Genomic DNA, 65,053 nt, shown 5'->3' on the forward strand with positions numbered 1-65,053 from the left:
TAGTATGTCCTTATTATCTGAAAAGGTTTCGTGAAATTCTGTTGCGTGGTCTGAGAGGAGTTGCGATGACAAACTGTTGCAGTAGTACATTAAAGTAAATAAGTTCAAAGGGGCGTAACTCCTAGAAAAAAAATTGAATCGCAATTTCCCGTCAATATGCACAACTTCATAGTATGTCCTTATTATCTGAAAAGGTTTCGTGAAATTCTGTTGTGTGGTTTGAGAGGAGTTGCGATAACAAACTGTTGCAGTAGTACATTAAAGTAAATAAGTTCAAAGGGGCGTAACTCCTAGAAAAAAAATTGAATCGCAATTTCCCGTCGATATGCACAACTACATAGTATGTCCTTATTATCTGAAAAGGTTTCGTGAAATTCTGTTGTGTGGTTTGAGAGGAGTTGCGATAACAAACTGTTGCAGTAGTACATTAAAGTAAATAAGTTCAAAGGGGCGTAACTCCTAGAAAAAAAATTGAATCGCAATTTCCCGTCGATATGCACAACTACATAGTATGCCCTTATTATCTGAAAAGGTTTCGTGAAATTCTATTGTGTGGTTTGAGAGGAGTTGCGATGACAAACTGTTGCAGTAGTACATTAAAGTAAATGAGTTCAAAGGGGCGTAACTCCTAGAAAAAAAAATGAATCGCAATTTCCCGTCGATATGCACAACTACATAGTATGTCCTTATTATCTGAAAAGGTTTCGTGAAATTCTGTTGTGTGGTTTGAGAGAAGTTGCGATGACAAGAAACAGGACTGACGGACGGACGGGTCAAAAACATTATACCCTCCGCAACTTCGTTGCGTGGGATATAAATACTACAATAGGGAACAATTTGACAATGATTGAATTTAGTAGTGTCAATCCTGTGATTATGACCCGTGTATATGGCAAAATCTGTGTTAGGACGACACATTGTTAATTATAGGTCAATCTTAAAGAATCATACTGCCCCAGGAATAAAGTGTGAGGATAAAAAGTTTTGGATCCACAACTGCATTGTTAAGCACTAAGAAAGTCAGTTTGCTAGTACATGGACAAATGTTATTAAATCATTTTAATAATTTCTACAGCAATTGTCTTTAGCTTGATCTCGGTCTTGATACACTGAACTATAATATTCTAAGAAGTAGATGATGACTCGGTTGCTTTTAAATTATACGGATGCTATGATACTAATTGTCATTAGACAATGTTTTTCTGTTGTCAGTTTTTTTATCCACTTGGGCATGCTGTTATATCCACATTGGAATGTGAAACAGCTAGTACTTAAATAACGGAATTAAAAGTTTTCAAATGATTTTTGACATTAAAACTTTCAGATCGATGTTAGTTTGACAAAAACAATGCACTTTTCTATTAAAGCCGGTATTTACCTTTACTCATCCTTGGCGTGAGACATAAGCCATATATTTATTGATTATTTTATATTCTATCACCTGTGTATTGTTTAAATAAATCAAACCATTATCACTTGTCAATTATCCGACAATTTGGTCAAATATCAACTTCTTCTCGCATACCGGACTCTTATGATACACTCGGGCTTTTACCTATTCAATAATAAACAGTTGTAAATATCGTACATAGTAAAAAATAGTGCGGGAAAATGTTCATTCATGAAATATTCATGAATGAAACGCTGTCTGGCGTAGATTTCTTTTGATTTTTTCTTCAGCCAATGGCCGATCCGCAAAGTAGTGTTTGTGATACTTATTTTCAAAATGAAGTTAAATTCATCTGAATTGTCGTTGAACATTCATTCCTTTTTTTTTTTTTTTATTAAAGCTGTAATCTTTTCAAAAGAGTAGCAACTCAAAATATCCAAGAATAAAAGTCGAACACTAGTATACTGTACTACATTATCTTGAAGCAGAACATTGCGATAGTCTGTCTCACCGGAAGTTGAGGCCGACGCCTAAGGAAAGTAGCAATAGCAAGCTATAGCAAACTTTCCAAAGAGCATCTATCAAATTTAAATCTCACATTCATTGCTTACTTATTAATTTATTTTAAATCAATCATGAATTATGCTTCCAATAGAAACACACGAAGATGTGGTGTGATAACTAATGAGACAACTATCAACCAGAGAAAATTCCTAAATGAATTGTATCTAGACTTAAGCCATTCAATAATCCCCTTAAAAGAATGAACAAAGAAAGAAATGACAAACGTCCTATAGTAAATACTAGTAGTCTGAATAAGACATATCCTACAACATATAACCAACATTGGTATAGTGTTGATATGTTACGTTGTTCTATTCATACCGTGAAGTTTTAAGCGCTGCATATTGTCATAAATAGCAGTCAATGTAGATTAGTTGACAGACATTTTGTCTTTAAAAGAATTGCCAAATTAGGATTTTTCTAATTAAACTTACTATGAATCATGCTTCAAACATAAAAAAGGAAACGTGATATGATTGTCAATTAGACATTCACATTAAACGGATGTAAGCAAGGAAAGGCAACAGTCAACTAAGAGAAAGCCATGTAATCGGCTGTAAAAGGCTCTGACGTAAAAAACAAAAAAAAGGTGAAACCATTCATACGCGCTAGCTAACAGCCTAGTTTATCACAAAACTATGTACAAACAAAAATGCACACATTGATGTCACTGAAAATTATTGTGATTGTGGATAGTCCTAAATATTAAGTTTTACTGCACGTATCTAATAAACTGGTTGCTTATAGTATTTAAGAAACAAACTTAATCGTGAAACTTCCACATTTACCAATTAAAATGAGTTCAAGATCAAGGTAAAATGATACATGCCAGACAGACATATACACCAACATATTTGACCTAATACACATTATATTTTTTTTAAACCAAGACCAAATCACAAAACTAAACACTGAGCAATGTACCGTGAAAATGAGATCAAAGTCAAATACAACCTACAAGACTGACATGTTCATCGTAAAATATTTCCATACAAACAAAATACAGTTGGCCTATAATGTATAGTATTAGAAAACAAGAGGCTCTCAAGAGCCTGAATCGCTCACCTTAATTCTTTTGGTTAAATCTCTCATCAATGATTATTTTGGCTTTTCAATTTATTTAAATGTTTTTTGGATCGTCCTATTTTCTTCAAAAGCCAAAAAAAATAATCATTTTCTCCTATGTACTATTTTAGCCATAGGAGCTATGTTTCTTGACATACAAGGAAATAAAATATAAAATTTATACTAGATACTCTGAAACTCATTTAGCCTAAGTTTGGCTGAAATTGATACAGCAGTTTCAAAGGAGAAGATTTTTTAAAGTAAGTCAACATGATGAACAAATTGTGAAAAAAGTCTTTAAAGGGCAATAACTCCTTAAGTGGTCAATTGACAATTTTGGTCAATTTGACTTAATTGAAGATCTTACTTTGCTGAACATTATTGCTGTTTACAGTTTATTTCTATCTATAATTATATTCAAGATAATAAACAAAAACAGCAAAATTTCCTTAAAATTATCAATTCAGGGGCAGCAACCCAACAACAGGTTGTCTGATTCATCTGAAAATTTCAGGGCAGATAGATCTTGACCTGATAAACAATATTACCCAAGTCAGATTTGCTCTAAATGCTTTGGTTTTTGAGTTATAAGCCAAAAACTGCATTTGACCCCTATGTTCTATTTTTAGCAATGGCGACCATGTTTGTTGATAGATCATAACTTCGGATACAATTTACAAACTAGATACCCTAAGGAACATTCAGTTAAAGTTTGGAAGTATTTGGCCCAGTAGTTTCAGAGGAGAAGATTTTTGTAAAAGATTACTAAGATTTACGAAAAATGGTTAAAAATTGACTATAAAGGGCAATAACTCCTAAAGGGGCCAACTGACCATTTCCGTCATGTTGACTTATTTGTAAATCTTACTTTGCTGAACATTATTGCTGTTTACAGTTTATCTCTATCTATAATAATATTCAAGATAATAACCAAAAACAGCAAAATTTCCTTAAAATTACCAATTCAGGGGCAGCAACCCAACAACAGGTTGTCTGATTCATCTGAAAATTTCAGGGCAGATAGATCTTGACCTGATAAACAATATTACCCCTGTCAGATTTGCTCTAAATGCTTTGGTTTTTGAGTTATAAGCCAAAAACTGCATTTGACCCCTATGTTCTATTTTTAGCAATGGCGACCATGTTTGTTGATAGATCAAAACTTCGGATACAATTTATAAATAAGATACCCTAAGGAACATTCAGTTAAAGTTTGAAAGTATTTGGCCCAGTAGTTTCAGAGGAGAAGATTCTTGAAATAGTTTACGACGACAGACGACGGACGACGACGGACGCCAAGTGATGGCATAAGCTCACTTGTCCCTTCGGGACAGGTGAGCTAAAAATGCAAAAATACAAAAACTAAACTTAAAGCACAGGAACATGAAAATGAGGTCAAGGTCAGATGACAACTGTCAGTTGGACATATACACCTTACAATCATTGCATACAACCGTTATAATAGATCAATTACTTATCATGAATATCTTTAAAAGTGACTTAATTTAGTTATCATAATGAGCGATAATTTAACACTACAAAAAAATCTTAACTTTTTTTCTTAGTAGTAACTGAACCATGAAAATTAGGTCAATAACAATGGACATATGACAGACGGAAAATTTATAAAATAAGGCACCGATATACAAAGTATGAAGCAACCAGGTCTTTCACCTTCAAAAACGTATAAAATAAAGGCTTTTGAGTAATTAGCTAGCATGCACTGTCGCCGCCACCGCTGTCACAGTATCACTATCCCTATGTAGAGATTTCTGAAACATCGACAAAAGCAAATCTGACAGACATGAAACAAACGAAAGTCGTGAAGTTATGGCCTCTGACTTAGGACAGGGACATACAGGATATAACAGGGAAAAACATATCTGTGAGTTACCAGCCCTTCCGCTAATATGGGACAGTGGTGTAACAGGACAAGCTCAGAACAAAGTGTTAAAATCAGTAATAATAGTCCATGTTCATATAACTGTCTTTGTTCTCCAGAACTTATATTTTTTCTACTAGTTACCTTCCCTGTGGTAGGACATCCTTGTAATATGTCAAGCAAGAGCAAAGTAAAGTACGCAAATTCAAAATTGTAGTCGGTACAATTTTGAGGGAAAGTCTGTTTAAGGATGTACTTAGGTGAGGTTTTGGAATTTGTGTCAAATGTTCGGACTCCTTGGTGTTTTTCCATACAATACAATGTAAAATATTTTGCCCCATAACACCCATTTATTTTTTCATATTAGACTTAATAGCTCATGAAAGGTCAATTGACAAAATTTTAGAAGATTCTTAATTTTCTTTCTTTTGTTTTGAGACCTAATAATATCAATGCAAATATAAGGTAAAAGTCCGAGTCAACCTTTTCCCGCCATATTCTAAATCTCAAATATCTCGTAAAGGAGGTCCATGACCTATCAATATTTTTAGCTTATTTTTATCCTTAATTGATGCTCTACCAGCTTATAGTATCAATTTTAACTTCTTAATTTATTAATTTTCACCTTACCTCACCTAAGTACATCCTTAAATGCTTTGTATACATGAATTAATCATCAGAAATCAGTAAATTTCCCCATAAATTACACCGATCATATATTTGTTTGTACTTCTTGTGGCTGCTCGTAATTGACAGAGTACCAGGATTTCAATATCACAGAGAAGGTAACCTGTCGAATAGTTGTAGAAACCCGGAGTCAAAAGTCTGTAATATGAAATAGGTTCATTGACATTACTCAAATGATCAGTACAAGACACAAAAACAACTAACATTAACATAACATACCGAAAGTACCAAAATAAAGAGTACTCGCAGTTGATGAAAGCTAGTTTAAAGTCTATTGCAATTAATAAATAAATCATGGTCTCCTAGACTTAAACATTAATTAATGCACATTCAACGAATTCAAAGAGACCATCGTTGTTGAAAAAGGGAAAATTAACAATCAGGAACGAAAAATCTACTATGATTGTATATAGTTTGCTGTGTGAAACTGAAAAATACAAATCTAGAAAAGGACAAGTATTGCTGTCTGTATAAGATTTATTCAAAGTAAGGTCCTGTTGGTAAGTTTCTGCAGTAAACATAATATATATTTAACTACTAGTATAAAAATTAAAAGCAAAATATCATCAAGGTAACGGCGTTTTTAAATTTTAATCAATTTAATGTAATTCAGACAGATATTTGCTTTGGCCATAAACTATGATTCATAACAATATGAAAAAGTCTGATAATAAATGGTCGCAATTGGCACCAATATGAATACCTGCCACCTGTCAGTAGACTTTATTGCCAAAACTAACATAGATGTTGCCAAGATGTAGATTTACAGCTAAAAAACGTCTCATTACAGTTTCAATAAGACTGAGTATATCTAGCACGTTTCCTTTTTTCATCACAGTAGTAGTCCTAAAAGGATCATTCAATTAAATAAGACCATTTCTGTTGGATAAGATTGTGTGGTTGTGTAATGTATCGTCGTCAAAATCATAGTTGGCAATTGAATTGAAAGGCCAGACCATCAAAAGCATGTAATGTATCCAAAACATCCAAAGATAAATATAACCCGAAAAATAACTAATTCCATCATTTCATAGGCACTATTACAAAACAAATCACTAGTTCTTTCATCAAAGTAAGTAACAAGTTCACTCTATGGAAAGATAAGGCATTCTTACTTTTACATGAGATAAAATGAATTTTGAACAAGTTTCTTTTGTAGTTCAGGCAACTTATACATAGCAGGTACTTCTAATTTTTTTAAAAGAGTCCTTAAGGTCAGCTTCACTATTTGACTCTCTGTGAAGCGTACAGTCTTGAATGAAGATTAATGTTTAACGTCATCCATGCAGTATAAGTAATGACTCCTGTCACAAAATAGAATTAAAACGCTCTAAACAGTAAAAAAAGTCAGATAATCACAACACAGAGTCCCCAAAGATAATCAAAACATATTGAACTGTCACCAAAGACATATTCAACATAAAAGTACAGTCAAAAGGAAAAGTTGACCTACAATTGTTTAAGTTTTTAAACTTTGTGACATGGACAGAGAGTTGTCTCATTGGCACTCATACCACATCTTATTTATATTAAAGCAACATCTCTGCCAAAACATTTTTTTTTTATTTTAAAACGTAATGTTGTATATATACATATATCACTAATGAAATATAAACTCTGAATCAATATTTCTATGAAAAAAAGTTGTGTATGTTAAAAGATTTTTATTAATTTTTGTTTCCACTTTTGGAGGGACAGACCCATTTCAAGCCAAATCACTCTTTATAAAAAATAATCAGTGTGTGACAACACAGACATTCATGTGATAAAGATTTGAATGAATGTATTGTTTGGAAGATTAAGAATATTTTCAATAAAATGTTGAAATGAAACGTGTAGTTATGTCCCTTTGTTTTAGATTATCGTCCAATAACAGTTATCAATTAATTATTAGTATTGACTAATGAATAGGAACAATTAGAATGCCCAAAATAAGTACATTTATCCTATCTTTATTGAAAGACCCAAGATTCAAAAGTTGTATTTTTGACAAATTATTATAAATCTTTACTTTTAACCAAAACTAACAAAATAATTGAATTCTTAAATAGTTTTCAATATTTTAACAGAATAAGGTTTAACTGTAAACAGTAAATATATTATAAGCCAATATCTTTAAGAACAATTTTTAAAAAACTCTTCTGCAGGATGTTTTTTTTAATTTATTTTTTAGTGGAAGTTCCAAGGTTAATAAAATAATTATGGCCAAAAGATGAAAGAAATGACAGAAACTATCACTACTTGCAGATTTTGAAATGTTGAATCACACTCTGATTCCAAGCATGTTTACACAACAAGGCAACAACAAAAATCTGATTCCAGTTAACATTTGAAATGTTATGTCACTTATAACCATATATAAGTCAAATAATAGATTATCTATATATAGAATAACAATATTGTACTTTACAAGCACCATTCCACAGACAATTTTCTTGACAGTCAAAACATAAATACTGTATATCATATATACATGAAAGTAAAGTACATTAGCTTACGAAATGCATATGCATCATTGAAAAGCCCTTCTAACGGTATTGAAGAGAAGCAAGATAAAAAAAAAATAAACATGAAAACATGGGTACATAATATATATAAATACATAAATATAAGCATATTAATAAGTATACCAGGATTATGATATTTTAAAACAAACATTGCACAAAAATTAGTTATTACATTTGTATATCAAGATATATATTAAATATATTATCATTTTATAAATAAAGGAAGACATTCAACAGACATAGAAGAATTAAATAGTTTACAACAGTCTTTTTGTTATTCTTCAAAACCTTTGTTTTCCATTGTTTTCCATAAGTACATGTACATCATCAATTCACACTTGGTAAAAATCGATATCAACTTCAGGTTGGTTCTGACTGATCTCTATCTCTGGTTGAATAATAAGGTTCAGCAACATTTCTCAATAAAGGTGAACGTTCATCACTGTCTATGTGATCTTGGTCTGAGTTATTTGGTGCCTGCGGACGACGTAATCTGCGTAACTTTCTAGGACAGGATGGGAATTCTGGTTTGCCTCGTTCTCTGTAAAATTGTAATCCTGATCCAGTGACAAACAATACTGTCCACACACAAGAAAGGATAATATCTAAAGGATAAACAAAATTCTACATGAATATGTTTATCAATCATACCAATATAGCAAAATTAAAATGGAAATCAAAGTTTTTTTAAAGGAGTAGGCCCAGTACCACCCCTTTTTGGCACCAAAAATATAGCAGTTTTACAAAATTGTTAGAATGTCAACTTTCAGCTATCTATTTGAAAGTTAAATTGAGAAAGGAAATGGGGAATTTGTCAAAGCGACAACAACCCGACCATAGAGCAGACAACAGCCTCTGTTATATAATATAAGCTGTTTTTGACAATACAATGCAAATGTATCCGGAGCTGGCACTATCAAGTCAAGCCAAATATCTGAAATCTTAACAATTTTATCATTTGAATATAAACTTATGGAATCGTTTAAAGTAGACACTTATCTGTTAAAAAAGTGTCCAAAATCTTGCATTAGATTTAACATCCCCATTCTGACTTGGTGTGGTTGTGTATTTATATATTTTGCATTTTCATTGATGAAAATATAGATGGTTTAACGATCAGACTGTTTGAACAGGTATTTTTTCATTGCCTCTATATTATAAATGACTCATCACCATGACCACTAAGCTATATCTCCTCCGTATACTTGGTTAGTTATATATTTTCTCCGTGTACTAATTAAAACAATCAAGAAGATTGCAGTATTAAGCTAATCACATCAATATATTAACCTTTAATTTCAAAAGGCCCTGTAACTATGACATCCAAGTAACCATCTATGTAGGCATGTCTAAATGTGTTGACAATAATAAATTTCAGGCCAGCTTCTATCCACACATCTATTGTTAGAGTAATCAGAAAACTTCCAATGAAGGCACAGCACAAAATATTCAACTGAAAATAGAATACAAAATATGAACATGATTGAAACACCATAGCAACACGTCAACTGTGCTTTATAAATGAGGAATTAAAAAGTGTGTCACAATGTGTCATTGTGATACATGCAATAGTCAAAATACTGTTAAAGTCCCATTACTCTCATTAAATGGTCAAACCAAAGGATGCAGATGGTATAATTTCTGTTCAATAAAAATGGTGGATAACAACTGTACAGTATAAGAGCTTTCTGTGAAATGGTCGAAAAGAAGTTGGACTAACAACATGAACAAGGTGTTATTGTCACAATGAAAGTCTCATAACTCTGAAAAGAATCTTCAGACAAACATGGAGGTATAATATGGTCAACAACACCATAGTCACAAAAGTGGAAAACCTGTATTTAATATGTTATTTGTTATGACAGTGATTGACAATTCTATCCTAAACAGGGTATGAAAGAGTTCTTTACATTTTAAAAAACTTTGCTCCTGTCAGATTTTCCATTTTCTACACAGATTTTCAAGATATAAGTGACTTCTCAGAATAAACCTCTATTTTATATTTGAATCATTGGTGGCCATTTTGGTTGGCAACTGAGTCATCAATAACATTATTAAACTAGATACCCCAAAGGATAATTGGTTGGTTCTTATTAATCCACGAGATTCAGAGAAGACGGTTTTTGTTGGCACCAACCCTTTTTTGAGGGTTGAGAGCCAACAAACTAGAACTAGATAATCCTTGCCACATTGTTTATATATGTGCCTGTCCCAAGTCTGGAGCCTGTAAATCAATGGTTGATGTTTGTTGCTGTAAAGTGATTATCATATATGTTTTTCGTTCATTATGTTGAACATATATCAGGCTATCATTAGTTTTCTCTTTTGGATTATCTGTAGGGTGACCAAAAATAGTCATCTTACATGTCATTTGAACTCTTGTGGAGAGATTTTTGTTTATAATTAATCATGATGCATGTATTCTACTAGTTTTTCAGAATTAATTTGAAAAATTACACTTATAAATTAAAAAGCATATTTTGTATTTTGTATTTAAAATGAGCTGTTTTAAATGTTTTGCCTGATCACTTGTATCCATCTCAGTCTAAAATAACAAATAATTGTTGACAGTTTTATTTATGGACATTTGGTCATCTTCTAAACACCATATTGGACTCAGATTCAATTCAATTCATTTAATTTTTAAAGAGGATGAAATCCACCATCAATTGTTATATAGACCTAAAAGCCATGATTTTTTTGTTAAATATTTGATCACGCTCTATGACGTCACATGTACAATAACATACCACTCTGGTCCAATATAAAATTAGAACTGGTAATATCAGCACTCCAACAGTGAATGACATGCCATAATTATATCTTGTTGTCCAATACAGCAAATTACCTAAAATAAATTAATATGGTCATTTTATTTTTTTATTTCTTACGTATTATAAATTACCTTTGGTCATCTCTACAAAATTGATGTTCTGGCTTGAACAAGTATGGTGAAAGTGAGAAAAAGCAATGAGTTGAAATGACCAATGATAATCTGTTTATTGCTATTTTACCTATGACTCCCTTGTTAATTTAATTGATGTGTGCCTTTAGTTTCTAGCGATAATTTTTCAACTGTCCTGAGAAAGGAAATAATCATTCAGTAAGATTAAAAAAAAATTGTAAAAAAAAGATAATCTTTGTTGATATTTAAAATAAAAGACATTTTATTTGCTCAAAAATATGGTGCTTGAAAGTGACTCGAAAGACATTATTATTATAAAGCACATTAAATGAGATTGTAGACGAGAAACAGCCTCTAATTTTCAAACCATGTATTTACTGCAGGGTTTGTAACTCGTGCTGTGTGGATGCACGAGAATGTGACCCCATGCTTGTAGTGTTTGCCCTTATATTTTTACAGTTAGGGATTTTTTGCTTGTCAGAGAACTGTCTGCATCTACTCATATATACCTTAGCCTAACATGGATGTATGGTGAATACCATTTGTGGAAGAAATTCACACCAACAAAAATACTAATGTTAGCTTATGCATATTTTTTCTAGGAATTGTATTTATTCATAAAAATTAACCCTAAACCTTTACATCAAAAACACTATTGCAGGAAATGGTAATTCTGGTACATTTCAATTTGACAGCTTTTTGATCTGACGTTTTAGGCTATTCAAAATGTTGTTTTTTAGGGTTCCTTTTTATTATTATTAAACAACGTCATAAATGTGACTGTTCAAATGGATGCAATATGATTGATACATTTACTTTTTCATAATATCTACCAACTGACAAGATTGTTGCAAGTCACACATTGAAACTTCCAGCTTCCAAATTTTAAATACCCTAGGATTTCAATCCCATATACTTAAGTATTCTAATTTCCAAAAAAATGTCCCTATGAAATGTTGCTGAGTATGATCACATGATGATATCCACATGGAAATAATTTTTAATAGTTTCCATCAAAACTCAATCGAAAAATTATCAGCAATAAAAGTGTTAAGTGGAAACACATCAATCAATACAGTTCCTTTAAGCATGCTCCTGGAAATGGTTCATGAACTTTTGCAATCACTAAATACTTTACCTGTTCAATCTTAAATAAAGGAGTAAGTTCGGTAAGTGCCATATTTGGCCCCAATTATAAAGTTCATGGTTACAAGACAATAATTGTTTTAAGTTGCCTTAAAGACATGTTAGAAAGTTAAACAGAGCTGTTTTTGTCAAAGTTTAATTCTAACACGTTGATTTTTACATCCCAAAAAGGTCAAGATAAGGGATTTTGGTGAAATTTGACAAAATCAGCTGGATTTCAACCAAATAAAGGACCAGGATACATAGAGCGCAGGCTTCGACAAGCTTAATATTCAAATAAGACATGCTAAATGTCTTCACAAACATTGTTTTAAAAGATCTTTGTTGTCGACGTATGCGCTCTATGTTTCCTGTCAAATAATCTTTGGAAATTTACCAATTTTCATTGATTTTTTCGTGAAAAATCAATATAAGTACAACTTATGACGTCATACTGAAACGCAGAAACGTAAAATTTTCAACAGAATGGCTTATATCCTATCTAGTCAATATATTAGCTATAATTTATCGTGATATTGGTCAATAAATTGAAATTCAACTGAAAAAGGGGGCCATTTTAGGACCTTATCGAACATACTCCTTTCTAGATTTATTCATTATTTTTACCAAAATCAGTGTAGAAAAGTACACATGCAAACAGGTAACCAGCTGTAAAACCAGGAACCAGGACAGACAGGACTGGTACTCCAATGCACCACCATAGCATTAACCACAGGACACCAGCTACTGTTGCCAATATACATGACAGAACAAGTATAACTGAAAAGAATTTTATGTATATATTGTATTAATATAAATCTTTTATAATCAGTTATTTTATACCAAAAAAAGTTGTCAATAGTTTGAAAATACATCTGAGCATTGTATTATTTCAATTGTGTAATCAAGCATCTTGTAAAATTTCAGAAAAGTTTATGGTATTTATAATTAGAGGTTTAATCTTACCTCTCACATTGCAAAAATGCAATGGTAACACTTTGTTAATCCTTAATTCACAAAATTATTGAAAAAAATATCAAAATGATACACTTTGTTAACTTTAGTGCAAACATGTGATTTGTGATGTCAATTTGGCATAATCAATATGACATAGTCAACAAATTTGAACAATAAACAATAATTCAAATATATTTATATGTGATGTCAATTATTGCTGGCAAATAACAATAAAGGGTATGCATCCATACATATACATGTATTGTTGTTAAGTGCTGTTCAATAAAAACATACTTGGGACCCATGGAAGGCACTTTAAAATCTTTACTATGGGTGGCTGTCATCTATGTTGCATAGCTAAAATATAAGTGAAATTTTAATTTGCCTCTATTGGTTGTGGCTGCATCTTTAAAGTGCCTTTCCTGGGTACAATGTATGATTTTAATGGAACAACCGTAAATTATAAAATTTTACCAGTGAATGACTGTAATGTGGAGATATTCAGCACTAGGTAGAAGATGACACAAAATCCACAGAAGGCCATTAGAAAATGTCCTAAAATAGAAAATAATAACTGATGACAAACATTCAAGATTATGGATTAGTATTATAAGATATCAGAGGGGTAGCATGGGGGCTCAGTTTTCATTATGGGACTTCATATATGATAAAACTTTTACAAGAAAATTATAAAATCTGATAAATTTGTCATAGTACGTTACCAATTGTTTTTAGTAAGTCATTGAAAAATATAATCAATCTCAGCAAAGGCGCTATAAACTAAAGATGCAACTTCAGATAGGATTCTGTCTATTTAATCTTTTAAAACCCAAACTGTATGTTTTAACCTTTTAATTCTAATGAAAATTATATTAGATCATTGAAAGTCAAACTTCAGGTGATGATTAACAATTCAATATGAAGTGACCATTGTATATCCTCATAATTATTATACATACAAAAATAATTTCATTTAGGGCTAGCTACATGTATTTCTTATTTCTTTATAACTGATTGTACACTTCTAAACTTGTACATTAATTTTGTAGCTGTTTTTTATGTAACCTTTTTCTTTAAGCGACATGTTCATGGTACAATAAACACCTTTTGTGACCATTCAGCTGTTTAACACACAATCTCTGGTTGAAAAGGGTTATCACTTCTGATTACACATGTGCAACGATTAAAATGTGTACTTTGTAATTGCCATCAATCTAGAACATTTTTTTTTAGAAAAAATAAAATCCATGAATTTTAATTATGGAAGAATTTCAATTTGAGGATCAGAAAGTGGTTAAATTTAGAGTTATGATTGAGTATATATCTAAAATTACCTGTTTGGAAATATCTGTGTCCCAAAACACATAGAAACAACCCAAGTACTCCAGCTACACTAATCAATACTTTACTGGTTGTGGCTGAAAAAGAAAAAATAATCATAATAAAAATAAATGTGGAATGTTTCCATAGCCTATCAGCTGTCATTATGCATGTTATGTGATAATTGTAAGTATTTGATTTTTTTCAGTGAAAAAGCACTAAAGTGCCCTTTTTTAAGAACATGCCCCTCTATTTTTAAATCCTAGCTGGAACACTGATAGGGACACAGTACAGATAATGCCCCGGCTAACATATAAAGTTATTAAGGGACATAACTCAAGAACTGTAAAAGTAACACTACAAAATTTGCACTTAAGAGTTTTGTAGTAATAAGCATTATATATACATTTCATAATATTTAGTTGAGACAAACTCATTAAGTTAGAAAACGTATACAAAAAATTAATCATTTTTCCATTTGTAAAGGGACATAACTATAGAATTGTAAAAGTGACGCCACCAAAATTCAAACTTGAACTGTGTTTTGTGGTTATAGGCATTGTGTATAAATCTCATAACATTTGGTTGAGGCAAACTAAAGTTAGAGATTGGAAACCAATTTTGGGACATAGGTACGGACAGACAGATGTACCTATATGTAAAGACGAAACATTATGCCCCATCTACTACGGCTTGGGCATAAAAATCATCATATGCTGTCTTATTGAAACCTTTCATCCTTGTTTGTATTTCGTAATGTGACAGGAATGAGAAAGAAACCATACATGGCCAGAGTCAGGAGCCTGTTGTTTATTTAGTGGTTGTCATTTCTTGATGTGCATGATGTGGTTCATAATTGTGTCCTGTTTCTCGTTTTTTATATAGATTATACTATTGGTTTTCCTGTTTGAAATTACACATTGTGACTTGGATGGAGAGTTGTCTCATTGGCATGCATGTGCACTGATACCACATTTTCTTATTTCTATTTTCTGTCATTCAAGAATTTACATTATACTTACTTGCATAGTGACACTGTTCATCTTGTTTATTAAGATCACATGAATATGTTGTCATGGGAACATAAGAAGCTATCTGGTTTCCATGTGTTACAATGACATTGTAAATGGTTCCCTGACCTGTGTAAGATGGCAATTTAAAGAGCGGCTTTTTGGATGATGAGTATTTTATTTCTTTCAGCTGTAAACAAAAAATGAAATGAGTCTGTTAATTTATATTTAAATGAAGTAGAGAATTAAAAATTTAATAGTAAAAAAAAATTTAACTACCATTTGATTTTAACGAGGGGCTTAAGCATAATTAAGGATGATTAAAAAGACAGGACAGACATGACAGAGATTAAAATAAAATAAAAATGCAGGACACAATTTTTCAAATTTCAATATGCAAGTTTAAATTATTGCGATTTATAGAACCCTGTCACAGTTTTTGCAATATTAAAAACATTGTTTTAATTTTCAAATTAATGCCCCCAAAAAAGGGGGATAACTCACTTAAAACTGTATTCTAATGTTTGATTTCTTTGCCAGATTTATTTTGATTGATATTTAACTTTTTTCTTCAATTCACAGTGGTGGTGGAGTGATTTAAGTTTGCAAATAATTCCTGTCAAACCCATGCCACTCACCTGGGGACTTCTAAAACTTGCAGTGAGATGAGAGTTTTTTTTTCTGTGGTAAAAGCCTCACTGTGACTTTGAGATGAAGTACAGCAATTAAAGTGCTCTCTGTCTAAAACAAACCTTTGTTCCATGTTTCATAACATAGTTATGAGTTAACATCTTTTTCATGCCATTAAAAAAAGCTTCTTCTGTCCAATCACTGTCACCAATGTAATAAACATACAGCTGATAAGATAATAGTTTTAAAACTGGTGATTGTTCACAACTTGAATCCTTGGTTGAATTTTTAGCCCACTGAAACATGACATCACTTATTTCATTTCTAAAAGCCATGTGAATATTTGGGTCGTTTTCCATGTTGAACTCTAAATTACATCCTCCTGGCACAGGAGTTGAAGCTAAAAATAGAAAAAAATTGAAACATCCAATTATACATATATAAAATCTTTCATACTTTATAAAAATGTATATAACTTTTTTACCATCTTGAGTGTTTAGGGAAATTTTACTATGAATTGAGGGAGGAATAATTTAAGTTATAGATGATATTGGTTGATTTTAATTTTTGGTGTTTAACGCCACTTATAACATGTTTTAGCACCACATTTAGGCTAATTTGTGGCCACCAGTTTTTATTGGTGGAGGAAGCCGTTGTGCCAGGACGAAACCATGACATTAATAGGAAAACTGAAAATCCTAGTCAATTAAGATTGGATTACAGTTGTAACTACTTATTTAGACCACTCAGCTACCGAAGCCCCTATAGATGATATTGGATAAACTATAGCCATCCATGTAAAAACACTACAAGTAAATAATAATTAACCTGTTGAAAGAAATTTAAGCTAACTTTTGAGTCCTTTTGATGTTATATTTCTACACATAATTTATGCATTTCTGACTTAGGTTGGAGCATTCCTGATGAAGATTAATCCAGAGAAGTGCTGTGGATGCATAAAATCATGAAAATTAATAATTTCATTTACAAAGTGTTTATCATACATTGTCATATAGCCATTAACATTGCTTACATGTCAGCTGTTAATAAAAAAAAAAAAAAAACTAAAAAAAAACAAAACAAAAAGGCAACATTTTATTTCCTTAATAGCATTGCTAATGCTTGAAACTATTTTTTTTATGCCATCTACAACAACAAGAACTTGATTTTTCCCAATAAACTTATACACATGAATGTTTTTAGGACCTAATTAATTGCGAGTTGTTTAAAAGATGTTCTGTAGATAATTTGAACCTGTTTTCATTTTTTAGAATAAGGGTGTGAAATATGACTCCCTTGCTTAAAACATATGTATATATATATGTACATTATATATAATTCATCTAAATATATATAGTTTTTACATGATATACATGATATATATGAAAAATACTTGCCATCAACTGCAATACTGATGAAAACCAGGACATTTATTGTAACATTTAGGCGTGATGTCAAATAAACGTTTACAAATGTTTGTCCGTTTATAACCACCAATATTCCAATACTACTTCCTGTCTCTGAGGTTTCCATGGTGATATTTGTATGTAATGATAGAGTGACTTCTTTATACTGAGTGTGAGCTTGGAAAACAGCATAATTGGCATTTTCACTAACTTGTGACAGTGATAAAACTGTCTGCTTGTTAGGTTCCAGGTTAACAATATCTGGCACCCATGGTTGCAGTGCTGAAAAAAAATACTAATGATACATATGTACACAACAGGTGGTTCTAGAGATTTAAAAAAAAACACCATAATCACAATGAATCATGATGAAGATTATTTGTGATTTTTTACACTTTCTGTATTAAATAGTCCTGAATCCACAGAGTATGCCAAAACATATCTGACACTTAAGATCTAGCCACTCCTTCTTCCATTTTTTTTTTATAGAAGACCCAAAAACCTACTTACCATGCTTACTGTTTCAAGCTATCAGAAATAAATAAAAAAAAATAAACTTCATTATTTTTTTTAATCATGTTAACTAGTGCAACATTTTTTCTTATATAAATTTTATTTTAAATATAATTTTTCTTTATATCAACTATCATGACTATTGTCATGATCGATTGTTATACATTTAAACAACATAAAAAAACTTCGGATAAGTGATAACATGCCAAAATGTATATAAGTCTTTATTCTAAATATCTACATGTATTAGCATTATCATATAATTTAATTTTGGATGTAACGCGTCTTCTGATTGGCTGACGTTATTTTGTTATCAGCCCATAGACATAATTTAGTCATGTGACTGTGACGTCATCAACGTTTTTTCATGGTTTTCTACGGTTTAAATGGAATTTAAAATTAAATTATAAGAAATGACTGTAATATTTTTTTCTGTCTATTCGAAATAACATAAAAAATTTGGTGCACACTGTTAAATAACCCGCTACGCGCGTTATTCAGTGTGCACCAAATTTTTTATGTTATTTCTTTATAGACAGAAAAATATAACAGTCATTCCTTAAATGAATATAAAAAAGACAACACAGATTGAAACAAAGAAAGTCATTTAATGTTTTTTATTATTATTACACCAAATAGAGCTACTTTTACAAATAACTCCGTTCAGCCAATAAAATTCTGAGAAAAATGTGTACTTCTTCTAATATTGTCTTTTTCTACAATTAATTGATCTAAATCACTGATCATGCTGATGGGAAGATTAGAAAAATTGTGTGCGTTCATAATAATTCAAATAAAAAAAACTTGATATATGTAGCATGTGTAGATCACTTTTGGATTTACTTGAGGCTCACGGGTACAAAATTTTCAGCAAAAAATTAAACATTTGTTTTTTCATTACAAATTTTATTTATTACACTATTAGTTATAATTAATGAAATGGTACAAAAATCAACCAATAAAATCGATTCTGTTTGCCCCAAGATGACTTTTAAAATGTTTATATCATTGAAAAAGCTCCAAATTATCTGCCTTTGCATGCTTTGGTCCAAAAATGCCATTTTTGGCATTAAAATTGAAATATCTTTTTTATCACATCGATGGCCTATATTTTTTATTATTGTTTTCAAATAAGCTGTACATGAACTAAATAATTGTAAAATTTAATTTTATTTCTGTAATTAGGTTATTTCTTTATTTCGATATTACCTAGAGCTATTTCTCCTATTAGTTCAAAAGAAAAAAGTACCTTTACAAAAATGTATGCTTCTTTCGAAGGCAGATTGTGAGCATAAATGAACGGTGACCCCAATTTTTTATTTTATTTTTCTTTTAAGTATAAGATAAAGTTCATTTATAGAAAAATATAGCGAAATCCTATATATTAGAAAAAAAATGATTTAGACCCGCGAGTCCCCTTTAGAACGACAATATTTATATAATGTTCAATGACAAGCATGTGAAATGTAAATTTACTTTGCTGCTGGGAGGGGAGCTCAAGCATTTTTATATTGTTCTGACATGTCACCATGACATACATGATGTTCATATAAAAGCCACTATTTTTCTAACTCATCTATGGGTCATTTTGAAAAAATTATGTGACACGAAACAATTGACAATGATTAAGCTGAAGATGAATGGTTTAATCAAAGGATGACTTTCATTTCCATAATCTTATGAAAAAAAAATTGTATATATTGCAACTCTTATTGACATTATACCAATGCAAGCAAACCAAGCAAGATTTTTTATACCAGTAACATGTCAAACCTGCTGAAGATGTTGCCAGAATATTTTCTTTACAGCAACTTAAAAGGCATTTTTTATCCTACATGTGTATAAATGATGATAATAGAGACCCCCCACCCCCCCTTAAAAAATTATATAATTGAATGATTACGTGCTGTAAGCCTTTTTTTTTTTTTAAATATGATTTTAAAAAAAAGATTTATTTGAAAAATAATGTAGCCAAATTTCATAACTACTAAACCACCATACATGTGATGGACTGTGAAACTCAGATCAGGAGATTAATTTGGAAATTTTGGTCAGGAGATTAGGAGTCTAGGACTCTGATCAGGAGATTTTCATTGACATAAATTTTGTGGTAAATGTAACCATTCGGTGTAGAAATTGCCTTTTAAAGTTGTTTTTTTCATCAAATTTCCATCAAAATGATATACATGATATAAGTTTATAGTACCCTTCATGCCCTTGTTGCCTTTCTATTTGAATGATATATCACATTATTAAAAAAATATATTGAGAAGATAAAATTGAGAAAGGAAATGGTGAATATGTCAAAGCGACAACCACCCGACCATAGAGCAAACAACAGCCGAAGGCAACCAATGGGTCTTCAATGTAGCGAGAATTCCCGCACCCGTAGGTGTCCTTCAGCTGGCCCCTAAAATATGCATAATAGTACAGTGATAATGGACGTCATACTAAACTCCGAATTATACACAAGAAACTAAAATTTAAAATCATACAAGACTAACAAAGGCCAGAGGCTCCTGACTTGGGACAGGCGCAAAATTGCGGCGGGGTTAAACATGTTTATGAGATCTCAACCCTCCCCCTATACCTCTAGCCAATGTAGAAAAGTAAAAGAATAACAATACGCACATTAAAATTCAGTTCAAGAGAAGTCCGAGTCTGATGTCAAAAGATGTAACAAAAGAAAATAAATAAAATGACAATAATACATAAATAACAACAGACTACTAGCAGTTAACTGACATGCCAGCTCCAGACCTCAATTAAACTGATTGAAAGATTATGTCTTCATCATATGAATATCAGGTACAATCCCTCCCGTTAGGGGTTTAGTATCATACTATCATAAAATATATGAGAAGAACATAACCCGTGTCATGCCAACAACTGTTTTTTTAGAAGTAAATGTGTTTAGTTCCGATGCAAAGACCCTATCAGTGAATCAATGTTAAAGCCAAAATATGCAATCTTTAATGACCTGACAACAGTATCGTAACTATATCCCCTTTTAATAAGTCTATTTAAAGGTTTTGTTAGTTTCTGAGGAGAATACTGACATTTTTGTGCTTTATAAAGAATATTTCCATAAAATTTTGGATGTGAAATACCTGAACGTATAAGATGTCTGCATGTTGAGTTATATTTACGAATTAGAGAGTCTGTTTCTTGGTTTGTTTTTTGTTTTTGATAAAATGATTGTTCACCATTTTCTCTGTGACCTTTTCTATACATTGTAGATGTGTATAGATTTGTATTCATGTCCCCATCTCCTTATCATATATAACTGTATAGACAATTAAGAAAGACTGAAACAAACTACTTTGAAGGACATGTAAAAGGTCAAACTGTCAAGGATTTTACAGTACGTTCTTATTTAATTACAAATGGAAGTGTTTAACGACCAGTCAGGGGTACTACTTGTACAAGTTATTTTTAATTACTTGAGAAGTTATATTAATTTATTTATATAATTTAATTTGTAGGATACTTATACAAGTGAATTTTATTTACTTGTATAGGTAAAAAAAATATTGGCTGAGTTATGTCCCTTAGACATTCAGAATTTTTTACTTGTATAAGTAAAAAAATCATCCTTTCTTCTTTTCTTGAATTTTTAAGATTTCTTTGCTCTGAAAGAATTTTAAATTGTGTACCCTTTACAGATGTCTTTACTAATCATTTTTAAGTGTAATTTCATGGACAATGAAAATCCCATTTGTCTGTTACATGTATCTTCATAACACTGCTCATTTACAAGCCCAAAAGGAGCAATTTTTGAATGCCTTGCGCAAATATACAAGATCTTTGCTAAATCAGTTTCTTTGATTAATTAATCAGATGAAACATTGAATTTTAATGAAAAAAATTGAGCAAACCTGGGAAAAATCATTAAAAGCATGATTTTACATCTCAAAACTTGAGAATTTTTGTCATGTTTGTGGGATTGTGAGAAAAATATTTTTCAGAAAATTAAGGGGAGATTATTCAAACATTATTTATTTACTTATATGTGTATATTTTTTTTCACTTCTTCAAGTAAATAAAATACACGTGTGCAAGTAGTACCCCTGACTGATTTAAATTACAAATAGAAGTGTTTAATATTATTCATTTTTGTCTTTTAACAAATTACATATTTTAAAGCAAAACAACTTTAAACAGGATAGATTAAAGGGAAGTAACAAAATAATATTTTAATACACAAGTTTTTATTACACAACAGCAGTTAGCCAGAGGTAAGCATCGTTGATTACCAGTATGCTTGACACCCAAGCTTTTAAGTGAAGTCATAAAATTATACATCTTCTCTTTGATTTAACACAGGTGTCAATTACACCCGTATGGTAGTAAGAAATGATCAAATATGGCGTCCGAAAATTTTCATTCATGAAATATTTCACACACAGGATTTTGTTCTCTTAAGCAGGAGGACAAGGAGGACGGGAGGAGACCCCTGAAAACAGTATTATTGTACTCCCGTCAGGAGGTTGACATGTATGAACCACTACTGGCACTAGTTCAAATAATTATGATGTTAATTGAACCCTGTTGCCAGTGTTGGAAGACTGTTAATTATTACTATATTTTTTTGGCTTTGAAACCTTACAGAAAGTATCACTACTAAACAACTTGTCCAAATAATTATGACGTCAACATCTAGGAAGACTACTTTAAAATTTTGCTTTGACGCTTTCAACACCGACAACAGTTCAAGAGTCATATATAATTATTTGCACTACTAAACATTATCCAACCACTACTGTCATCATTGTCATGAGTGTAGACAATCAAAAACTGCAGTAGTATTCATGGAACTTTTAGCTCCTTACAATTATTTTTTTCATAGTCAAATGTATTCTCGTCAGAGTCATCCTGAACATGCATGAAATATTTGCCACTGGACTTAATTAACAATCAATCAATCAAATGTATCCTGCATTCACAGTCGTTTGAAGAATATATATCTAGCGACTTTTTTCTATTTTTTTTTGTTTATTTATCACTAAAATTCAAACGACTGTAGCACAGTCGCTTGAATTTAAGTGATATATATATATGGAAAAAAAAAAATACTGTTATATACATGGTATTATATGTCTCTGATAACGGTATTGTTTTTATTTATTTTTTCATATTATCACACAGCCCGTCACAGGGGCTTGTTTAGTGGCTGTGCTTCTACTTTCACTTACCGAATGACGTGTTAATAACTGTCAGAAATATAAGGACTATAAGAAAGGGTGAGTGTTTTAGCATCGTAATCAAGTGTCACATCCTGAAATCTAAAAATTACTTGGAACAAGAGAAGTTAGTCTACAAATAAGGGAGCTAACTGTAACACTAAATCAAAACAACTTCCTAAAACATGAATTCAGTAGCCCGTACATTTTATTTTTGAAAAAAAATCATAAACAATTTTCATATTTCGTTTACATGATCAAAATTATGATATTAAGGGAATAAATAACTACAGTGTTGAACAAAATCAAAATTAAGAGATATATTTGTTGTGAGTCTGAATTAGGTAGATTGTTTTTAGCACATCCAATATTTTTCGGATCTACTCCATTCGATAACTGTCTGGTATTTACTTTATTCCATGCGCAGTTGCAGGAAAGCGTGGGTCTTTTGTTTTTTATGTGTACTTTTTATAGGTGTTAATTAATTCAATGAATAGCCACATCAATTAGTTACCTTCAGACTTAAAGCTTTAAGAGTTCTTTATGTTTCGTTTGTGCAAAAATTTGTAAACCACTTAATTTTCATGTGCAGACTTCGGGTAACTGATTTTTTGGAAAATGACGCAGTCATTGTTCCATAACTGCCGACCTGAACTTCATTACATTTCTCTGCCTACCGCGCTTGGTTTCGTATTTCCTATTTTCCATACAAACTGGAATCTGCTTGTGTTATCATTATGCATCATTGTGTAGTATTAAATCAGCCAGGACCCAGTTTACACTGGTTTTTGCTTGTATTCCACTACACTCGAACAAAGTGTTGTAGTTTGACGGGAACCAGTTTTAGAATTTGTAAACTACAAAACGTAATCGGTTATTGTTCATTCCGTTTTGGTGTTTCATACCGACTTATATGGTTTGAATAAGCTTAAGACCCTTCAAACATTAATGTGATAGGTATATTAAAGGTTGTTTTACAAAAGGATTGAACTGTTTTACTTTCAAAGTCGTACTATAGGGATATCTGTCATATACGGATTTCCACTCTCACCGGTTAATTTCTTCTTTTACACGTGCTTTGGAAACTTCCTGTTTAATCGCAAGTTTTAAAATTGTTTTTGAGTGAATTAAACTTATTTTAACAATCATGAAGCGTTCCAGAATCATTTTAAAGCAGTTTCTTCTTCTCTTTGATGATGGAAAATAGGTTTTCTCAAGAAAATACCGCAAACGATCGCAGAGGAATTGAAACGTACAAGTCAAGTCGGCACCTGGTTAAATTGGCATCTAGTCAAATCGGCACCTATTCGACGTCAATTCGCCATCCAATAATATTTGTTATAATATTTTCTATTCAATTAATTAATTACTGTTACCAAGTACATAGTGAATATGTTGTTGTGTATTTTGGTAAACCACGAAACGAAAGTGAATATGTAGTGTATAAAGGTAAACAACGAAGCCCTTACCAAAGCTGTTGTTTTAACAATTAGACAATTTGTGTAATTGTAAAAACAAGTCAATTATTAAAATAAAATGGAAAACTATAAGTCCCTTTCAATAAATCAAACTTTCATGCCAAATAATTAGCAAATTTAAGGTGTTTGTTTTTCAGTAAAGTTTAAACAGCATTAAACCAACAATCCTGTAAAATGCTCAACTGGTTAAAATAATGCAGAAAAATACATAATATCTCATGTATTAGTCCAAATAATTATGACGTCTGGCAAGGCTATTTTATTATTTTTCTGGGACGCCTTCCTACGACGTTCGTAGGAAGGCGTCCCAGAAAATTTTTTAACATAGCCTTGCGGTCATAGGAAGGTGTTCCAGAATAAAATTTAAAAAGCCTTGCCAGACGTAATAATTATTTGGACTACTCATATATATCATTAAAAATACACCAAAAAAGTCATTAGTTGAGAAAAATAAATATATACAAAATGTACATGAACACCCAAAAATGTGAAAGTTAGTATTTAACTCTTTTTGCTTAGGCCTAAATTAAAATATTGTTTGTTTGCCCTTTTCCGACCCTATGTTTTGAAACAGGGTAGGTAGGTAGGTAAAATATTTTATTTTTTTCCCAAAAAAAATAACTTGGGTCGGTATATTTTTTGTCATTGGTAGGCAGGTAGGTATAATATTTTATTTTATAGATACAAAATCTTCATAATGTCATTTTTGTCTGTTTTGCTTTTGCTAAAAAGTTTCTGGGACTATTTGTATATAAATAGTCCCAGGAAGTTTTGAAAAAAAAATATTATGTAGAATGTGAAGTTAATTCATATGCACTACTATTTTGTTTTCAAATATCAAAATATATTTTAAACGTTTATATGCCTGGAACTTTGAAGAGTTTTAACTTTCACTAATATTCTGTACTACGTACCTTGTTCGCTTACCTCTACCTAAAGGTTTTCTATAAGAGTTAATATTGTCCTGCTAAAATATGCCTAGGCAGACATACATTACTAGTAGAAAAAGTCCCTAGAGTGTTTAAATTTTCGTTTGTGCCTATGTTGCCAATAAAATTGCAACAAGACTTGAAACTCAATTGTCACGTATTTTACATCGCATTTATAAATGATATGTATGGAAAACTTGGGCGATTTTACTGCCAAATATTCTCCACTTTAAAGGCGTTTGTCACCTTTGGTTCATGTCAGATATAATGAATATAGCAATACTGGTCGAAAGCATCGTTAACATTATCATCCTGATCAACGGATCACAAAAAGGCCAAGGACGTATGTTAGTTATACGTCCTTGCAAAAGGCCATCCCTACATAGAATACAATGTCCGTTTACAAAATAGTTTGTACACACGTTGATAGTTTTGTAAATGAACCCTGCTCTTCAAGTTTAAAGATACAGAGTAACGTACATCATATCACGATTTCAAAACGTTCAACATCGATTTCAAACTAATGCTTTGAAACTCTCAATGCAAGTGTTCATGTCAAACGCTCACGTGATACCAAACGGACTAGACGTTATACGATAAAGGTAAAACCCGAGGATTCCGGTAAAAAAAAGTTTTGAGCGGGAAATACAAATATAAGATTTTTGGTAGGATGAAAAAATAAAATAAAATAAAATCTTGCTGGTAAATACAAATAAAAGATTTTCAGGCGGAACGAATTTATAGGGTCGGTCGGTAAAGGGCAAACAAACAATATTTTAATTTAAGCCTTAAATACTGAAAAAAATTCTGGCAACCCCTTTCTTATTTTTACCCTATTGCTTAAAATACTGTTAAAAATATATATTTAACATGGGTGACGAATTGACTATATCAGGTGTCGATTTTAACCAGGTGCTGATTTGTCCAGGTGCCAATTTAACTAGGTGCCAGTTTGACTAGAATTCTTTGACAAATGTTTGAAACTATCTGAGTTTCATTAGACCTTTGATAGCAGTAACAAAAAGATTATTTACTTAATATTTTGTGGGAGAAGGGGGTTCAGACTGTGTGGTATCAGGTCTGTTTGTGCCCAATACATTTTCGCACCCTACACGTTCGCACATTCACACTCCACTCATTCGCGCCCAATTTTAATTCAAATTCAAGTTGAATAATTGGAAAATCATGGTTGTTGTTTTAAATTGCTTTGGTGTAAATACTGAATGTATTTATAGCTTGGTATGAGTAAAACATTGAAGATTTTAAAGGAAAAAACACAAAAGATAATTGTTTTTAACAGCTTGGTCCCATTGATCTGAAACAACGAAACAATAAAACATAGAAACCAAAATATAGCAATCCACTAATATAACCAAAACATGATAAAATTTATTCAACACGCAGAAACAAACATAGTCAGAATCTCACTTCATTTTGAAACAAGTCAATGAAACAAGTTATAGCAATACACTAACCAAAACATGATTAAGAGTTATTCAACACAAAATAAAACGTTGACAAAATACCACTTTTTTTAGAAAGGATTATTATTATTTTTAGCAATACCTTATCCAAAACATGATTAAGATTTATTCAACACAAAAAAAAATTGCTGTCTCACTTTATTTTGAGACAATGACAACAATTATACTTATAAGAAAACACTTGCTTACAGAGTTATTAAACACAAAACCAATTAAGATTGGGTGCGAACATGTAGGGTGTGAAAGTGAAAGGGGTGAAAATGAGTGGGCGCAAACGTGAATGGAAGCGAACGGACCCAGATTCAGACTATGTACCAGTGAGAAAGATACAAGCCTTTCTACAGTATTTATTTGTACAATTCAGCTAGTCTTGACCTATTCATTTGTCTTAAAAAAACCAGCCAGTTGTCACCTTCACTTCACACACACACACATATACGAATATCAATTATATGCTAACGATACATGTTGCATTGTTAAACTAATTACGGTATGTGAAAATCAAGACTTGCATAAAAACTATCCCAATATTAGAGACAGTGGCGTCATTTTTCTTCAGAGCTTTCAGCTCTTTCATTTTTAGACACCAAAGTCAGAAGTTCTCAGAAGACGTTTCGGCATCACTTTTGGATATTTGTATATATTACAGCACCATACAAGAATTTAAACAAACTATAAAAAAAACAGTTGGGGGAAAAGCCTGGATTCATCAGATCAGCACTAACATTCATGACTAAGCACAAACAAGAATATTCAACACATACAAGCAAAGGACATATATATTTGCAGTTGATGAATGTATTTTGAAACCAATCAATGATATTGTCAATCATTCCCACGAAGACATCTTTTTTCACAAACAGTGCAGTCTCAGTAGTAATTGTGCATGAATATAAACTGAAAAACACTCATTTAAACCATTTTCATGCCTAAAATGACTATATGTGCAGATTTGAGGGTCTATTTATGTATCATTACTGACAATAAGGATCTTATTTCAAACGAGGGTTAACCTCTCAAAAGGGGGTCTGCAAATTGAAGTTCCAGTCAAATTCATCTTTCATTATTAATTTCACAATTTGATAAAAATGACGCATATTTTCCCAATAAAAAAGGGTAGAGGTAGTTTTGAAAAAAGCCAACAATATCACTGCCAATTCCAACAAAATAATATATCATGTTTTCCCATCTTCTAAGTTCTAAACATACTAAAATATCAACCAGTACACATCGAAGGGATTTGGGTACAAACAATATAGACTGACAAAAGTAGTATTTCGTGCAATGCTAGAATAAACAGTCAGATCGAGCTCAGACATAAACAAGCCGATTTTTGTTTTTGACAAACATGTATTTATTATAGAAATGGGTTTCAATTTTAGACTTATCTAAGTCGGAAAATGACAGACTTTGTTTAGGTCTATTTATGTTGATGAAAAAACTTACTTGGTGGCCGAAGTACACCACATATGACATCAAAAACCTGTCTGAGAGTTCACAAGGACTTGAGCAATCTATATTTAATTATTCTATTGAACATCCTTACTAAACACAGATGTTTTACCTCATTAAGTGGGGTTCCAGGTGGGTGCATTGCAAGGTTAATTAACATTATCTCCGATTTTAATACTCTTATTCGTATTTTTCTTTAGCAATGTTTAGTAGACAAAGTATTGGCTTTCAATGTTGTCATTATTTGATTTAGATGCATGACCGTTTTATAAATATTCGTGGGTCTTGAAGTTAACCAATTTTTATAACTTGTTGACTTGTAGGAGTCGATATTTGCAATTTTCTTATTCTAGTCAATTATTTCTTGCTTAACAATATTTGACTTATTAAACTCGTATTTTGTCTTGCATTAAAGGTAGACAAATCCTAAAACTTACAAATTTAGACCTCTATGAGTCAAAAGCAGATTCAGACTTATTTATGTCTGAGCCCTGACTAATAAAAGCATCAACAATGTTAGGGATCAAAAGTGCTCATAATTTGATAGTCATAGTAATTATGCACAATGTACAATTGTTCATGTTGTTAAAAGTGGTCAAAATAACATTACCATTCATCATATTTAATTTTCACACAGCATTGACATGATTGACAGCTTAATTGGGGTTTTTTTTTCTTTTTTAGGATACTAATTTTTACAAACATCTGGCTACCAGTATCAAAACATATGACTTCCAGTCCTCCAGCTAAAAAAGCTTGTATAGAAATGAAGATTGGTACTCACAATGGCTCATTCCATTGTGATGAAGTTTTAGCCTGTTTCTTACTGAAACAATTGCCAACTTATAAAGATGCTGAAATAATCAGGTATTGTAAATGATACATCAGCATTAATTGTACATCATGTACATGATGTTTAAATGTTGACTAAGACAGGACTTCTCATAATTAGAATTGGACAAATATTGGATAAGTAAGCTTTCTCTTTTCAATGAATTCTCTTGCTGACACTGCTGTAACTGGGTCAATATGCACAATTTATTTCAGGTAGGTGTATGCACATGTTAAAGGTAGCATTTTCCTTCATTCAAATTCCCACATTGTAAACATGGATATGTTTTTATGATAGCTGTTTTTTTTAAGCTAATACATTTTCACAAAATGTGGTTAAATTTTTGGGATACAAGGTGAAATTAATGTTTCCATAATTTAGTAAACTTGAAAAACCCTTTGTGGTGATGCAACCTCTTGAGGTCAAAATCTCTTTTATCTCACAATAAGTTCTTTAAAAATTTAGTTCATGCATACATTTAATAACTATATATACTTTTTACACCTTTATTCTATAGTCTTTTGTCCATGTTTTTCAAACAACACGAATGGTTAAGCTGGGTCACTTGTTAAAAATTGAAACATGTGCAATCTCTGCACAGAGATTTTTTTACATAAATACATGTGCACTACATATTTGAGGTCTTCATTATCATGATTATTGCCTTTGCTCATTGTTACTAGACATGCTAGAGATACATGTATAACTGTACAGTCATGGGACTTACTTTAATGAGTGATTTTCTAAAATCACTGATTCAACTTCATACAAGTAACATTATGTCCATAAAGGTTGGAAGTAGGAGTTGTCTTTCTTTAAAAATGACCTATTTAAATAGTACAAATTGATCACTAGACCAAGTTTTTTGATTTTATTGTAGCTTTATATATAGAAAACTAACAATTCAAGGACTAATTATGTTGCTAAAATTATCAGAACCAACCTCTGTGTTGATAGGATAACCTGGTCAAGTCAGGTGATGACCTTGTACTGAATCTAGGATAATGACATAAAAATCACTTGTTTAAGTATCATACCTTAATTTCTTTCCCAAAAAATCACTTCTTTAAGTATCATTATTTTAATAACACCCACTAATTTCAACACCCCCAAACAATGAAATTTTTATTGCAAACAGTAGAATTTTATTACATATATATTCTGTAAGATGAAACCATGAACTTTACTAGAGAAATACTCCAACTGCTGGGGGAAATCTGTTAAGAAAGTATCAGTTCATTATGAAGAAGAAGAAGATATTTTTAATCCAATTATGGGCCCCAAAGGGCATAAACATTACAACATCAATCATTTTCTTAATACAATACAATACAAACAATGATGTAAAAAAAGATTAATGAGAACTATTTAAGTTCTTAAAAAAATTGTAGATAAAGAATCTAATTAATGTGTTTTTACTTAAATACTAATGCATTTTAATGCAAGTGTGGTTGATATAGATAACAGACAAGCAGCCCAAAAAGAAAAATAGATATATACATGTATAGTACACAATAAGTTGGATCAATTAAGTTAGCACAATACAAAGATTTTTCATCCTCAATCAGACATCTTTAAACTGGTGTAATTCCACTCATCTTTCTTTAAATTTTATAAATGAGGTACCAAAAGAAAGAAGAAGGACCAATCTTTCAAATTGTCATGATTGTGATAATTTCATTATGACATAATTATTATATCATTAATTGTTGTGTAATTATTTGCCATATTGTGATGTCTATACTTGAATGAATTTAGCTTCTTTGTTATTCATAGCATCACAAAATATTTTATAGATTCGTGCACAACACAGTTTGACCTCCAAATTAATCTGTATTTCAGAACAAGGGACCAGAAAGTACTGGATACCTGTGATATAGTCGTAGATGTAGGTGGCATATTCGATCCAAGTAAAAACAGATATGATCATCACCAGAAGTAAGCTGCTGTCTGTACATCAAGTTGTTAATTTCTTTGCCTGTTTGATATAAAACAGGCTATTATTTCAACTTGGAATTATTTTAATTATGGAACTTGCATTATTTCTTGTGCTTGAAATTTTTATTAAATTCCATGTTTATTCCGTATTTTGATGTTATGTGCGGTGCACAATACTTTCTATTACAAAGAAGAATGCACATATCAATATAATGTACTGTGCTGCACACAACACTATCTATACAAAATACATTGTATGGGAAGTGTTATGCAATGCTACAAAACATTATAATGCAGAATAAACATGGAATTTATTAAAAATATGTAATATCGCTAGATTGATAGAGTTATGTCCATTTATAACTTGGAAAATCATAATTTTTTATTACAGCACTAACTTCAATTTGCCTCAAACAAACTTAAAGAAACTCATGCTCAATGCTCAGAATCAAAACTGTCAGGCAGAGTTTGAATTTGATCAGTGAGTCACTTACTGTTCTTGAGTTATGCCCTTTATAACTTGGAAAATTGTCAATTCTATGAAAGTCAAACACAACACTGTGCAACATATAGACAGAGTGTAAACTTGAGCAGTGAGTCATTTATGATTATAAAGTTACGCTTCTTTTTAACTTTGAAAATTGGAAAGTTTGAGCAGGTACATGTGTGTCCTAAGATACATTCTTCTTTTATTTGTATGTGCCCAGCAGAATGCAAAGTTATTATTTTTTAGGGCACAACTTTGAAAACTACATTTTGATTTGAAGTAATTCAAGCATTACATTAGGGACAACATCAAAAGATCGATGTAGGATAAAAAAAAAAAAAATTCACATAGTTTGGGGGTAGGGGGTAAAAGAGGCTGCAAGTTTTGTTATCCTACATTGATTTTCTGGTTAAAGAAACAGCTATCATACTGGATAATCGTTTTTTTTTTTTCAAAATTAAGTTACCAAGGGGGGTAGGGGGGTCTTTGAAAAAACTATGTGAAATAAGTTTTCTATCCTACATTGATCTTTTGATGTTGTCCCTTAAGACTTCATTTAAGCAATGTTTAGTCATTTGTAAAAATCTCATAAATCGAAAATCCTGCAAAAATTCTTTAGAACCTTACAATGAAATCTGTATTATCTCATATTATTTCTGCTTAGGCATCAAAATTAACCTCTAGACCTGTATAGGCTTTTTTTGTCTACTCTAGAATGAAATAAAGTATGACAAATATGAGATCTTCTAGCATGGCTTCTGCTTATTTTGTTTACAATTGAAGATTAATCACATTCTGATGAATTTTAGAATTTAAAAATAGCCTCTTCCCTCAATTATGTCTATTGGTAAATTGGGCTTTAATCCCCTCAAAAATATATGATATCTTCCCATCAAAACGAAATAACTAACAAAATGCATTAGATTTGTATATAGCTATATATATACAAAATATATGTACCAGTGACCCTGAAATTCAACTTTGAATTTTTTTCTTCCATTCAAAATTAAACTTTCCTATCTTTTTTACAGGACTTTCACAGAAACTATGAAATCATTACTACCAACAAAGAAATGGACAACTAAGTTAAGCAGTGCTGGACTTGTGTATTGTCACTTTGGGAAAGACATTGTAGCTAGTATCTTAGACAAGGGACTGACTGATCCAATAACAGAGACCATCTTTGACAAAGTCTATGAACATTTTGTTGAAGAGATTGATGCTATTGACAATGGAGTAAATCAGTTTGATGGTGAACCTAGGTAAGGAGGACTAAAGACCTTTTCATTCTTTCTTTTCCTGAGCACCTGATTTCACCAAAGAGCTGTGAGGTGTTTTGGATTGCAAGCATGTTTTAGAACATATCTACCAACCTACCAGTCTAGGAGGTAGATGTCATCTGTTTCCTTTATAAATGCAAAACCTCTTACCATCCTTTTAACATAAGATCTGGAATGGACATCAAATATTTCTCTTTGATAAAAAAAAAATTCAATCTAATTTCATACCTTTTTATCATTTGAGTTGTGAGGATACAAATGTATATCTCTTATTGCCTTGTATTTGGGGATAGGTCAAGGGGGTCGGGTCGGGGATTCAATTCGACAACAGCATAGTGTTTTGCACAAAAGCAAAAAAATGAATATAAATTCAAATCACAAAACTAATTCAAGTTCTTTGACTTACAGTTATTCTGTGTCAGAAACCTATTATGTGTCAAATATTAATAAAAATCATGACAATTCAAATTCAGACCTGTATCAAGTGCTTAAATTATGTTCATCATGTTCATTTTTGCCTCAACTGTACAGATTTGGACCTCTGCAGTTGTATCCAGCTGCACTCGGTGAAGTAATTTATTTTCATTTTATTTTGAATACAATTGCATGCATTAGTGAAAAGACACACCTGGGCATTATAAATGTTATACCAAAATAAGGTCATGTATAGAGGATAAACTTACTGTAAACCAACTTATTTTCGCTCGCAAGCGATTTATTTCGTGAGTAAAAATATCATAAATATAGATTGTAGCGATTATGAAAGAATTGGATCTTTTCCTATTAAACTATATATCCTGTAAATAAGAAAATCACGAAATTAAATAGCCGCAAGGTGGACTAGAAAGGGTAAATTGCAGAACAAAGTATCTGCAAAAATAAGTTGGTTCACAGTACCGGTATATATTTCTGTATTGAAATGATTGAATACTTTGTATCTTAATACAAAATTTGTAATGCAAAAAGGTAAGAAAATTAAGTCCCACTTTAGTGGAGCTGGAAAAGAGGACATCTCCCTCGTTTTTATTAACTTTAAACAGGTTTACCTGTATAATTTTCATTACTAATATGTTATTATACTTTTAGATATCAGATCACAACAACACTAAGCAACAGAGTAAGGAATTGTAATCCTAATTGGAATGAAGAGAATGCAGATGAAATGGTAAACATAACAATAAATGCATTATTTAGTGATGTAGTTAAAAAAAAGTCAAAGATTTAACATGAAAGGTTTTACGTTTAGATCCATATAAGACCCAAATTATGGCTGTTTTGAAATTTTATGATCCATTTGAAATTCAAGGCCATGATTTATGAGTTGTGTACAAAACAATGAACGAAAAGGCAAATATGATAACAGGGACAACAGGGAATACAGCCTTTTGACTTGTGACAGGCACATACAGAATGTTGAGTGATTAAACATGCTGTTACCCATGTTAACTGAGGCAGTAGTGTAACAACACAACACAATACAAATTTTACAATACAATACACATTAAACAAATATGAGAAACAAGGTATTTAATGTCAACTGATCAATAACAGGCTCTTTATCATCACCTGGACAGGCACAAATAGAATGTGGCTGGGTTAAACATGTTTGGAGGCACCAAACCAAACTGTATCTGTTAACCATTATGTTGGATACTGATCTATATGCATTGTTCAAATATCATCTATAGGATAAGACTTTATGTTATTTAGGACTTGTTTCCAAATATGATAAAAACGAATAATTGTTTTCATATGAATAATGAATTCATGAAATAAAACTAGTCAAATACATGTATACACAAGTACGGTACACCCCCAAAAAAACTAAAAAATTAAAATCTAGGACAGGTTATAATATTAGAAATTATGTAAATTTGACTCCCAAACTGCATCATCAAAAAGGTTCAAGTGATCTTCAAAACTTCAAAGGCTCAATTCCAATTTAATATATTTTTATGTTTATTCAATTCCTTTCTTAAGGTGTGTTTTCTGAAGGCAATGAGAGTGGTAGGAGATGAATTCATGGACAGAGTTTTGTACTACAAGAAAGCCTGGTTACCAGCCAGACAGTTGGTTGTTGATGCAATAGAGAATAGAAAAGAGGTACCAGGTTTTTATAGGACCATATTATTCTATGATGTCGTCATTTGCATCGTCCTCCAAAGACATATTTAATTTCCAGACAATAACTTTAGTTTCAGTGAATGCATCTCTATAAAAAAAAATTAAGAGGGTTCTAAGTCAGGAATCTGATGTACAGTAGTTGTCGTTTGTTTATGTAATTTATATGTGTTTCTCGTTTCTCATTTTTTATATAGATTAGACTAAATTGACCCTATTTTTTTCCAGTCTAACTTGGCCTGTTTTCCTGTTTGAATGGTTTTACAATAGTAATTTTGGGGCCCTTTATAGCTTGTTGTTCGGTGTGAGCCAAGGCTCCGTGTTGAAGGCCGCACATTGACCTTTAATGGTTTACTTTTATAAATTGATATCTGGATGGAGAGTTGTCTCATTGGCACTCACACCACATCTTCCTATATCTATCAATACCACAAAAGGAAAGTTGCGTTTTATTTTGGGGATGATGGTCCCAATCGTGTAGAAATTAGGGACCCAAAACAAACATTTTTCTATTTCAGGATAATTACATGTGTATAAGTATTTTGATTGCTCTGAAATTGTACCACAATATTTAATACCGCATGTAGAAGGTTTGGATTCATTTTGGGGGTTATGGAACCAAAGTTTAGGAATTAGGAACCAAATACAAGCATTTTTGTAGTTTATGGACAATAACTTTGGTGTAAGTGTATGGATCTCTCTGACATTGTACCACAAGGTTCCATATCACAAAGGGAAGGCTGAGATTGTGTTTGCAGGAGTTAGGGACAAAAAAAGGGCCAAAAACAAACATTTTTCTATTGTTTCCAGACAATAACTTGTGTTTAAGTGTAGGGATCTCTCAAAAATTGTAATACAAGGTTTTAAACATAAAGGAAAGGCTGTGATTGAGTTTGGGGGGTAATTGCACCAAGGGGGATTCAAAAAGTTGGAGGGGGTATTTTTTTTCCATTTTTTAAGTGTTAATTTTAAATTTTGGAAAAGTTTCAAGAAGAAATCTTCAATTGCGCAATAGATTTGTAAGATCCTTGACCACCTTTATTTTGTGTCAGAAACCTATATTATGTAAAAATATTCCAAATTCAAACAGTATCAAGCTTGAATATTGTTTCCAAATTTGCCCCAACTGCTCAGGATTCGATATCTGCAGCTGTACCAGGCTGCACTCAGCAAAGCATTTTATATATTTTTTAGGTAAAGATTGCATGAACTGCAATCAAAACCATACGGGACTGACTTGATATCTAAATCTTACAAGGCTGATCGCTACCTTTTTTGATACACAAAATATAGTGCATTTATCATAACATTCTATACATACTATCCACGAACATTTCCAAAAACTTATTGATGTAGTATATGCTCAGATATTCGAGGCACAAAATTATGTTTCACTTGTCAAGAAAATTACATAAATGTTGCAAGGTGCAGTAGTCTAATATCTGTTCTAAAAATATAGATAATGTCAATGTTAACCTTATCTTTAAAAATTGGAGTTATCTTCCTTTGTCTAGAATAGTTGTCAAATCAACAACAACCAATGCGATATTTAATTTTACTTCCCACTGATAAATTGAAGCAATCTTTACTATTCAGTGCTTTGAAGCACTTGGATTGTTTAAAAGCTTGGTCACTAAACAAAGATTATTGATTGTATTATTTGAATGTTTATAAATATGTCCTTCCATGGGCGGATCCAGCCTTTTTTAAAAAGTGGGGGGATTCCAACTAAATGTCCCAATTCAAGTGCATTGATTGTCAAAATAAGGAGATTCTAACCCCAGAACCCCCTCCACTGGATCTGCAACTGCCTTCAAAAATGAACAATGATGAAAAGAAAATTTGAAGTCTAATCTTATTAAAATACAGATCCTGTGTCAAAGCTGTTACTCAGTTTTACTTTATATTCTGGTAATTATTACATTGATTAGGGAATGACAATTTAGGTTTCATTTAATTGAATTTTTGTAATCAGACAAAACAAGAGAATAGGCATGGTTAGTTGGCCATATTGAATAAGGTATTAGGTCAATTGTCGTCCCTTGATTTTCGTTGTTCACGAATATAGTCTCTAGTGTTGACAGTGGGTTACTTGCCATTAATTTTTAAACCCCTTCCAAATTTATTTCTCCATGTTTAAAGCCTATGATTGCAATTAGGGGGATGAAATTACACTGTAAAAAAATTTGGGTCCAGAATATTAAAGGAAAGTGGTGATTTGGTCCAGCTGAAAAAAGTTTAAAAATTAGCACTTCAGAAGCTGTCAAAAGATTTCAAGACGCCCTAAACATAAAATTGGTCATATTTTGAGTTAGAGCCGATGAAGTTTTCTATAATTTTGATACAGTTTGTCCCAAAAGTAGTACAGCACACTGTAAAAATTTCATTGAGAAAGCGCAGGTTGGATTTAAAAAAAATTTATTTATGTTATAAGGTGTCAATTTGTCAAATAGCATGAAACTAAAGGATTTAAACTTTTATTTTATAGAGTTTCTGCAAAAAAAGCCAATTTTGGCATTTTCTGGTCAAAATAGGCATTTATAGCTCTTTCAATTTTGATGCATAAATGGCATCCTGACTTTCTATCTGACAGGTTTTCATGTGTCAATATTTGTGTTCCTATGCCTTTATCTAGTTCTTTTACTTATTTATGAACTCTGAATCTACAGAAAAAAAGATTATCTCAGACAATATGTGCAAAATGTGTTGTATAAATGACCCTTGTCTAACACCCTGTTTGGATGAAGTCAAAACTGGGGAGCTTGGTACATAAAATTTGAAGTCCATAATAAAGATCTCACTAAATTTGTATCAAAAGCACTTTACAATGTCTATTGTACCTGTTCCATTTCACATAATATCTTTCTTTTCTTCTGCAGGACAGCAAGTGGTTTAAATATAAGCCTGCTGAGACTAAAATTGCTTGCAAGTTTTTCACTAAAAAGGCAAAAATCTTTGTATCAGACCATACTGTCTGCAAGAAAAGTTAATTGCACAATCTTTTTGTGATCAGATTTGTTGTATCATGTCACATGAGTATAGAAATTATAAAAAAAAAAAACACATTTTTTTATTTCTCATATGCATTTTTTTATGTAAATATGTGTCACAGCCTAAATTGACCATAAATTTTTTCCAGTCTTACTTGGCCTAAGACCATTTTAAACTAATATGATATGTTATTTGTAACTTTTCTTTCCATTTAAAGTACATTCAATACATATGTAAGGATTATTTATAACCAAAAAGCTTCACAAATTTAAAATTGCTGGAAATATTACATCTTTATGTAAGCCCCCCCCTTCATTGAAAAACCTCAATTTTTAGGCGCAGGCTCATATAAATTTGACTTTTGAATAATTATGCTAAGTTTGATAAATCAAATGAGTACTCTATTGCTTTAAGTACATGATAATTATATATTAAGGCATTCAAAAAGTATTTTTTGCAATATTTTAATTTTTAAAGCCCCAAATGTTGATATTGAAATTTTTCAATTTTATCGTCAAAATTTAACACTCAAAGATGAGTATAGAAATTAACATATTGTCTGTAATATATCCTATTGTTATGAAACTTTGTAAGCAGTGTTATAATTTATTAAGCTTTGGTCATACCAAGTTTTTTTAAGATTGGCCAACTCTTTCTGTCCTATTAGGTCTGAGACCACAATAGTCGTCCCTTGATTTTCATTGTTCACAAATATAGTCTCTAGTGTTGACAGTGGGTTACTTGCCATTAATTTTTAAACCCCTTCCAAATTTATTTCTCCATGTTTAATGCCTCAAATTGTAAGTAAGGGGGTGAAATTACACTGCAAAAATATGTGGGTCCAGAATATGAAAGGAAAGTAGTGATTTGGTCCAGCTGAAAAAGGTTAAAAATTAGCACTTCGGAAGCTGTCAAAAGATTTCAAGATGCCCTAAACATAAAATTGTCCATATTTGAGTTAGAGCCGATGACGTTTTTCTATAATTTTGATATAGTTTGTCCCAAAAGTAGTACAACACACTGTAAAAATTTCATTGAGAAAGCATAGGTTGGATTTTTTTAATTTTCATTTATGTTCTCAAAGAAATGCACTACGAAATAATTGTGGTCTCGGACCAAGGGGCAGATTTTCATATTAATTGAGTTATGAATTGTCTTGAAAAATACAGGAAAACATCATTAAAACAGAGCAGTTGCTAATAAACATGCATAGGATTTCCCATACTATCATTTATTTCCCCCTCTTTGTAATATGATCAGATTGTTTGTAGTCAGAACTGTTTTCAATGTTGTTAAAATTTTTGGTCGTCATGACCTTTTTAAAATGATTTTAAAAACTTCAGATAACCGACTTTCTTTCAGCTGTTGATAATGTTTAATTAATTTCAGACAGATCCCAGTGGTGAGATCATGGTGTTGTCATCTGGTGGCTGTCCTTGGAGAGATCACTTATTTGATATTGAACAAGAGCAAGATATAACACCGTCAATCAAATATGTAATTTACTCAGATAATAATGGAAATTGGAGAGTTCAATGTGTTCCTGTTAGGATTGGCTCATTTGAAAATAGGTTTGTAAAACATCTAATTTTCATTGCACCAAACATATTTCATCTGACAGTCATTGTAAGAAAGGATGTTTTGTGTTATTGTTTTTGACTTTTTGTCATATTCCAAATCCTATAGTTTTATCCATGTTAGTGCCTTTAAAATTTTGCCCGCTTACCCTTATTTTCCTTTTCATAATTTTATTTTAAATTGTTTAGAAAACCTTATTTTTTTTAATCTTATATAATCCTTATTATTTTTTCTTAGTTTTTGAACATGTTGAAAGAAAAAAAGGTGCTAATATCATGTTTTTCTGCTGTTTTAGTTCCTTTATTTATATACTATCAATTTGTAACAGCCTTATAAAAAGCTTGATATTTTGAAACTGAGTAGCATACATCTTTAAACCTAAATAAGATAAGATTATTTATTCAGAGAAATTTAATGTTATGTTCAGTAACTACAAGTACTGCTTGTGTTTACAGCCGATTGCATTGAGTGTGTAGGTAAAGGTAATATCTTTTGGTTAGCTTGCTTGCTAGCTGAACCGTGAAGTCATTATTAAGTTAGGTCAACTACCCTCCTTTAAGAGTAGATAAGTCCGACAGATAACCAATCTATCTGTCTGTAGGACTAGACTATTTCGAAAGGAGGGTAGTATACATTGCCTTATAATGACTCCACAGTTCAGCTAACAAGCAAGCTAACCAATCATTCTACCTTTCCCTACACACTCAATGAAATCAGCTGTAATATTCGGAAGATCTTGTTGGTTGCTATCTGTGTTATTTTTTTATTATTTTGTTTTTTTTCGTCTATTGTTTTTAAATAACAATGACTCTTGTATTAACAAGTGTGACGTTGCCTTTGTACATATAGAAAATTCTTGCATCATTATGGTTTGTTCACACCCACTAAATCCAATTTTAAAAATAAGTACTACATCAATAATTATGAAATCGGTGCATTTGAATATGGATGAGTAAAAAAAAAAATGTCTGTTTATAGCTAAACAACTGATTCTTATTTGAGAGTTGAACCTAAGCCATTGTACTTTTGCTGTGAAAATGTGAAAAATTAAGTGAGCTTGTATCAGAAGTGAAGTTTGAGTTGCCAACTGAGTTAATCAATTGCATTATACATTCCAATATTCACAATGGTGAATATGACAGCTGTTAATATGAGGCCTGCGACACATGAGATGAAATAAAAAATTGCTGGCATTTTACTCCAAACAATAACCAAGGGAAATAATCCAATCATTAAAAGTAGGGATGAACTGGGCACAGGAACAAGACAAATAGCACACTTCAAAATCATGTTGCAAAAAATAAAATAGGAGAAAAAATGGAAACACCAACCTACAACATGTACAATGTACATACATGTACCTACCATATTGTTTTTTCTTATGTCCCATTAAAAACACAAGTAAATTTTTTTTTGGCCTATTAAATGCTGTTATGATAATTGGTAAATTATTTGAAAAACTTGTAACATGTTTGTTTTAAATTTCAGGTTGTCCCTCTTATCAGAATGGCAAGGTGTACGAGATGATGCCCTGTCAAAACTGAGTGGAATTCCAGGCTGTATATTTGTTCATGCTTCAGGATTTATCGGAGGGAACAAAACTTATGAAGGTGCAATGGAAATGGCTAGGAAAACAATGAAAGATAGGGACTCAAAAGCGAGCTGATGCAGTTGATGGTCTGATCTGAGTTTACAAGTTTTGGATTAAACGGCAGCATAATGCATCGTTTAGATTAGTGGAGAAATTTGAAATGTCAATTAACAACTTCATAAAGGATCAGCCTCATTTCCAGTTTTGTAAACAAATGATACATTATGATCAAAGATTGAGAAGTCAGAAAGAGGCTAATAAAGTGTCTACAGTTTAAATGTTTTTCATTATTGTTTGTGCTGTAATTGATCTAAAGTTTTTTTATAAGTAAGTGCTTTTGAGGTGATCTTGGAATTGTGAATAAAACAGTTTATGGTACTTTTTTTTTTTAAATATGAAAGTTCCATGTTCCTTCTAGAGTCAAGTGAAGAATTGCTAAAGCTTCTGTTTTTACAGAAATATTTGTAATTCACAATACTTGAGGAATATAAATTTATATTGTACACATGTTTAATTTGTATCAATTTATTTCTATTCAATCTATCCTCTATGAGGAAATTATGTTTTATATAAGATCATTTGATAATTTTTCATAGTTTGTGGTGATAATTAAGAAATGGAGTTCCAACTTGATCTGATATAAATGTTAAAAGGTTAATTTTGTATGCTTAACAGAATTTTCCTTTGAATTTCTGTTGTATGAACATGATGAACGTTATGAATAAAGAAGATATGTAATAAAACCTTTACTTGATTTATTATTTCTGTACAAAAATACTAGTACATATCATGCCTGTTGTCTGAAATAGGTACAATTTGAAAATTCCTTTGGATACAGCAGTTCCAGGATACGGTTGTTAGTTGAATCTGTCATGTGACTTCAATCACCATGTGACCAAATTGTAGGCATCATCATTTCAAACACATGTTGAGCAAACAGGTGAAAAAGTTTAAACTTATACTGCACACAATATTTGGGGTATTAAAATCTAATGAGATGGTCACTCTTTCTCAGTCATTCAGGAATCAAGATTATGTACCTACGGAACATAAACTATTTCTATTCTTCCCTACAGAATGATGACTCTGAAACTGCTGGAAAATATAAAAGCAGGGATACAGTTGCATCTTCTATCTGGTAAATGACGTCATAAAGGGGAGTGAAATTGACTATCTTTTCTGGTGAAAGACATTTTTACAGAAATGTTTCAAGCACTTATGTTTGCAAAAATATGAAAAAACAGGTTACTGCCATTTGGGCTGAACTCTTTTCTTACTTTTTACCAATCATAGTTTCACTTTTCCAACATTATGCTTTACGCACCAGTGACAACATCTTTATATAGTTGAACTTAATAATTTGAAGTACTGATACTGAAAATATAGGTGTATTTGATGACTATTGAAGAACAGTAAGTCTTGCAGAAATAGGAGAACAACCCTATGACATCACCATGGATGAATATTACAACTTAAAACATTTAACAATTATTATCTCACTTGGCCCAAACATCTTCGCTAGCCAAGGGTTACGATCCACTCCAGCTCTCCACCCTTGGCGGATTAAGCCAACATCTGTGATTACAATGTTGCACCATCTATCAGAAGATTAAAGTCACGCCCATTCCGAATACATTATTCTTGACCAATGGTAGCAATTGAACTCTTCAATTTTGAGGTAAAAGCACAGATGCGTCTACATTCTACACACTTGTTAAAGCCGAAAACGAAAATATACATCAACATTCATGCTTTTGTACAAGAAATATACAAAGGAACTTCTATTAGTCGATTAAATTAAAAATATTAGAATTTAGAATTTTCACTGAATGTGGTCGTATATTTAGGTATGTAAAGACTAGTTGCACAATAAACAAGGGGCAATTGTTTATAAACACTTTCTACATTTACCCGTGATCATGTAATGGGCACTTTTTGATTGGATGCAGCGAGTTTCGACTGCAACCAATAAAAATCTTTACCTTGTGTCTCCGAAATTTTAATTCAATCCGCCAAGGGTGGAGAGAGCGGGAGTGGGTCGTAACCCATGGCTAGCGAAGATGGGCCCAAAGAGCCCGTGTAATCTTTTCTCGACACACCACCTCCCCTTTCTGCTGTTGTTGTTTGTCAACTTTAACACCAATCTTCTCTGAAACTAGCAAATTGTCTCAGAAATTAATTTATTTATTTAGGCAAGTGCCTGTGGAAACTAGCTACAGGACCAAATGTAACCAATTGGCCACAATCATTATTGGGATATATATATATTAGATATGAACTTGCCAACGGTTGCCAACCAGCATGGTCAACATGGCTAAAATTATATACTTTGACCTATATATAATTGTAAACTTTGTATACATTGTGACTCGGAGGGAGAGTTGTCTCATTGCGGCACTCGTGGCACATCTTCTCATTTCTATATAGGCACTGGCTACTGTTACATAGAAATGTAACAATGAAAAAATAATTATTGTTACTTTGGAGACTAATTACCGGAATGCAGGGTTGATATAAGGAACTGATTAATTACGAATGTAACAATAATATTTGTGTCTACGGTTACATTGCAATATTGTTACATTAATGCACCGCAATATATGATGGGACTAGTAGTATGTACTAAAATAAAACTTGAAAACTTTTAACATAAGTTTGATTATTACAATATTGCATGCATACATTTTTTTTAATATTTATTTGCAATGACAGCATGTTAATTTTAGGGTGACATCCCATTAGTCCGACAACCATTATTCCGACATCCCATTACTCCGACAGCCCATTAATCCGACAGCCTATTATTCCGACAACCCATAACTCCGACAGCCCATTATTCCGACAATGCGTTTTGTCTTATGATGTGAATGGGTAAATTTTCTCTAAAAAGACCAACTCTGATCTCTATGGTATTTGTGGTTGTCCGTTATGATTCCAATTATTTTTCCCATGTGGGATATTTGTCTCAGTATACTGGAGTTGATACACATGCTAATAGAAACTGCTAGTCTGAGAGATGACACTCAATATATTTGTAGGGATACTGATTTTATATCCTGAGCTTATTTTAAAATCTAGAAAAATATGCCTCTTTTATAATGGTTGGTAGAGATGCAGAACTGATGATTTACAACAAAACTTATTACGAAAAACAAATATGACGGACATAAATATTTCGGCAACTTCTATCTAAATATTCAAAAGGAAAAGTGATATCGGGTCAAGGACTGTATATGTCATAGAAATATACAGTCAACTCATTTTGAATGCTTAAATAGAACGAGTGCAGTATAAAAGCCAATAACAAACTAGTAAAAAAAATCTAAGACAACGTTTGACATTCTTGTCCCGCTTGTATCTTTGTCAAATTTTCTTATTGTAAAAACATAGTACATTAGTTTTTTGTGGGAAACTTGACACTTATTTTAGGTAGTTCATATGTTAATTCAGAATCGGTGCTCTTCCATTACATTAAGAATTGAAAATGCTAAATACTCAGAAAATCGTATTGTACAGCTGATAAAGTTGAGGATAATCGTCATTTTTCAATCGAATGCTCACTTTATAGTAATTTGAGGGAAGAATGGGTTGTCCGATTATTGAGTTGTCGGACTAATAGGTTGTCAGACCAATGGACTGCCGGACTAATGGGCTGTCGGAATAATGGCGTGTAACCAATTTTAGTCTGATGCATTTTTGGTGAAACTACAAACCAGTGATGCGGCGATTTGCAAATACAATTCCAAAAGACACATTTAGTTTCCGGACAATAACTTTTGTTTTAGTGAATGGATCTCAACGAATTTTTACTAGAATTTTCAATACACTAAGAACCTTGGGATTGATTAATTGGGTTATGGTCCCAATAGTTAAGGAATTATGGGCCTAAAAGAGGGCCCAAAATAAGCATTTTTTTTTGTAGTTTTCAAACAATAACTTGTGTTTAAGTGTATGAATCTTTTTTTTACTCTTGCGATGTTTATATTTTCGTCCAATATTTTTGTTGGAAGCTTGTGAGGTTGTTTCACGTTGTCTTTCAATATGATTTCATTACCGTCTAACACTGACTTTATGTTCACCTCTGATTAATGATAGGTGTGCAGTTAAATACATGAGAAGTGAACGCTTTTCTCAGCCCAAGTTCTTAACGAACCATTGCACTATATGTTTTGCCTTTTGCACTACTAAACTGTAGTTGTATCTTTAAGAACATTAAAACACCATTTAGGGATTAAGGGGGCTCACGGGTCTAAATCATTTTTTTTTAATTTAATATTTATAATAGGATTTCTCTACATTTTTCTATAAATGAACTTTATCTAAATAAATATACTTAATAGAAAAATTAAATAAAAAATGGGGTCACCGTTCATTTACGCTCACAATCTGCCTTTAAAAGAGGCATACATTTTTGTTAATGCCCTTTTTTCTGTAACTAATAGGAGAAATAGCGGTAATATCGAAATGCAAAAACATATCATTTAATGTACGAAGTCGGCTGAACTGTCTGGATGTATACACCAGTGTATAATGTGTTGTCTTTCTAATTTACGTTCGCATAGTAAGTACCAAGTCAGGAACATGACAGTTGTTATCCATTCGTTTGAGCTTTTGGTTTTGCCATATGTTTAATTTAGGGACTTTCCTTATTGAATTTTCCTCAAAATTCAGTATTTTTGTGTGTTTACTTTTTTTTTTGCACGATTGTGGTCATTTGTTGAAGTACCTAAACAAACGATTACATAATTCTATTCGTATTCGCAATTATTAGGTCTTTCCACTTTTCCGTGGAAAGACCTATTGATTTTGTTCTGATTATTATTATTTTTCTTCTTCCGCCTAAATTTTTTTCTTGCGTAGTTTTGTTGTTTCATAAGATGTCGCTTAGATATTTGAAATATGATATTGTATAGTTTATACGCTTTAAAAATTTACAACCGCGTAACAAAATACTTTAAGTTGTAAGAGTTATCTTCCCAAACACTCTTTTTCTTGTGGCCACTACTCCTTCGCAACCGTAAAAGATTACGACAAAATTATTTTACCTAATTGCTCGTTACATCATCAGGATTAGGATATTCATTTGGACCGAGGCTTTACGGAAGCTCCATATGAGAGTTATTCCCCCTTTTCCATTTGAATTAAGTATTATGCATTTCTAACTAGTAAACCATAAGTGATAGAGACCTAGGGTCTTCAGATTTGAGGTCCTTGGTCCAAAAAAACGAAAATGAGGTCAAGGTCAAAGGTCAAGGTCATATTCTAAATTTTGATTTTGGCTTATTTTCACTAATTTTCAAATACTGTATGACATATCGACAAATAATTTTTCATAAATTGTTAGTTGCGACATATCCTTACTTGTATATTTTGGTTGAAAGGGTGCGCAGACAATAAATAAGAGTTTTTGCCCATCTTACATTTAGAATTACGCGTAAAGTGATATTACTCATTAACCAAACATATTAAAGACCTAGGGTCTTTTGATTTAAGGTCCTTGGTTTGTGACCTTGAAATTGAGGTCAAGGTCATAGGTTAATAGGACGTTCTAGATTTTGACCTTTGCTTAAAATTCATATTAATATATCATTAAGCCACATGAACTAACATTTTAAACTGATTTTTTATATTTCAATATCAAAATAGATCTTTACTAGTGGAAAGACCTTCAATTGTTCTCTGAACAATTGGTTTTTAATTATTTATGTTCTTGGTTCAGGAATTGTCGCCGTTATCTCATCGCTAATTTCACGGGTAGTAAATTCATCGATTTCCCTTCTATTGTCTCAAGAGGTTGTTATTTCTATCTTCAATATCGATTTTCACAGTGTTATTAATGTTTTAGTTTTTTATTAATATTAATCTATTTGGTTATATTTCATAATTCATAATATTCATATAAAAGTTCTACGATTTTTCAAATATTCATTAATATAAACTATAACTAATATAATAATATTTGCACAAACACAGAACTTTTTTCTACAGGTAAAAGTTTCGCACAAACGTATTGCATTTGGTCGCGCATACAAGACAAGACAATATTTGATTTGAGTCTCACCTCTTATAAAACATTTACATAATATTACAATTTCACATATTAACAAGAGCCACTCTAAAAAGAGTTATGAGAGACTATAAAAAATAAAAAATGGTATATAATACATTTACATATATACACGTCTAAATTGAAAACTACGTTCAAACCTATGATCACCTATGATTGCGTTGGATAATAACCGCAATTTAATACGTGTGCATGTAAAACAAATTTCGTTGTAGAAGGGTCTAAATACAGCACAAACAACATTTTTCAAAAGACAAAAAAAGAGAAAAAGTATATAATATATTTAAACAAAACGCATTTGACTAACAGGTTGAACAACTGATGTTCTTTAACCCTGCTGACTGCCATTGGCGATTGCCAAATAAAATTGATCACAAGATGTAACCAAATGGATCTTAATATTAACTTTAATACTAAACAGAAAACAATTAACTAGTGGCCAAGATGTTATGCCATAAACATAAGGTGTAAATATATTTTTTGTACACCAGATCCGGATTTTGACAATAAATGTCTCTTCAGTGATGTTAGAGATCGAAACGGTATTTGGAAGGCCATATATAATTTGCCCTCATTTTTAGCTCACCTGGCCTGAAGGGCAAAGTTAGCTTTTCTCACCACTTGGCGTCCGTCGTCCGTCGTCGTCGTCGTTCGGCGTCGTCCGTCGTCGTCGTCGTTAACAATTTACATTTTGAACTTCTTCTAGAGAACCACTGAATGGAATGGAACCAAACATGGCATGAATGTTCCTTATGAGGTGCTGACCAAGTGTTGTTACTTTGTAGCCGATCCATCATCCAAGATGGCCGCCAGCGGGGGACTTAGTTTAACATAGGACGCTATGGGAAATGCATACAAATGACTTCTTTTAGAGAACCCTTGAATGGAATGAAACCAAACATGGCATGAATGTTCCTTATGAGGTGCTGACCAAGTGTTGTTACTTTGTAGCCGATCCATCATCCAAGATGGCCGCCAGCCGGGGACTTAGTTTAACATAGGACCCTATGGGAAATGCATACAAATGACTTCTTTTAGAGAACCACTGAATGGAATAAAACCAAACATAGCATGAATGTTCCTTATGGAGTGCTGACCAAGTGTTGTTACTTTGTAACCGATCCATTTCCCAAGATGGCCACCAGCGGGGACTTAGTTTAACATAGGACCCTATTGGAAATGCATACAAATGACTTCTTCTAGTGAACCACTGAATGGAATGAAACCAAACATGGCATGAATGTTCCTTATGTGGTGCTGACCAAGTGTTGTTACTTTGTAGCCGATCCATCATCAAAGATGGCCGCCAGCAGGGGACTTAGTTTAACATAGGACCATATGGGAAATGCATACAAATGACTTCTTTTAGAGAACCACTGAATGGAATAAAACCAAACATAGTATGAATGTTACTTATGGGGTGCTGACCAAGTGTTGTTACTTTGTAGCCGATCCATCATCCAAGATGGCCGCCAGCGGGGGACTTAGTTTAACATAGGACCCTATGGGAAATGCATACAAATGACTTCTTTTAGAGAACCACTGAATGGAATAAAACCAAACATGGCATGAATGTTTCTTATGAGGTGCTGACCAAGTGTTGTTACTTTGTTGCCGATCCATCATCCAAGATGGCCGCCAGCCGGGGACTTAGTTTAACATAGGACCCTATGGGAAATGCATACAAATGACTACTTTTAGAGAACCACTGAATGGAATAAAACCAAACATAGCATGAATGTTCCTTATGGGATGCTGACCAAGTGTTGTTACTTTGAAGCCGATCCATCATCCAAGATGGCCGCCAGCGGGGGACTTAGTTTAACATAGGACCCTATGGGAAATGCATACAAATGACTTCTTCTAGAGAACCACTAAATGGAATGAAACCAAACACAGCATGAATGTTCCTTATGGAGTGCTGACCAAGTGTTGTTACTTTGTAGCTGATCCATTATCCAAGAAGGCCGCCAGCGGGGAACTTAGTTTAACATAGGACTCTATTGGAAATGCATACAAATCACTTCTTCTAGTGAACCACTGAATGGAATGAAACCAAACATGGCATGAATGTTCCTTATGTGGTGCTGACCAAGTGTTGTTACTTTGTAGCTGGTCCATCATCCAAGATGGCCGCCAGCGTTGGACTTAGTTTAACATAGGACCCTATGGGAAATGCACATAAATGACTTCTTTTAGAGAACCACTGAATGGAATGAAATCAAACATGGCATGACTGTTCCTAATGTGGTGCTGACCAAGTGTTGTTACTTTGTAGCCGATCCATTATCCAAGATTGCCGCCAGCGGGGGACTTAGTTTAACATAGGACCCTATGGGAAATGCATACAAATGACTTCTTTTAGAGAACCACTGAATGGAATAGAACCAAACATTGAATGAATGTTCCTTATGAGGTGCTGACCAAGTGTTGTTACTTTGTAGCCGATCCATCATCCAAGATGGCCGCCAGCAGGGGACTTAGTTTAACATAGGACCCTATGGGAAATGCATACACATGATTTCTTTTAGAGAACCACTGAATGGAATTACACCAAACATGGCATGAATGTTCCTTTTGAGGTGCTGACCAAGTGTTGTTACTTTGTAGCCGATCCGTCATCCAAGATGGCCGCCAGTGGGGGACTTTTGAATGAAATAAAACATGTTCCTTTCCTTATAAATGAGGTTGTATTGTCACTTTTAGCCAAATTTTATATTTTTTTTATATGATTTCAAAAACCCAAGTAGAATCAGGTGAGCGATACAGGCTCTTGAGAGCCTCTAGTTAGATAGACTCTTGAATTTTAAGAGTCAATAGGATGAACGATCATATAAACCGGAGGGAAAATATGATACAAGCCCAAACGAAAAAATATAAACAAGTCGAAATTGAAAACTACGTTCAAACCTATGATTGCGTTGGATAAAAACCGCAATTTTTATACGTGTGCATGTAAAACAAATTTCGTTGTAGAAGGGTCTAAATACATCACAAACAACATTTTTCAAAAGACCAAAAAGGTGAAGAAGTATATTTAAACAAAACGCATTTGACTAACAGGTTGAACAACTGATATTCTTTAACCCTGCTGACTGCCATTGGCGATTGCCAAATAAAATTTATCACAAGATGTATCAAAATGGATGTTAATATAAATTTAATACTAAACAGAAAACAATTAACTTGTGGCCAAGATGTTATGCCATAAACATAAGGTGTTAATATATTTTTGTACACAAGATCCGGATTTCGACAATAAATGTCTCTTCAGTGATGTTAGGGATCAAAACGGTATTTGGAAGGCCATATAAAATGTACCCTCATTTTTAGATAGACTCTTGAATTTTAAGAGTCAATATAGGATGAACGGATCATATAAACCGGAGGGAAAATATGATACAAGCCCAAACGAAAAAATATAAACGAGTCTAAATTGAAAACTATGTTCAAACCTATGATTGCGTTGGATAAAAACCACAATTTTTATACGTGTGCATGTAAAACAAATTTCGTTGTAGAAGGGTCTAAATATATACACACATAAAAAATAAAACATAAAACATATTAAAAGTATACAAATTTTAAGAATATAATAAACATTTTCTTTTCAGTAAAATATCATAGCAGATTTTGAAAGTATAAAAGTAAACATTTTCATCACTAAATAAAAATACAAATTTTTCGTCATCTGACATACATGTACTACTAAAAGCATGACAAAAAGAATTAGCATGACTAAACAATACAGCACGAAAAACTGCATATAGTGGACATTTCAAAATTACATGTTTCTCATCTTCAACGGTATCAAACATATTCTTTCATTAATCGGTAAGTTCTGATACCGGCCCGTTTCAATTTTTAGGGGCGCAACACCACAGTGAAATTTTTCAAAAGCACATCTTTATTTCCCTACAATAGTTTTACAAACATGAAGGAGGATTTTTCTTGCGCAAACGTAAAGCGCTCGATTAAACCTTACTTATAAGATTATCGTTGGTTATCGCAACGAGATTGATTTTCTCGCTTGAGTCGGTACGGTGAAAGTGAGAAATGCAATCGAGTTGCGATGACCAATGATAATATATCGGTTTATCGCTATTTTCCCTATGCCAACGTTGTAAGCATGTTGAGTATTAACAACGGTACGTGCACCCTTAGTCATATTAGTTTCTAACGATAATTTTTTATTTAACTCTACTGTGCTAAGAAAGGAACCGCTCTTAGTCATGTTAATTTTAACGATAATTTTTCATATCACTCTACTGTGCTTTAGCCTCGGTCACACCTTACCGGATAGCTCGAACGGACGCCTAACGGATGAAGAAAAAGTTATCCGTTGACAAAAGTTTTATCCGTTGGGAGTCCGTTGGTTTACTAACGGACATGTAACGAATGCCTAACGGACACACAACGGACATTGAACGTACGTGAAACGGATACGTACCGGACAGAACGGACGTCGAACGTACATCCAACGGACGAGTGCCGGATAAAACGGACACCTAACGGAAGCGTAACGGATAAAACGGACGAACAAAATAATCTGAAAATTAAAGGCAATAAACCATCTAAAAATTTAAGGCAATAAACCATCTGAAAATTAAAGGCAATAAACCACATACACGTGACCTTAAAATGATTGTATCTAGTACATGTATATATGTTATAATATTTGCTTCTAGGAAAGTGTGGTCATTAGGACAGGTATCAAGGTCACACGTACCAAACAAATAAAACAATTTATCCGATTCTTTTTTACGTTTTTACACACGAGGGTCACTTTAGTTAACAGGTTTAGTTGATTTTATTTTGTATTGCGTCTTGTTTAGCATGATATGTGTGCAAATATAGAGCTACTCTGATTAAAAAAAATCAAGGTAGAAGCAGTGTGGTAATTCAGTCTTATAGAGTTTAAGTTGATTTTCTGAATTTGTTTATATTATGTACCTCTGGTATGAAAACGGATAATGTGTTATACGGAACTTTTCATCCGTACTGCATGCTACGATATTTTGCTCCAGAAGCAAGGTGTCTAAGTGTAATTGCTAGCTTGAGTCCTGGTTCCAGTGGATTTCTGTAAAAGGTATTCTGCTTGGCTATGCGAGGTCCAACTTGCAATATCTCGTCGAACATCTCTGTGGGCATTCGAAAGAAGTGTACAAAGGACTGCCGATCCTCCCGCCTAAGTTCGGTCATGAGTTGGTCATATAGACCAAAACTGCATCGTCTTTCAGGACTAAGCCATGGTCGTGTCCACCATCTCCTTTGTTTTCTCCTTCTTCTCCTTTCGACAGCTATAAGGTTTATATTTGCTACATTTAAGTTGAGTCTGGCCTGAATAAGAGCTGTTTGGTAGCGAAGACATGCTCTCACTCCAAGATCCATCACGAATAATAAATATTCATGACACTCAAGAAAATCTGACATACCAATTATTGGCATTTCTAACGCGAAATTTCAATTGGCATTTGTCCGTTTTACATCCGGTAGGCATCCGTTTTATCCGTTATCCTTCCGTTAATGTCCGTCTCACATCCGTTTTATCCGTTAGGCGTCCATTAGGCGTCCGTTAGGCGTCCGGTAGACGTCTGTTGGTGAATTGGTCTACCGGATCTCCAACGGATGCATAACGGACACGTAACGGATACAAAACGGACGATCGAGTACCGTACAAAACGGACGCCTAACGGACGCCTAACGGACGCCTAACGGACGTTCAACGGACATTTTATCCGTTGGACGTCCGTTCAAAGTTTTGAACATGCTCAAAATTTTCCACCGGATAGAACGGACGTCAACGGATAAAACGGACGCTTAACGGACATGCAACGGATATGGACGGACGCCTAACGGATAAGAACGGACGTTTAACGGACATGAACGGATTGAAAAAAGTTATCCGTTAGGCGTCCGTTCGAGCTATCCGGTAAGGTGTGACCGAGGCTTTAAGCCTGACTTAAGGCTGACTGATAAATTCCTTTCTAAAAGATCAAGGCTAATTTCGTAAAAGAGCGCTAATGGAATTTATATCATAATGGTATTGAAAACATAATTAAATACATTTCTAAAAACTATAATATCATTTCTGTTTTCACTAGTGTGTGTCCAATGTTACTGGATCATCGATCTCGCTTTTCTGTTTCACATTTCGCAACTCCGTATCCTTTACATCGATCTCGCTTTTCTGTTTCACATTTCGACACTCTGTATTCTTTACATCGATCTCGCTTTTCTGTTTCACATTTCGACACTCTGTATCCTTTATATCGATCTCGCTTTTCTGTTTCACATTTCGCCACTATATCCTTTATATCGAGTTCTTTATACATTCTGTATTACTTTATGTTGTGACATCTCGTCAATCATCTGTATGCGCTGTTGTGACATCTCGTCAATCATCTGTATGCGTTGTTGTCGAACTATCTCGCCAATCTGTATCAAATTTCTTAAATTTCGTATTTTAATATCACTCATCTGTTTGACACTTTGTAGAGCCATATTATTAGTCAGTATTCTGTTATCATGGTTATGTCGCGCTATATGTATACCATTTGCTTCTGGTTGCCGATTCGCGGCGAGTTCTGTGTCTGCGTTAATATTTGTCTTAGAGCAACACAATAGTTTTAATGCTTCTTTTCTGATAAGTTTCCCGCTAAGAATATACAGAGCGAAATTAAAGGTATTATTTGAATACATGAGAATATTTGTGATAGGCCACGTAATACCGAGCACAGCAAGGTCACGTGTATCTCCTTCCTCGTACCATTGGTTATATCCGATTATATACACACTGATAGGTATTGATGACAATAGGAATACAGTGTTAAGCCCTACAAGCATTCTTGTCATGGACGATATTTTCGACTTTGATCCTTGGTTTCGTTGTCGATAGTTGTTTGTCCATTGTTGTGCTGCTCCAACCCTTTGCCTTGACTTGATGACTTTATATATGATAATTGTATTGCCAACAAGGAGTAAAACAGAGGGTATGACGCAAAATGAAACCAAATCCAACCAAGATCCAATGTTGTTGAAAAATAATTTATATTTCTTTGACAAATAAACACAATGCTGAATTGCCATTGTGCCATTGTCGTATTCAATTAGATCACCTACACCGAACAATGTGGGAAGTTTTGAACAAGACAAAACGACTGCTATAATAATAATAGTCACCAGTGCTTTTTGTTTGGTGCATAAAAACTTCATTCTGTTTGGAAAACAAACCAATCCAGCACGTACTATAGTTACTGCTACTAACATCCAAGCAGAAAAGGAGAGAGAAAAATATAATAGCCACGTATGGAAACGGCAAAGTATATCTGATGATAGTCGAATATCTTTATCAAATGTATAATAATATCCAGTTTCTGAGAAGACCAGTATTAAGTGCCACTGTGTCTGAAATAGCCATCGCCGTTAGAAATACCGAAATAGTATACTGTCGAATAGATTTTCCATTTAAAACAATTACACACAAGATGCTTCCAAAGTTTCCGAAAATTATCATGATCGGTACTACGATTTGCCACAAATAAATTCCAGCAATATGTTCATCGTAAGATGTGTAGTCTTCATACAACAAATCACTTTTACAGCCAACAGATGGATTCGCCTCGTTTTCATTGTCAGAGCATGTTGTATTTACCATAGATATATTATCCATCTAACCTACAGCCTGTGTCAATTTGCCTTTGTTTTTTTTAGATATAACTTGACATTGGTCTATATAGGAGTAAACATGTTCCATACAATATTCACAAAGACGAAATTTCCAACAGGAAAGCCGCCGTCTAAACCACAAACAAATAGATACAAGATTTAGTTGTCAAATTATACATGTTATACATGTTATATTCATGTATCTTTTGGTTATTTTTTTCCACTATACCGACAACTGTATTTAACACTTTTAATGATTGATTCTTTTATTATTTACCACTGTTTATAACAGTTTTGTGAAAACAAACAACAAGCTGTGTTCATTAAGTATATAATACATTTTATGTATTAAGAAATTATTGGTTTTCGCCTGTTCAATCGTTTACAATTTAGAAATGACAATGTGTTATATATATATAACGATCTCTATGGTATCATGCCTTAGTATACAATTTACAAGTTGTTAACAAGGCAGAAAGATTAAGTTAGTGTCAGATATATACGTCACATGTTTAACAGTTTGTCACTCTCTGAATACATATACTAATATTTGAATATGTAAGAATATTTGTGATAGGTGAGGGCCCTCATGGGGTTTTTGATTATGTGATTACTTGGCCGTTTTTTTAATGATTATTTGATTATTAAGCCAAATATTTCATGATTATTTGATTACCTAGGACTGTATTTTTAGTTTATGATTATTTGATTACTAAAGATAAGCAAATATTTAATGATTATGTGTTTATATTGGCAAAAAAATGGTGCTTATGTGATTACTAGGACCCCCCCCCCCCCCCCATGAGGGGCCTCATAGGTCACATTGAACTGATGAGAATATATTTTGTGTTTATTGACCGGATAAAGCCCGCCTCCGGACGTTGACTTTTACTGTTTTGTTGAAGACCCATTCGACGCCTTAGGTGTTTCAGCTTTTTTGTTTGGTTGTTATTTCTTTGACACATTCTCCATTTCAATTTTCAATTTTATTATAAATGTGTCTTAAATATTGTTTCTTACTACACTAAATAAAAATGCAGAAAACGAGTACTTTCCAAAATTACAAAGTACCTTCGTGTTTTCAAAAGAAAGTAATTCATTACTAACTAACATGTTGAAGCTTAAGACCAATAGTATTCGTTGATAAAGTTATCAGTATATTTTGGACATTGTAAAATAAAATGAAATGCATCCCCTACTACATTTTGATCACTCATAATACGCATTCTACTATTTGTACTAATTCCATATAAAGAAACCTACCTGTTTAAATACAGAGATGTTTGAGGACAGGCTTTAGATACCCATGTACGAGAAAGTAAAGAAATACATTTTCGTAAATACAATTGGGATTCTAAACTTTGGTGATACTTCAGGCGTAAAATATAACTCGGACTTGCGTCGCTTAGTCATTTTCATGCAACCGTTGTTCGGATAATTGTAAAAATGAATAACTAATTATACTTTCGAAGGAAAATAAACGAAAGGAAACACACAATTCCATTGAAAGAAAATGACACTACTATCGAAAGAAAATATACAATACTATTGAAGGAAGGATCATAAACAATACATGTAATTGAAGTGGAAAACATGCTGTAGAAGGAAAATAAACAATACAAGTTGAGCAGGATCTGCTTACATTCCGTAGAACTTGGGATCTCCCAAGTGTTTGGTAAAGTTCGTGTTGCTCAGTCTTTGGTTTTCTATGTAGTGTTTTGAATTCTGTGTACTGTTGTTTGTCTGTTTGTGTACTGTTGTTTGTCTGTTTGTGTACTGTTGTTTGTCTGTTTGTGTACTGTTGTTTGTCTCATTGTTGTTTCAGCCGTTGTCGGTTTATTTTCGACGTATGAATTTGAAAGTTCCTTTGGTATTTTTCTCATGCTGCAAGAGAGAATAACTAGTAAATCGACAAAATCTGAAAACAGTTGATTTATCAATATTACCATATCAATGCTTATATATATCAACACAGAAGTTTTGAACACTAGGCTAGTTATAACATAAGGGAGGAAACCTCAATCGTGAATGGTGAATTACCAACACAACATATTTTAGGAACTTAGAACTTTATAAAACAAACTAAGATGCAGCAACTGCGCTACAGAAGCACTATTTATACATAATATAGCGTAATCACAGATCACAGGCCCTTGTCTCATTGTAGCTTAATTTGTTTGTGCGAGAAGTAAAGTGCCTGTGTTAAGGTTTATGTACCCTTCTGTAGCCATTTTTGTACGAACTTTTCAAACTTCAATTGTATCAAAACTACAGATATAATGAATAATAGAGATAGGCCATTTTGTACATATTCCAAGGGGAAACTTGATGCAAAGCATTATTTTTTACTGTTCCATTGCATTTAATAGAAAAAGAGGACTTTGTGGCAAATAAATCAAGATTTTTATAGAAAATCCACAGCCTATAAAAATCTTGATTTATTTGCCACAAAATCCTCTTTTTCTATCAAATGCAATGAAACAGTGAAAAATAATGCTTTGCATCAAGTTTCCCCTTGGAACATGTACTAAATGGCCTATCTCTATTATTTATTATATCTTTAGTTTTGATACAATTGAGGTTTGAAAAATTCGTACAAAAATGGCTACAGAAGGGTACATAAACCTTAAAAATGACAAAATGAGTAGAATTTATCTAACATAAAAAAATATAAATAAAATCAAGTTTTTGAAATTTTAAACATATATGATAGATAAATTACCGTTAACTAATTGTAAAACTGTGAATTACAATGACGTATATTTTCAAGTTAAAGATAGTACAAAAATTCATACTTAGTCTTTAACTATTTATTTTTTTGGTGCACTCGATTCGGTTCTTACGTCACCAGCACGTGTTATTATAGTGTTGTTCTATAGCTTTTATTAGCCTTGTGGAGAAATCATGGGTAAGTAAAACTTATGTACTGTCCTATTTTCAACAATTTATTCATTTTTAACTCATTAACCTAAAATTACATTGACAAAGTAACCCGCTATAAGATAAGATAAGAAAAATTAAATTTTTCCAAATTAGGTCCCCAGGGGGGCATATACACATAACATATATAATTCATTAATTGACACAACATACTAAATTTTACATTACATTATAAAATAAACTATTGAAATAAAGTAATACAGGTATTATTTGTTAAATAAAAAAGTATTTAAGAGTCGTACTCCAGAGATGCAGCAAACATTTTATTTTATTTTATATATTTAGTTCGGATTTCTTTCAATTCATCACAACAGAAAATAAAATTTATTTCATTCCCGACTACTTGTATACGAATGCACGATCTGTTTCATCCCTTTATTCCTTAGTATATATATATCAGCCCAACATCCCGTCTCATCCCTTCCCCCTTAGTATATCAGCTCAACATCCCGTCTCTATTGGAAATGTAAAATTGCTTGTTCTCAATTTTGCAGAATTAGCTTATACTTACATAATATAAAAGTGAACTCTTCCAGTCTGTTGTCTTTTGTATAATTTGATCGTGCAACCTCTTGTCTTAGGGAGCTACCATTTGATTTTTTTTGGGGGGGAGGGGGGGGGGGGGGGTAAGTTTGAAATTTGTAAAAAAAAAATGCAGGTCAGGAGATTTGAGTAAAATAAAGGTTGGATGAGACACTTTTCCTCCTAAAATAAGGGCAGGTCAGGAGATTTAATATAGAAAAAGGCAGAATGTGACATATTCCCCACTAAAATAAGGGCACTCCATGATGACAATTTATATTAAAAAAAAATCAAGATTAAATTTTTAAAAAGGCAGGTCAGAATAAAGCGAATAATGAAAAGATATGACAGAGTTTACAACTAAAATCAAAATGCAAGACATATATATACGGATTTAATATAATTTACCAAAAGCATGTTTCTATTGCCATTTTCACATAATTTGAAAAGTAATTTGTACATTTTACAAGACAACATCTCTGCATTTCCGACTAGCTTTTTTTTCTTCACGAAACACAGTATTCTAAGATTTTATATGTATTTCTAAAGGGTATCACCCAAGTTCGCCATATGCATATGTAGTAGGTGGTTTTCTATGCGTTAATGAATAACACCAACAAGAGCTAAAGGTTCTGATGCTTTATTGTACCAGTATGTAAATAACAAGTCACTTGTGGAGTGAGTTGTACTGATACGATTAACGGCACATCATATAAACATCACACAATCATGTGCTTTACATAATTACATTACATGGAGTCAGTATTCTACAATAATGTTGTCCAAAATATATAAGGTTTACAGGTAAACTATGTGGTCAAGATAAACAGACATAAATTCAATGGACTGTCATGGCTATCGTCCCGTGGAAAAGTACAGGTACAAAACAAAGGAAATTAAACTTGACCGCGAAATATAAACAGCCAATCAGATACAATGATTCAAGTAAATCCCTAATGAATATTCATAAAATAACGTGAATATTACTATACATAAAAGTAAGGTTTGCAAGTAATAATTTAAACTGAATATACAATATTCAAAATATGTAATTAAGCTTTTATAATTAATATAGTAATTAAATAGATGATTTTTACAATATACAAAATGATCATAAAAATCACTCTGCTACATTCTCCCCGCTGTAGGAAAATGACTTCCACGGCATTCTCGTCTGTTTCCCCCTTCACTGAAGGTTGACGTCCTCGGCAAGCCATTAACCAGTTCGCATGATGTCAAGGATGGTTCTTGACAACTCCATCTCTAAGCCTTTAAATCTTCCTTTTCTTGCTTCAGACTCCAACCAGTGAATCCTCATTAACCAATCCGGCTGTTGGATAGTAGTAGCCTGCTTGGATAAAACATAGTCATCCAGGTATTTCGGTGGTTTCCTTTCTCTCTGAGGTCTAGTTGCTACTGGTGGGTCTCGTGGTGGTGTCGGTAGTATACGTCTCCTTCGAATTCGTGGTTGTTGTTCCGGAGCTATGGTGGGTTCATCTGCCTCTTCATGTGATAAGTCTGTTGGCGCACTCTCATCTCGATCAATAGAAGTGTTTTCTTCAGTAGTCTGAGCAGTCGCTTCTTCAGGTTCCTCATCACTCACAGGGTTTGGTTCTGCAGCTGTATTAATGTCCACAGGAAGAGCGTCCACTCCTAAACCAGTTCCCTGCTGATCACTACTCTCAGCTCCATCATGGCCGTCACCAGTGAAACCAAGAGTTCCTTCTTCTTGTAGGTCCACAACTGGTACATCACTGTTAGTGTTGTCCTGTGTATCCTGATCAAGTATATAATATCCATACTCCTGCTCCGACTCCTCATCTGATACTTCATCAGTGGTCCTGTTCTCACTGTTCCCTTCAGATTTCGTCGGTTCCTCGGGCTGCTTCTTTCTTCTTTGCCTGGGCGCAGGACGTTTCTACGTGGGCGCCATGTAGTCTTGTTTCGTGGCAAATTAATACACCAAGACAATATATAGTTATGGATTCTTTATTTCGTTATATATTGTTATCCAAAATAAACACCCTGTAATAACAATACATTATATTAATGGATGTAATATAATTAAGTAACTATATAAAAGGTTTAAAACATTATGTTAACAATTATGAACAAGGAAACTGTTTACTTTTCCAAGCATTTAAATAATAAAAGAATACTATATAATTTCATTCAGTCGGAAATAGTGATCTCCAATTCTATTGTCTCATGAATACATCTAAATACCAAATCTAATCATAATGCATATGTCGATGCATTAGTAATACATTATAACAGTAATGAAATGAACTGTTAAATACCAAATTTAAATAAGCATATTTAAAAATAACATATACATGCAAAGCAAGAACATACGTGCAAACAAAGCATAAAGCACTTTCTAAAGCAGACAATACAATAAGCAAAACGCACATAGATTCAACATAACAAAACCTACCTCACAGGTATTTGTGAAGGCTTGAATACAATAAAAGTACAATCACATCAGGTTGATGCCGACATGGTGGGTCATCAATATGGAATATACCTGCAGTACAAATATTAAATTCATAACTAACCTAATCTGCATATCAAAATAAGATAGTTATTATCTTTATCAATTTATGACTTTAAAAAGGACGTGAAGGGGGAAACAGACGAGAATGCCGTGGAAGTCATTTTCCTACAGCGGGGAGAATGTAGCAGAGTGATTTTTATGATCATTTTGTATATTGTAAAAATCATCTATTTAATTACTATATTAATTATAAAAGCTTAATTACATATTTTGAATATTGTATATTCAGTTTAAATTATTACTTGCAAACCTTACTTTTATGTATAGTAATATTCACGTTATTTTATGAATATTCATTAGGGATTTACTTGAATCATTGTATCTGATTGGCTGTTTATATTTCGCGGTCAAGTTTAATTTCCTTTGTTTTGTACCTGTACTTTTCCACGGGACGATAGCCATGACAGTCCATTGAATTTATGTCTGTTTATCTTGACCACATAGTTTACCTGTAAACCTTATATATTTTGGACAACATTATTGTAGAATACTGTAAGTTACTTCTTTATTAACATTATTTATATTTTTTACGTAAATGATATTCTAGTAAAGTTTCTATTTGTTTTGTAACGTTCTCCTCATATCGCATGTATGTAACACAAGTACACGAGATGTAATCGATAGTATTTTATTAAGTTATAAGTATATGATTTTATAATCTTTGGTCATATATGGTGAACGTTCTAACTGTTCTTTTCGTGGCTTTCGATGTTCATCAACCCAGTATATCCAATCTTTAAGGTAAGTATCTTGCTTCTGTTGCATCTTGATGTTAACTAGGTGTTGTGATGGTAAGTATGGATCATCAGTGGCTTTAGGTGTTGTCATCGATAACGTCTGAACATATGGTTGTGCATGCTGTAACTGACAAATTGCTTTCACAGAATCTGTACTAATGTTGGAGGTGTTGGTACGACCAAGTAGTTCTGGAAGTCTGGAAAGTGCATCTGCATCAGCGTTGTTGGCACCAGGTCGATAGACGATGTTAAAGTTGTAAGATGACAAACTAGCTATCCAACGATGACCAGTGGCGTCTAGCTTTGCTGTTGTTAAGACGTAAGTAAGTGGGTTGTTGTCTGTAACCACGGTAAATGTGTTGCCATAAAGGTAATCATGAAACTTCTCTGTTACTGACCATTTCAGAGCAAGGAATTCTAACTTGTGGACTGGGTAGTTCCTCTCAGTCTTGCTAAGTCCTCTGCTGGCATAAGCTATGGCTCTTTTCTTTCCTTCTTGTGATTGGTAAAGTATTGATCCAAGACCAAGCATAGATGCGTCTGTATGTAGTTCAAAAGGTTCCTTGTAACGTGGATAACCAAGAACAGGTGGCATCGCAAGTTGACTTTTGAGCTTCTGGAAGGCATCTTCTTGTGGCTTGTCCCAAACCCATGATGTAACTGTTGGCTTCTTAAGTTTTCGTTTACTATACTTCTTTGGTGCAGGCATCAAGTCTGTGAGCGGTCTTGCTATCTTGGAGAAATCTTTGACAAACTTGCGGTAATAGCCGACAAAACCAAGGAAGCGACGTACCTCTTCTGGCGTTGTTGGTCGAGGCCAGTTGATAACTTTCTCTAATTTATCTGGATCAGGTGAAATACCATCTTTAGAGACAATGTGACCGATGTACTTAACTTTGTCTTTGAAGAATGCACATTTCTTTGGCGAAAGCTTCAACTGTCATGGCTATCGTCCCGTGGAAAAAAAAGTACAGATACAAAACAAAGGAAATTAAACTTGACCGCGAAATATTAACAGCCAATCAAATACAATGATTCAAGTAAATCCCTAATGAATATTCATAAAATAACGTGAATATTACTATACATAAAAGTAAGGTTTGCAAGTAATAATTTAAACTGAATATACAATATTCAAAATATGTAATTAAATAGATGATTTTTACAATATATAAAATGATCATAAAAATCACTCTGCTACATTCTCCCCGATGTAGGAAAATGACTTCCACGTCATTCCGGTCTGTTTCCCCCTTCACTGAAGGTTGACGTCCTCGGCAAGCCATTAACCAGTTCGCATGATGTCGAGTATGGTTCTTGACAACTCAATCTCTAAACCTTTAAATCTTCCTTTTCTTGCTTCAGACTCCAACCAGTGAATCCTCATTAACCAATCAGGCTGTTGAATAGTAGTAGCCTGCTTGGATACAACATAGTCCTCCAGGTATTTCGGTGGTTTCCTTTCTCTCTGAGGTCTAGTTGCTACTGGTGGGTCTCGTGGTGGTGTCGGTAATATACGTCTTCTTCTTTGTTGTTGTTCCGGAGCTATGGTGGGTTCATCTGCCTCTTCATGTGATAAGTCTGTTGGCGCACTCTCATCTCGATCAATAGAAGTGTTTTCTTCAGTAGTCTGAGCAGTCGCTTCTTCAGGTTCCTCATCACTCACAGGGTTTGGTTCTGCAGCTGTAATAATGTCCACAGGAAGAGCGTCCCCTCCTAAACCAGTTCCCTGCTGATCACTACTCTCAGCTCCATCATGGCCGTCACCAGTGAAACCAAGAGTTCCTTCTTCTTGTAGGTCCACAACTGGTACATCACTGTTAGTGTTGTCCTGTGTATCCTGTTCAAGTATCATATATCCATACTCCTGCTCCGACTCCTCATCTGATACTTCATCAGTGGTCCTGTTCTCACTGTTCCCTTCAGATTTCGTCGGTTCCTCGGGCTGCTTCTTTCTTCTTTGCCTGGGCGCAGGACGTTTCTTTTCTTTCTCAATATTATCTTTGGGCAGATCTCCAATAGGCAAGAACAGATTTCTATGTAGAGTCCTCTTTCTTCCTTCTTTATTTTCTTTCTGAACCACGTATACTGGTATTCCACAATTAGGCTGACTAATTATACAGTACGGGTCATCTTCCCACCTATCTGCTAACTTGTGTTTTCCATCAAAAGCTAGAGTCTTGACTAAAACTCTATCTCCCGGTTTCAGCACAGCTCCTTTTACTTTTTGGTCGTAGTGTGTCTTCTGTCGTTTCTGGGCAGCAAAGATGTTTCTTGTTGCTGTGTCATATGCCTTACGAAGTCTTTCTTGCATTTCTTCTGCATACTTAGTTGTAGTAATGGGTTCAGCTTCATCTCCAATTCCAAAAGCGATGTCGATAGGTAACTTTGGTTGTCTTCCGAACATCAGGAAGTAAGGTGAGAATCCAGTTGATGTTTGACGAGTGCAATTATAAGCATGAACAAGACCAGCAACATGCGACTTCCAATCTTTCTTCTGGACGTTCTCTAATGTTCCAAGCATACCAAGTAATGTCCTGTTGAAACGTTCAGTGATGCCATTACCCATTGGATGATACGGTGTTGTTCTTGACTTAGTCATACCAGTGATGTTGCATAATTCCTTAATTATTTTGGATCCAAAGTTGGCACCTTGATCGGAGTGAATTCTTTCTGGCAAACCATAGTGGACGACAAAGTTGTTGAAGAATGCGTCTGCAGTTGTTTTTGCTGTCTGGTTTCTTGTTGGTATTGCCAATGCATATCGAGTGAAGTGGTCTGTTATTACAAGTATGTTCTCAAATCCACCTGTAGATCTTTCAAGTGAGAGATAGTCCATACATACTAACTCCAGTGGTTGTGTTGTCTCGATACTAATGAGTGGTGCTCTGTGACTTGCAGGTTGCTTTCGTCGAATACATCTGTCGCAATTCGATATCCAGTTGTCAATATCTCTATTCATTCCAAACCAAACAAAACGATCTCTAATCAATGATACTGTTTTGTCTCTGCCTTGATGTCCCATCTCATCATGTAATGATGTTAGTACTTTGGAAATGCAGACTTCAGGTAGTACAAGTTGTTTATGTTGTTCCCCGTTATCGTGTATAATACGGTAGAGTACACCATCAACCATTTTCAATTTGTCGTAGTTGTTAATAAACCAAGTGTTCCATGGTGAACGTTCTAACTGTTCTTTTCGTGGCTTTCGATGTTCATCAACCCAGTATATCCAATCTTTAAGGTAAGTATCTTGC

The 65,053-nt window shown here is 32.9% G+C and overlaps 3 protein-coding genes across 3 annotated transcripts in view; 2 read left to right on the forward strand and 1 right to left on the reverse strand.

The window, feature by feature from the left end:
- Positions 1 to 7,132: 7,132 nt before the first annotated feature.
- On the reverse strand, positions 7,133 to 23,328 carry LOC139481710 (transmembrane 7 superfamily member 3-like). The gene is made up of 10 exons (XM_071265179.1): positions 23,157 to 23,328; positions 17,440 to 17,730; positions 16,165 to 16,442; positions 15,425 to 15,602; positions 14,417 to 14,500; positions 13,557 to 13,637; positions 12,753 to 12,905; positions 10,846 to 10,943; positions 9,386 to 9,548; positions 7,133 to 8,700 (listed from the first exon to the last, which is right to left on the reverse strand). The coding sequence occupies exons 1-10, from the start codon at positions 23,218 to 23,220 to the stop codon at positions 8,456 to 8,458; spliced, it is 1,635 nt and encodes a 544-aa protein (XP_071121280.1). The 5' UTR covers positions 23,221 to 23,328; the 3' UTR covers positions 7,133 to 8,455.
- Positions 23,329 to 23,544: 216 nt separating this feature from the next.
- On the forward strand, positions 23,545 to 42,054 carry LOC139481723 (MYG1 exonuclease-like). Its single transcript, XM_071265211.1, has 8 exons — positions 23,545 to 23,583; positions 29,172 to 29,354; positions 31,162 to 31,257; positions 32,776 to 33,006; positions 34,111 to 34,189; positions 35,005 to 35,127; positions 39,526 to 39,707; positions 41,203 to 42,054. Exons 1-8 carry the CDS (start codon positions 23,564 to 23,566, stop codon positions 41,378 to 41,380), a joined length of 1,092 nt encoding a protein of 363 aa, XP_071121312.1. The 5' UTR covers positions 23,545 to 23,563; the 3' UTR covers positions 41,381 to 42,054.
- A 15,821-nt stretch (positions 42,055 to 57,875) lies between these two features.
- LOC139481724 (4-galactosyl-N-acetylglucosaminide 3-alpha-L-fucosyltransferase FUT5-like) overlaps positions 57,876 to 65,053 on the forward strand; it is a 12,143-nt gene continuing 4,965 nt past the window's right edge. The window contains exon 1 of the mRNA XM_071265212.1: positions 57,876 to 57,948. Coding sequence (XP_071121313.1) covers positions 57,945 to 57,948 — 4 coding nt within the window. The 5' untranslated portion in view covers positions 57,876 to 57,944. The remainder of the gene's footprint in view (positions 57,949 to 65,053) is intronic.

The sequence above is a fragment of the Mytilus edulis genome, chromosome 7, assembly GCF_963676685.1.
Source record: "Mytilus edulis chromosome 7, xbMytEdul2.2, whole genome shotgun sequence".
Classification (NCBI taxonomy): domain Eukaryota; kingdom Metazoa; phylum Mollusca; class Bivalvia; order Mytilida; family Mytilidae; genus Mytilus; species Mytilus edulis.

Coding starts and splice junctions, on each gene's coding strand:
- LOC139481710 (XM_071265179.1), bottom strand. CDS start 23,220: ATGCTAAAACACTCACCCTTTCTTATAGTCCTTATATTTCTGACAGTT. Junction 13,638..14,416: donor ACACAGATATTTCCAAACAG/GTAATTTTAGAT, acceptor TTTCTATTTTAG/GACATTTTCTAATGGCCTTC. Junction 8,701..9,385: donor AGGGCCTTTTGAAATTAAAG/GTTAATATATTG, acceptor TTTATCCTTTAG/ATATTATCCTTTCTTGTGTG.
- LOC139481723 (XM_071265211.1), top strand. CDS start 23,564: ATGCGCAGTTGCAGGAAAGC. Junction 33,007..34,110: donor CAGTTTGATGGTGAACCTAG/GTAAGGAGGACT, acceptor TTATACTTTTAG/ATATCAGATCACAACAACAC. Junction 34,190..35,004: donor AAGAGAATGCAGATGAAATG/GTAAACATAACA, acceptor TCCTTTCTTAAG/GTGTGTTTTCTGAAGGCAAT.